This window comes from Suricata suricatta, chromosome 15 (assembly GCF_006229205.1).
Source record: "Suricata suricatta isolate VVHF042 chromosome 15, meerkat_22Aug2017_6uvM2_HiC, whole genome shotgun sequence".
In the NCBI taxonomy this organism is placed as follows: Eukaryota; Metazoa; Chordata; class Mammalia; order Carnivora; family Herpestidae; genus Suricata; species Suricata suricatta.
The window spans coordinates 65,368,517-65,440,605 of NC_043714.1; the positions used below are offsets into that span (position 1 = coordinate 65,368,517).

General features: G+C 41.6%; 1 long non-coding RNA gene across 1 annotated transcript; it reads right to left on the minus strand.

Annotated features, from left to right (window-relative positions):
- Positions 1-6,715: 6,715 nt before the first annotated feature.
- On the minus strand, positions 6,716-34,219 carry LOC115279407. Its single transcript, XR_003903415.1, has 4 exons — positions 34,034-34,219; positions 22,457-22,546; positions 7,819-7,930; positions 6,716-7,186 (listed from the first exon to the last, which is right to left on the minus strand). It is a non-coding gene; the product is annotated as an uncharacterized LOC115279407 (long non-coding RNA).
- Positions 34,220-72,089: the final 37,870 nt, after the last annotated feature.

The window sequence follows — 72,089 nt, forward strand, 5'->3', positions numbered from 1 at the left end:
GTGGGCGTCACCTGGAAACGGGAACTCAGGAGCCCAAGGCAATAATAAGAACATATGCCCATGGATATTTGCAGAAATGTGGTATAAGATGCCTGCAGCCAGGTCTGATTAAGTGAGGAAGGTAGGTTTGTTCCAGACTGTTCCCTTTCCAAACTGCTCTTTTCCAGGTCCTCAAGAAGGATCTAGCTGTTCCACACCAAGACTCAAATGGCCAGTTGAACCTGTTAGGCACCTTTACACACACAGCTTTGTATAACCCTGACAGTTATGTGTACAAATAAAGTAACTAAAAGATAATTTAACAACAACTTTCAAAAAGATGGTAACATTAGGCACATAAATCTATACTATTATGGAAATAATTTCTATTAGATATAGATCTTCTTATTCAAAAATAGTCTATTTTTACAAAATGCCATGATTGCCATCCTAGAAGAAGATATATAATATATATATACATAATATAATATATACATTCATACATTAGAACTTATTCAACCAATGAAAGTCGTTGGACCTTTAGTAAGAAATTTAAAGTTTTAAAAACAATCTCATATTGACAAAAAATGATAGAGTGCCTGCTGTGTAAAAAAGATCATGTGAAATGTGGTAAACTGATAGACAGTATGTTTTCCCACTCCAGACGCATTCATCTTTATATCCCCAATTTCCAATAAACTGTTTCATATATAGCAGATAGTTTAACATATGACTACATTATTAACATATAGTTAATATATAGTTTATATAGATAAACATAGTGTTTACCATATGAATACATTATTGAAAAAACAACAGAGAAATGTAAATACCATAGTACCAGGTGATGGTTCCATTTTGGAGCAGTAGTTTAGCCAGGATTAGAGGGAGGAAAGATGAAGTAAAATCCCCTAAGAGTGATATTTAGGAAGAACTGATCAAGGAATAATTTTTCAGTACAAGGGCTTGGACATTTAAGGTAAACTCTAGTCCTCCTGGTGAAGTAAAATTCAGACAGGAAGTGGGAAAGAAGCCCAGTTATTCCAGCTGGAATTAAAGGAAGGCTTCAGTGCCGTCCACATTCCACTGTTCAGGGTTCACACAGGGCACACCAGGAACTGGCCAGGGGCAGGAAAACCATTTCTGACTTCGTGTATAACCAGCTCTTAGATACTGGGCATCAAGAACGTGCCTGCAACAGAAATAGATACTTGAGAAATATTTATTGCATGAACACATAATGGATGAGAGAGAACTAATGTACTAACAAATGAATGCGAAAGTGAATTAGATGGACAGGGGCTTCAGTAGAGGATTGCAGTGCCTAACTTTGAATCAGGAATTGATTGATGCAGCGTGATATGGTCATGGCCTTGGAAAAGAACACAAACTAATTGAGGAAACATGGCAGAAATATAGGAAGGGTTAAAATAATGATACAAAGATTAAATAGCAGAAAATGATAAACATTTACAGCATCTCAAATCTGGTTGTTTAATTGGGGAATGAAAGTAGAAAATGAAAGGACAGAGTCGTATGGAGTGGCCTGCAACAGAATTTTGAGAGATGAGATTTGATGTGGTTTTTACATTTTTTCATGGGTCTTTGGGATCTTTTCCAAAGAGCCAAACTCATGAAGATCAAAACCACAAAGGTCCATTGTCTGACAATGCTGTCTATTTCAGCTTACATGTAAATGCCATGTAAAAAGCTGTCTTAAAAGTGATATGAGTGGACCAGCTTAGCTGAATCCCTAGGTTCACGGGTTATTTAGATTGAAAATTGTTTCAAGGAACAAGGGAGCTCAAAACAGAAATAGCAGCCACAGCAGCACCATCTCCCTGGGTCCAGTTCTCCTTACTTTGGGCCATGTAGACTTCCGAAATAACCTAGAGAGTTGCTCAGCTTTGCTCCATGTGGCTAATTTGGGATAAGTGGACTTTCAATCAATGTCTTGGTGCCAAATTTGTAAAGGAGAGGAGATGATTAGTTTTTATGGGCAACAATTAGTGTGAAGTGGTTTGGTTAGTCAAAAAGTCCATCACATCAAAGGTAGTGAAAATAACCCATGCTCAGCCCAGAGATGGGGCTATCTGGCCCATCCAAATTCACTGTTGCAGTTTGCTGTTGCTCCTTAACAGTGTCTTCAAGCATGATGATGTCAAGTAGGGGGAAGAAGTATCGTTAAGATTCCTTTCCTCAGAAGACATCAGCATACAGGAATATACAAAGGCATTGTCTGTTCCTCTTTATGAACAACAAGATGCTCTTAAAAATTTTTTTAAGTTTCTTTTTAGTAAAGCCATTATGTCCAAGATAACCTGTCAAATGCTCAAAATGATATTAAAGTCAAGCTTATCTATAGAAGAGAATCACTGTGCATAGCTTTCAAGTCGTACATAACTAATGGCTGCATCATCATGATACTAGCCATCTTCCACTGACCAAAGAAAGAAAGCCTCCCTTTTGTAGTTAGAAGAATTGGTCATGAAGACTCAGTATACCCAGAAATAACACAGAGCTGTGTTGCTGTCCTCTCCACTTCTCCTCTATGGGAGGAGTGAAAGGTAACTTACCAGGAGGTAATGCTGATAGAAATAATTTCATTAGTGGGCTATGGGAAAGCCGCTATATTAATTCCTTAATTGGAAATACTCATTGCTGGAACATTTGAGTGAATTTTAATATTAAGTTCATTTGAAATTCCATTGTAGTGCTCATTCTCACAAAGATAGAAGAGCAAACATTGGCTATAGATTACAGAAATGAGCAACGTGTGGCTATGCTGTGACTAGCCATCGACAAGGGACAGTGAGGAAGGGACCAACTTCTATCTGCAAGTTAAATTTCTCGACAAGCGTTTATACATGTAGACATGTAGAGTTGCATGTCCGTATGCAGCGATTTATGCACACTCGTATATACAATCTTTAAAATGGTTAAAACTAAAATTAACTATACAAATTCAGTGACAGTGCTACTAAAGTTTACATTTTGAATTTTAAAGAATAGTAAGTGAAAGGTATATTAACTTTCCCAAATAACTTAAAATAACTTTGAACGAATAAGTGGGTGAGTCAACAATTATTAGTCAAAGATGGTGATCACAAGTGAGGCCATTATTGCCACCTGGTGGCACCATACCCTGATTGAAGAATTCATTTTTGAGTGAAATCGAGAAATCTAAATCTATAAAGTGACAGATATCATATCACATGAGTTGATATCACACAAATGAAGTATCAAACTGGTCATAAGCCCCTGTAATTTAAATACAATGCTTGTGTTTTTATTTTCTGTCTCAAATGAAGAGGACAAACACAACTCCTTGGTCTTTGGTACAAGGCTGGTTTCCCTTAGGCTGTAAAAGTGTTCATTTAATGAGCCACAAATCCATTTTACCCAGCAGGTGGCCCCAGGCCTATTTTGTCACCATATTGACTAAAAAGGTTTAATTATATCATTTCTATGGTGTGCTAGAAATAACATTGGCTATAGATCTAATCCAATGGTGGGTTCTAGAAATAAATAGTACTCTTTACCCCTCAAAAATCTCTGTAGTTCAGTGGATAGCTGTACATACTTATTTACAACAGATTATTTTATTAAACTAATCCCAATGGCCTGGTCACAATTCAGACAAATTACATCGTTGTCTCTGGAGATGGAAATAAGCTTCGATATTTTTGTTAAAACTTCCCAGGGGTTTCAATGTGCAGCCAATGTTGAGAATGACTGAACTGGAGTAAAGAGAAAATGATGTTCCTGCTTGGAATTAGACAAATCTGCCGCAAAGCCAAATATAAAATTCAAGTGTGGATGAACAATACACAGCCACAAAACAAAGTCATTGGCATCTACCCTCTAAAATTCTTCAGAAACTCTGAAGAATACTGGAAAGCAAACCTGTCTTAATTGACAACTCTCTGTGTAGGCACGTTTTGTATATGTTCCATTTAATCTTCACCCACAAGGTGGACTTTATTATCCCTGTGCCCCTTACAATTTCAGAAACTGAAGCAAAGTAGATTAGCACAAGGTCGTAGAATTTGTAAATAGCATAGCATGTACTTAAACTTAAGACTGCCTGACTGCAAATCTCATAGGGGTTTCCATGACACCTTGCTGAGTTCAAATTGCTTGAGAAGTAGAGTAGCCATCAGACTTCCAAGGTTCTCTTTTGATACATTGACAACTTCTTCTTGAGCCTGACAAACCACTAGGACTGAAGCTCTAACAGGATTGGAGACAAGAGACTACTCCGCTCCAGGACTCATCTGACTTTCCTTTGTGTCATCTCCCTATTTATCAGCCAACCTAGGCAAAGGAACACTGCAGTTCAAATGCAAAGAAAGCAGTGGCTTCCAGCTGATCAGATGAATCAAAGACAGATTTCTAATGGGAATTTGGTAGAAAGAATGACTTTTTCAACCACAGAGGGCCCCAGTGATTTTAAACTGGTAAGGTGTAGTGTCTGATCTACCATCTCCTCTGTTTTTGGACTGTGTAGAACCCTCAGGATTTGCCTAGACCCCTGGGCTACTTCGCTTTATCCTACTGGATATACTGATGATCCAGTCAGTCAAACAGTAAAACAAAACTTCCTAAGCCTCTACTGTGGATGCTCCCTGTAGACCCCTGGCATGATGGGTTTGCGGTCTGATAGAAGAAAAAAGTTATGCGCATGTGCAAGTCTAACCATGTCACTTCCCTGCTCAAAATCCATAATGGCCCTCCTTTGTATTTAAGATAAGAATAGAAGTCTTTGATGGTTCTGAAAGGTCTGCTGGATTTGGACCTTGTCCACTTCTCCAAAATCTTCCGTAACCCTCTTCCTCTCAGTTTCCGAAAAGTGCATTTTTCCCTCAGCGAACCTTTGCCTAAACCTCTCTCTCTCCCTCTCTCTCTCTCTCTCTCTCTCTCTCTCTCTCTCTCTCTCTCTCTCTCTCTCTCTCTATATATATATATATATATATATATATATATATATCTGCCTAGAATTCAGTCCCAGCCAAACTTGGGTTATTAGTAATTTATTGTCATATAACAAACTACCCCCAAACTCAGTGTCTTAACATCCCAGCCATTTTACGGACTCGTGACTCTGTGATCCGCAATTTGGGCTGGGATCCTGCTAGAGTTGCTTGTCTCGAATGACCTAAGGCAATGTTGTTCACAACTGGAGCCAGGTCTTAGCTGGTTGGGCTTAGAGAACGCAGCAAGGGCAGCTCTTCTCCGGGGTCCTGTCATCACCTGGTAGACTAGATGGGACTTGAGTCGGTGCTGTCAGGGCTGTGCTCCAAGGGAGCAAGAGCAGAACTGCCCACTTCAACATGTGACTGGTTACTTAAGTCCAAGGCTAACCCAGATTCTGTGGTTCGGGAATCCAATTCCTCCTCTTGATGGGGGAAGCTGATGGCACCTGACTAACTAATGCTCCCACTTCCTTTAGATGGCAGCTCTCATTCTCCTACAGAAAGCATTTCTCTGAAGCACTGGTGTGATCAGAGCCTCCGTTATGTGCTGTCAAATCACCTGCCCCTTTTTCTTGTAGTATTTATTAATTAGTGAGCAAATACTTATTTATGCGATCGTTCTATCAAATCTGACTCCCCTCCTCAACTGTGACCTTGATGACGGCAGGGGCAGGGTCTATACTTTCAGTATTTTCCACAAAGCCAGCCCCAAAGTCGCCGTCCAGTAAGCAAGCACTTGCTGACTGAACACAGCATGTGAAAATCAATTGGGAGTAGAAAAGCTTAGGAGGTAAATGGCCACTTCTGAGTCGTTGAAGGAATTCCTCAGCTGGTGTGACCCCTTTGCCTTCAGTTTTCACATCTGCGAGCGTTCACATCATGTGTGGCAATAACTGCCCACAAAAGCAAGCGGATATCAATGATGTAATTTTTAATGAAAAATAGGCATCTCATTTTCACATATTTTTAGTGTATGAAAAGTCACAGGTAAACAGGGAATTATGAAATCTTATATTGATTAATTGACATTGGCATATTGTAAAATACTGCCCTAACTCGTCATGTGCCATTTATATGTAATAAGGGTAGATGGTAGAGGAAGATAGAAGTCTTAGGCCAACCACTCTGTAACCCTCAGGTGGTTTTTTTTTTTTTTCAGCAGGTGGGGAGAATTTCCCAGGGCGAATCTACTATCACGTCAAAAATACCCATGATTTGTCAGTTAAGCCCCTGATATTTTTAGTGCTGGAAAATCTGTCAGAATGACCAAAAAGGCTCACATTTACAGTTTAAGAAACAAAACCACGTGGGTAGACTGAAATGAAACAGTCATTAGTAGTAAGTTTGAGGTTGAATGCTCTTTAAAGAAAGAAACAAACCAGTTTCTTCTGTTTTTCCAGTGCTGTCAGTCTTCAGGGGCCCCTTTGTACTCTCTGAGAATCAGAAATATGCCTACCCATTTCTGGTTTCTTGCCACTGTGTTTCAACTATGGGTTTTACATATTTGGGGTATTCACCTGGGTAACCTCTTCAGTGAAATTGAGCTAAGTTAAAAATAGTGTACTTTCAGAAACTCAGTTCTCTGCAGGTTACAAATGATTGCCCGTTATGCTGTTCCCACCAGGGCAGATGACATCTTTTGTAAATCCTGAAACACGAGACACTATTTTTTCTTGTCTCGTATCCTCTAACTCAAAATATATCCAAAAGGACTTCCCCAAAAACACTGTGACAGAAAGACGTTTGAAAAAGCATGAGAGTTGCTTTTTTTTTCTTTTAGTTTTTATTTAAATTCCAGTTAGTTAACATACAGAATAAAAAAGCATGAGAGAGCTATATCAAAGAGAAATAGTTTGCGCTCAAAGGTTAATATACCTCTGGGCAATAGGCTTTCATAATTTTAGCATTATGTGGATCAGATATGTGTTAGTTTAAGCTAGACTATGGTAGAACTGGTCCTTTATTGGATCAGTATGGACCACTCCAGCGATGTGGCGTGGAGTGTGGCCTGCTCCACCCTCGCTCAGGAATCCAAGCTGATAGTGATTCTGCCATTTTGAACACGTGGCTTCGGTATTCACCTGGGGCTGCCTCCACGGCCATCCAGAAGAGGACAGGGAATAAAAAAGAATGCATGGGGGTGGCTCCTGTCATATTCTGGCCCGTTCTGTTGGCCAAAGCTCAGTCTCATAGCCACAGTAAACTGCAAGAGAGGCTGGGTGAGGCCATGTCTGAACATGAAGAGAAAACAGGAAGATGGTAAACAGTACCTGAGACAAAATATCGGCACATGAAAAATATAAAGCTCTTAATAAGGGAACACTGTTCTTCAGTATTATCTCCCATTACTTCTCAAAGTGTCCTTGAGCTCACCCTCTTGACCAGCTCTCACACTGTCCTCTAAAATAGAGTATTTTTCCAGTCTTCTTGTCTCTAGCTTCTCCATCTCTTTAGCCTATGCTGTATACTGTGGTCAAGGCCCCTTTTCTAATTCATAAATACAATTGTCTTGTCACTCGTTACTTGTTTCTTCTTTGATAGCTCCCAGTTACCCCATGGATAAGGTGATACAGCCATGCTATTCAGGCTCCTTCATAATTCAGTCCTTAGACCATACAGTGTAGAGGTTGGGAACACAAATCCTGCAACCAGATTGCCTGGGTGTGACTTTTTCTGAACCACTTACTGGCTCTGAAACTCAGAGCCAGACTTGACATCTCTGAGTTTCTTTCCTCATCTCTAAAACGGGGATCATACTTACATATAACTCACTGAGTCTTTGTGAAGTTTAACTGATTTTATACGTCTAAAGTACTTGGAATACCCAATGCTTGCCTGAATGGTCATTATTCCGTAACCTTACCTTCCATGATTTTATCCCCCGAATATTCCAGTTCAGCCGTACACAGCGCCGGGAGAGCAGCGGCCTCACAGAGATAGCAATCACTAATACAGTGCTTCCTATGTTCCCAGAGCTGCAAGATAATAAACATTCATTGTTTTAAGCTAAAGTCATTTGTTACAAAGCAATAGATAAGGTAATGAAAGGTCATGTCTAATTTATTTACCCTCTTTGTGTCTAAGTTTCTTACAGCCCTTAAGTCTTCATTAAAAAGTAGAAGTAATACCCATTTTACCAACCTGTTGTGAGAATTGTATTAAATTATCACCTTAAAAAATTTTTTTTAATTTTTTTAACGTTTTATTTATTTTTGATACAGAGATAGACAGAGCATGAGAGGGGGAGGCGCAGAGAGAGAAGGAGACACAGAACCGGAAACAGACTCCAGGTTCTGAGCTAGCTGTTAGCACAGAGCCTGACGCGGGGCTCGAACCCACGAACGTGAGATCTGACCTGAGCCGAAGTCGGAGGCTTACCCGACTGAGCCACCCAAGCGCCCTAAATTATCACCTTAGACTCAACCACATGTTGGAAGGGATATGAAAATCTTTACCTCAAGGCCCAGTATTTAGAAGTATTAAGTTAACATTTACATCTTCCTTCTCCTGGAATAAATCTCTGCTGGCCTCTTGTTACTACCAGCTTGGGTTTCTAGCACTCAAGATGGATTCTTTATTGATTCTACACGTAAGTATCAGCCCCTGTATAGGTCTTATCTGAGGACTCAGGGGAGGAAATATTTTCTAGACTAAAAGCATCCTTGAAAAGCTTTCAGAGGAAGCCGTCTCCAGTCCTCAGTGTCCCACCCCAGGATTTTTAAATGTCCCATTTCAAACTACTACAGTTAATGTAGTGCAAATGTAGACGGACTTGGTACATTGGTAACAAAAGAAACGCAACAAAATTTGCAAACTCAGGAAATATGCAAATTTGAAACAATGAGGGACTGCACCCTGTCATGAAATGCCTCAGGGAGTATGCTAGGGCAGCGATTTACTAAAGAGGATGTGTGGACGGCACAGCCCCACGTACCACGTGGGCTCGTGTGGATCCGGCTTTTACAGTTGTGAGAAACTGCGTGTTGATGGACCTTTCATTTTCTGTACTCACAGCCTAAATAATAAACATTGCAAGGGCTCCACGGGTTTGTAATTATCCGTGAAACAGGGACTCTCTTGGGGTTTTGTGGATTTGTCCTTACTCAGAGGGTGTGAATAGAGTGGGCAAGAGGAAAATGAAACATGAAAAGCAGGCAATGCCTCTCCTTCCTAGAGGGCAATTCATTTTGGGAAAGAAGCTTTAATGCTGGCGAGGAATCTAGAGGGTTCTCCTGTTCTTTGCTTTCTTTGCCAGTGTCTTCTCTCTTCTTATATCAGAAGTAGGCTTCCACAGGAGAGCCACAACAATGGTAATAATAATAGGTAAAATTTGTGAAGTACGTATATGTCAGTAGTCAGTACAATTCTCAGAGAACGGTATGTACATGCACACACACGCACACGCGCACACACACAGCCATTATCTCTATTTTACAGTGAGGACACAAAGGCACAGGGACATCAGTAACTTGACCAGTTATACAGCGAACACACAGTATCCTCAGGATTCTAACCCAGGCATTCAGATTCTCAGGCCAGCCCTGCTACTGTTAGCCAAGATTATACATAATCATGAATTATCAAAAAGAAAAAACACCCTGAACATTTCATACATTTTACAGTAAGCTATATTTTCTTCACATGTGCTGTCTCATTCTCCGATGGATCCTAATCATTCCCATTCCACAGCTGAAAAAGTCGAGTCAGGAGCCGAAGGGTCCTCATCACTCAGTGAGTGTTGGAACAAGGACCCCATATTTACCATCTTTACCACAAAGAGCTTGTGACATTGAGAGAGTTGCTTTACTTCTCTAAACCTCTTTGAACCAATTTCCTATAAAATGAGAATAATAAGAGTTTCTACCTCATGGGCATCCTGTCACATGAAATGGGATTAGATGTATAAAATGGCTAGCAGACTTCATGGCACACATCAGGGGCCTGATAAATATTTGTTACTACCATCAGTAAAGCCATCTCCGTTATTAGCAGACTTGACTTTTTTATACATTATTGGGGGAAAATGGTGGGTAATCCCTAGCGTTTCATCCTTTCAGATATATCCTCCCAACTCTTAAAACTACTTAGGAGAAAATTCTTCTAAGTTAGACTTTGAACAAAGAAAAATTCTGCTCTGGCAGGAAGCTGGTGAAGTAAAAAGGAGAAATTTTTACTTTATAAGCACTTTTCCTTTCTCCGGGAGGTGGACACTAAATGATTTGTGTGCGCATTTGTCTATGCAGCTCTCAAAATTAAAATTCCTTAGAGGGAACCATTGAAAACCAATCATTCAAAAAGCTTTAAAAATGACATCTTGAAGAGCCCCTTGGTGCTAATCCATCAAGGTTGGCAATGGTTCAACTGTGATTCTTTACTCAGACTCATCTCTCCCACAGTATTCAATGCCATAAAGCTTCTCAGCACTGTGTCCCAGTGAATGGAGATACTGGGAAGAAAGTAGGGTGAGCAAGTCAGAGAAGAACCGTCAGATGAGCCCACCCTAGATACCCTCAAAAAAGAAAAAGAAAGAAAAAGAAAAAAATTTGGAAAGAGTGATCACTTAACATTGACAATTTCTGCACTCTTTTAAATGTGTGCTGGTAGGATCACTTACCTCCAACAGCTGAAGACTGGATGGAGTTTACAATTAGCCTTTCTAAATTACCTTGAAAACCACTTTCAGCAAGATGCCTCATGCAGCCCTTAGACTAATCCTGCGGTTGGAGGAGTAACATGTTCCCGTTTCAAAGAGGAGAGGACGGAGTCCCAGAGAGGTTATTGATTTACTCCAGATCAACAAGTCAGCACGACCAAGAACTGGGACTAATACTGTCCTCTCTAGATCTCCTGTTGTTCACAGTATTGTTAGTATGTAAAGAATGTTTAGGATTAATAACAGCTCAATAATAACAACAAATAAATGTCCTTCTATAAAGTCTAAGGCTTAAGTGTTAGGATCATCTATTTATAAAATAAATTAAATGCCCATCATTTAACAATATTTATGGAAGACATCCTACAAACAAACATTAGGCCAGGGATATATATGAAATATAAGGCCCTGTGTCTGCTCATAGGGATGAAGCATACCGTCTAGTTAGAGAGATAAAGAGAAGCCAGATAACAAACCAAATAACAGTAATGGAAATCAGTCATTACTTTAGGCCAAGTTTTACTAAGCTATAAGATGTCGTATTAGTTCTTTCAGGTGTTAATTAGTGGTCTGCCTTTCAAACTGAAGCAAAATGGAGTGCTTCATAGTAGAGAGACGTTATATGAAAACACAGTATACATCTCTTATTAGAGATTTACTGTGCACAGTAGCCTATCCCAAGTTCCTGAAGTCACACAAAAACTGAAAACATGGTTCACTTTATCAAGCCCGCATCTCTTAAACTTTTCATCATGAAACAGGTTTACAAAAAAAAAATCTCATTAAGGAAATAGTGTTATAGAGCACAGTGATTCTCAAACTTGAGGACACATGAAAATCACGTGGAAAAGTTGTTAAAATCCAAATTCCTTGGCTCTACCCCCAGAAATTCTGGTTCAGGAACTTTGGAGTGTAGCCTCAGAACTTGCATTTTGTACAAGCTCCCAGTTGATCCAATATTACAGGTTTGACCACTAAATTTGAGAAGCATTTCTACATAACAGTTTCAAAATGTTTTTATAGAATGCTAGACCCTTACTATTGATTGAATTGTGCCCCCACCCCCCAAAATTCATACATTGAAATCTGAACCCTCAATGTGATTATATTCAGAGACAGAGGTTTAGGGAGGTAATTAAGGTTAAGTGAAGTCATAAGATGGAGTCCTTATCCACTAGGACTAGTAGCCTTATTATTTTTAGAGAGGGAGAGCACAAGCAGGGGAGGGGAGTGGGGGGAGAGAGAGAGTCCCAAATATGCTCCTCAATTATTGACCCTGGGATTATAAGAAGAGAAGGAGGCTTCCCTCCACCCCTGCCTCCATGCACATGTACCAAGGACAGGCTATGTGAGCACACAGTGAGAAGGTACCCACTGCAAACTAGGAAGGGAGCCTTCACCAGAAGCAGACAATGCCGATGCTTTAGAGTGTCAGACTCCCAGCCTCACACAAACCATGAGAAAAGAAGTAACCGTTGTATAAGCCACCCAGTCCATGGGATTTTGTTACGACAGCCCGTGCCATCTAAGACAACTCTGAGGCCCCTGATTTTTTTTTATGGTATTCACAAAAGCATATAAATAGTCTTACACACATAGATGCATCCCTTTAATATGCCAGAAAAAAATACCTAATCTAAGCAGGAAAGAAAGATTGAAGAGGATGTTTTTAGAAGACCATAGTTTAAACTCTATGTCTATAGCTATTAAGCTATGTAACTTTGAGCATGGATAGGAGGGCATTTCAAATTGAGGGGAAACTGTGCACAAAGTTGAATGAGAAATGTCATAGGATATGCAGGGAATGAGCTATTTTGCTGAGCTGGAGGTGAGGAGATGGAAGTTGTATGTAAAGAAGGACATTCTTGGTTGAAAGCAACAGAACATTGGGAACAAACCAGGTGACATATAAAGGGAATGCATTGGCTCACGTCACTGAACTCTAGAGGCACAGCAGATTTCCATTTAGACTTGGGCCAGTTTCTAGCCTTTCTGGAATGGAAGTCGCAGGTAGCCAGTAGTTTTCTATTTTAACTACTATCTTCCTGATACCTGGTATCCTGCCTGCTTTAGGGTAAGCATTCAGTAAATTCATGTTGGGTGAAACAAATGTTTTCAAAGGCCTAGTTTTCCTTCAGTGTCACTCTTTGCTCACAGTTTCTACTTCTTTCTTAAATCTGACTTGCCTCAAAGGCACAAAGTAGCTGCTATTAACTTCCATATCCTAATACTTTTTTTCATACCTGTGAGAGACAACCTGGTTCTTCTCCAAACCAGTTTCCTCTTCTTGCCAGGTACACAAGTAGTCTACATTTCCCAGCCTCTCTAAAACTAGGGTATGGCTGCGCAATGGTTCCAGACAGTGGGACGTGTGCAGCAGTGACATTCACCCCTTGCAGACTCTGCCCTTGCAGGCTCCCAGACACAAGCCCTCCACTCCTTCCCAGACCTCCTGCTTGATGTCAGAGAAGGCTCTCTATTGAAGATGGAAGAGCCATCGTGTTTAAGCCCTCATGTTTTTTTGGTTTTGGTGTTGCATTTGTTGTACATGCTATAATAGCAGCTTAGTGTGCCTAACAAAAAAGCAAATAGAAATAGAGAAGAATAAAGCATTTTGTTTGATGTGTTTCATCAGAAACACTGATATTCACTCTTTTTAAGCTGATTTAGTTCATGTGACCATCCCTAAAACAGGCGCTAAGTGAGGGAAGGGAATATGCTGATTGACTAAGCCAAGATCACGTGGTCCAAACCTGGGAATGCGTTTTGGTGTCACTTTCCCTAGAACCACATAGACATCCAAGTGGAAATCAGGCTCTGTTGACAAAGAGGAAATAGCTTTCAGAAAAGCAATGACAAATGCCCAAATAAGTTAATAAGCTCCAAGTTAGGAAGGATTTTCCATTAAGGAGTTTGGATGTTGTTTGTTCCAGTTGGAGGCCACTGAAATATTTTAAACAAGGAAGAGACATTTTCAGAATCTTTTTTTAATTTTAAAATGCTTTTATGTAGAGAAAATTCTGGAGAATAATATAAGTAAGAATCATATACTCACTACCCTGATTAATCAAATGTCATACTTTGCCGTGATTGATTATTTAAATTAAGAAAACGTTATAGATATGGTTTAAACACACAAGGTTCTCTGCTTCTATCAGATTGCCCTCTTCTCAACAGTAATCACATCCTGACTTTGGTAGTTGTCATTCTCATCCATGATTTAATACTAGTGCCAATTTCTATATATACATAAATGATTATAGAATTGTTTTTGCTTTTCAATTTTATATAAATAGTATCAAGTGATTAGAATTTTTTACAACTTGCTTTTTTTAACTCAATCTTTTTCCAAGATCGGCAATGAAGATATTTCTTTAGATCGTCCATTTTGACTGTAATATCATTTTTCAGTGACGAATATGCCATGGTTTATTTGCACACTTTCCTACTGATGAATCTTTGTTTTTTCCATATTTTTGCCATTAGTGCTGTTTTACACATTCTTATGTGTTTCTTGTTGTACATATATGTGGACAGTCTCTAATGTATTCTGGGGTATATTGCTGGGTGAAAGGTTACGCAAGTCTTTAATTTCCCTATATGTTATACCAGTTTGGTTGATGTAAGAGTTCCTGTTGCCCTTCATTCATCAGATTCACAATTACGTGGGGGTGTATATGACCTATGGGTCAGATAGACTAATTAGAAGAAAATCATTGGCAAGGCCAATGTGAGAGATACTGAGGGTCTGAGGTACATAGACATCTAGACACAAGACAAGAAAAGAAAAAAGTTAACCTGTTTAGGAACAAAACTCATGGGACTTGGCAATGAATTATGGAGACATGAGGAAGGAGATAGAACCAAGAATGACTCTTCAGCTTCTAAATTTAATACAAAGAGGAAGCGTATGTATAGTTAGGCTGATGATGAATTCCCTTAGAACATGTTGCCTTTGGAGGAATGGAAGGAGACCAGAAAGCATGATCCATCAGACACTTGGACATTTAGGTCTGAGGACTGAGAACAGATCAACTCAGAAAACAAAAGATGTGGAATTGTCAAACTAAGTGAAATTCAAAGAGTTGGGCTGGGGAAAGTATGTAGAGTCAGAAGATAAGTGAAGTGAGATGATACCCTTGGGAAACATTAGTATTTAAAGTAGGGGCTGAAGGAAGAGAGGACTGTGGAGGGGAAAGACTAAAGAAAGAGCCAACATGTGTGATACCATGGCAGCCAGAGGAATAGGTTTTTAAGGAGTAAGTGGTCAACCACATTAAATGCAACAAAGAAACCAAGAAGGTAAAAACTGAAAATTAAACAGTGTTGCAGTGAGGCCATTGAACCCATATGAAAGACAGTGTCAGCAGAGTAGCACAGGTGTAAATGATTGCAATTGTTTAAGGAATTAAAAGGAAGAGGAGCAAATACAGATAGCTAGTTTTCACCAGTTGAATTTTCTGCAACGTGTGAAACAACAGAGATACAGTTTGCATGTAAGATGTTTATTGGAAATCAACACATGTGAAAGAAAGGAATGAGCCCAGAAAATTTGACTTCAGAGTTCATGTATTTCACTACAATGTTATAGTCTTTCTATCGTTAGGGGGAAAAATGTTCATCTCATACCACCAAAGTTAGATTCATCAAGGGGTGCCTGGGTAGCTCAGTTGATTAAGTGTCTGACTTTAGCTTAGGTCATGATTTCACAGTTTATGAGTTTAAGCCCTACATCTGGCTCTGCTCTCATTGTGGAGCCTGCTTTAGATCCTCTGTCTCCATCTCTCTTTGCCCTACACCCCCCATTCATGCTCTCTCTCACTCTCTCCCCAAAATAAATAAAAATTAAAAAGAAAAAGTTAGATTAATCCAATCCTTCTGTGCCATGTGGTCACTATTTTAATCCTATAGCCCTACTTGGGAAACTGAAGTAAAGGGTTAGGAGAGCCTAGAACATAAGAAAAAAAAAATGTTCTCTTTCTCCTTCACCTTTGTTCTTTTTTTTATTTTATTTTATCCATTGTTGGTAGAATGAACACTTAGGAAACTATGGGATAAACAAGTGCCTGAAAATGAAACCCCATGATTATGAATTGGAAATCCTTGTAATAGAAAGACAATTGGTGTTGATATGTGAGGACCATGGCTAAGGATTGGGAAGGCAGGTGACTCAAACTTACTAAACCTGATCACAAACAATAGAGCAGTGATCATAGCATCCATCTCTATCATGAACGTTTCCCCGAATCATGAAGATTCAAGGAGAGCCCACTATATTAAAATCTTTACCACAGCTCCTGGCACATTACAGAGCTCACTATGTGGCAGCTCTAGGTGTCCCTGTCTATCAGTGTTGCTGGAGGAGGAGCGAAGGCAGCCATCAGATCCTTGGATGCTCACTGGGAAGAGCTGGGATGAAGCTGTCAAGGATGACGATCTGGCAAAGATGTCTTCCACTTGATACAGACTTAACTTTCAACTTTCTTAGGAGCTAAGAAGTGAAAGTTGAACTTAACTATCAAGGAACATACCAGTTGTTAACTGGGCCCCCAGGAGGAAGTCAGCAAGCTCCACCACATCTAACAACGCCTACTGCTGACAGCCCCTCCCCCCAGGTCAGGCAGCTCTACACTTTGCTCTTCCGTGCTCCAACTGGGGGAGGATGAATGGGCACCAAGAAGAAATTGTTTCACTTCCTTCCCTGAATTGAGAAAGGAATGAAGGAATCATCATGTATTGGGCATCTACTCTATGCCAGTTGCTCTATAGAAGTTGTGCAGTATTATTCTCCCCTAGATGAGAACACTGAACATCTGGCTATTAGGGACCCAGGATTCAAAGTCATGTCAGCCGATACCCAAGTCTTCATTCTTTCTATAACTACATCTATCTCTAAATAGTCTAGGTTTAAAAACACGGGTCCCATGTGAAAGGATGCTGGCTCTTGGAACTTACCTTCTTACCAAGTCTTCCATCATCACGTGCTCTACCTTTATCCTCTGTGCAACCTCAGCACCTATTGTTGGGCCCTTCTCTAGCAGTTTGCAATCCAGGAGGAGAAATGAACATGTGAGGAAATAATTTCAAAGTCACATAGTAAGCGCAAAGCCAGGGGAATGCATTGGTGACTGAAGAACTGAGGACTGTGAACACCTAAGCCAACCTGGGGATTCGCAGAATCCTCTCAAGGAAAAACCTCAAGAGTCCTAAAGTGTAGATGAGAATGGAAGAAAAAGAAAGGGGGCAGGGGAGAAAATTCCAGAGAGAGGTTAACAGCTCGGATAAAGGCAAAGAGGCATAAAACAGCCTGGACATTTCAGTCTTTGGGCAAATCTCAAGCAGGCTAGTAATAATGGAGGGAAAAACATGAAGTTGAGAAATGGGAGAAGTGAAGCTGAATTGATAGTTCAGCTTACAGGAGATCCTGTACAGGCTGAATTCCAGGGGTTGCTGTAAGATGCAGATCAGAAAGCTTACAAGGGATACTTTAGGACCGTTGTAGAATATATATATATATATATATATATATATATATATATATATAAATGTTTTATTTATTTTTGAGAGAGAGAGACAGAGTGAGCAGGGAAGGGTCAGAGAGAGAGGGGAGAGGGAGACACAGAATCTAAAGACAAGCTCCAGGCTCTGAGCCTGATGCAGGTCTTAAACCCACGAACCGCGAGATCATGACCTGAGCCAAAGTTGGACGCTTAACCGACTGAACCACCCAAGTGCCCTGGACCTTTGTAGAATATTTAAAAACTCTGGTAGACATTTCCTTAAGCACTCCTTTCTTCGTGGTGGAACCCACATCCTATCAAACCTGATAAAATCTACTCACATCTCACAGTGACACATTTATTTAACAAGTATTTATTGAGCACCTATTATGTGCTAGGCACTCTCTTAGTCATCTAGTATCCCAACATTAAAAAAAAAAAAGACAAACACACTGCTCTACTTGGAATGACCTTCTGGTGTGAGCAGACAATAAAGAAAACAAGTGGATAATAGGCTATCTCAGAAGATGCTTCATGGGAAGAAGTCAGAAGTGCTAAAGGGGGGATTATAATACTAAGGTATCTTCATAAAAATCTCACTGGGAAGGTCATGTTTGAGCAAACTTCTGAAGGAGGTGAGGGCGTTGGCCAAGCTAAACTGGGAGAAGAACATTCCAGGAATGGGTCCAACGAGTATAAAGACCCTGAGGCACACATGTGCTTGGCATGTCTGGAGAACACTGACCAAGGAAGGGAAAAGGGGACAGGAAATGAGGTCAGGGAAACAGTAAGAAACACAAGGTTCTTCTGTAAGAAGGAAGAGAAGCCATCAGATGTGTGTGTCAAGGGAAGGGACTGAATGTTTTGAGCAGAGGAATAATCTCACTCAGGCTTAAATGGGATCATTTTAGGGCAGGGAGGCCAGTGAAGACACTGTTGAATAATCCTGACAAGAAGAATTCAGGCTTGGACCAGGGAGCAAGCAGCAGAGGTGAAGTGGCCAGGCTCCGGGTAGGAGTAAGAGTAGGCAGAAGAGAGTGGTATCAGGGATAAGCCAAGACTGGCCTGAGCAACTGGAAAAAAGATACTGGAGTTCCGTTTGCAGCTTCATTTTCCTTTAAAGATATTTGAAAGAATTATACTTTGAGTTTTATTCATATGTTTTTCTATATGTTCTTATGATCTAAGCTACATTTCAATGTCAACAAAATTGGGTTGCGTTGAATTAACCATGATATTACATATGATAGATAGTCTATAAACATCTATTAATTTTTAAGGCTTCATTTTTATTTTTAATTTTTGGGTCTTGGGCCACCAAAAAACTCCTAGTCCTAATCACTGTTCTTATATGGGTGACGAGTAAAACACCCCGGTTTGCACTCTTAGAGGTGGAAGTCGAGAGCAAAAAATATAATAAAAATAAATATGCATTTTTAATTAGTATGGTTTGGGTTCTAAATCTCATGTAAATTATTTCACTTAATTCTCACAACAACCCCGTGAGATACATACTATTAGTGCCTCTGTTTTAAAGATGAGGAAACTGGAGAATAAGAGAGGTTGAGTAACCTTGCCCAAGGTCACAAGGCTATGTGTTCACCAAGCTCGGATTTGAGTCCAGGAAACTAAGTTACCAGGGACATTGCATTCTCTTAACAAATCGGGGGTGGTACAATTTCAGGAAGCGTTTGAGAATAAAAGAGTGAGGCTCTTGGCCCATTCCAATGACTGCAACAGCACTGTCATCTGTGAGGAACTGGGAGGATAAACATCTTTTAGCCAGTTGAACCTTTATGCCACGAGGAAATGTCCTTCCTGAAAGGGCAATAGTGCCCCCCATCCCACCTTTTAAACATACCAAGACTAAGCCATTTCTTCATTTGCATAACCCATTTGTACCTTATGGGTCAAACGTTTGGCATTGGTGACTTTTGTAAACCCTCACATGTCTCCCTCTGCTCTCTTTATTTGCAAACATCGCTACCCTGAGCTGGCTGTAAGATTCAAATCTCATTACATTGGTTTGTGGGGGTGAGCAAACTCTTTCAACTGTCCTGAAATTCGAGTTATTAAATATTACTCAATGGAAGCAGAACATTGATTGGGACTCAATGGTATTCTCATTTGAATTTCTCTCACAATAATACATATTCTACATGTAAAACTAATCAATATAACATCTTTAGGAAAGTTATGAATGAACATAGGGCATCAAGTCAAAGGGAGAAGCGGTAAAAATATGCAGGGTGACCTGGAAACTTGCTTTGAGACATGCAGTCTTATAGACTGAAAGGTTAAGGTCACAGAACTAGTAAAGGACAGAGTCTGGATCTAGTGTCAGGTGTGAGTACACAGCATGTGGTTTGACACTACATCAGGTTTCTTCTCCGTACTGGGATTCAGAAGAGCTGTTTAGATGTTTATTTATTTTTGAGAAGGAGAGAGACAGAGTGTGAGCAGGAGAGGGGCAGAGAGAAAGGGAGACATAGAATCTGAAGCAGGGTCCAGGCTCTGAACTGTCAGCACAGAGACCGATGCAGGGCTTGAACTCATGGACCACGAGATTATGACCCAAGCCGAAGTTGGACGGTTAACCAACTGAGCCTCCCAGGCACCCCAGAAGAGCTGGATTCTAATCCTAATTTTGCTGTTAGCTGGCTGAGTGATAACTGAGGCTCTCTTGAGTTTCCATATCTACATCTAAAGAAAGCTAGGACACTAAAGCTTCTTTTATCTCTTCCATTCACTGCTTGTATAGGCTTTTGCTCCATAAATAGTTTATTTTACTTTAGGGAAACAAACTTTGTCCTTATGTTGTTGTCAGACCTTCTGCTCTTAACTGCTATAACTACTTCTCTTTGTTGATGACATTTATACTAAGCCAGATGTGATGGTTATGGAGGCTTTGGCCTTTTAGCTAGGTCTAGCATGAAGAATCCACTAACAGGTCCTCTAGGCACCTGAGGCCACCAGCCTATGTGTCCTACCTTAAGAATTATAGTTAGGTAGGATGAAAGTTGGCTTTCATGATTTGGTACCTAAATTTGAGAGAGATAGAGAGAGAGAGCGAGCGCGAGCAAGGTCTTTAGGGCATGAGTTCAAATCCCAACTCAACCATTCTTTCCAGGGTGTGTAATCACAACAAAGCCTGAATTTTAATGTCATTTCCTCAAAGAGGCTTCCCAGGGTCTCTCAAGTTACCTTAGTCCAGAACACTGTTTCTGCCCCATGATAAACCTCTTCATATTTAATAGTATATAGTGGGCATTTAATAAATACTCTGAGAATGAATGTCGAATCAACATTTGTTGAGTAAAAAGTCATATGACTTTCCTCCATCTCAGCTTTTCTCCAATGAAATAGGCCAAAAACAAAAACAGAGCTCTTATGAAAAAAAAAAAATGAAAATGCTTCATCCATAGTCAACACCATTACAGTGTTAGATCATATAATTATAGTCTGAAATAAACTAGTTTGAGAAGCAAATCTCAGACTCAAGTGAGGCTTTTTCTAGTTTATTGAACTGGAGTTAGAGGGGAAATGAGGAAGCTAAAATGTACTGAATGTCGATGATAAGCAGGGCACTGTGTGTAACAGGATGATGCACGTGTAATACTTGCCTATGAGTATGAAAGTGTGAATTTCCAGAGGAGGGAAACAAGGTCCTGAGAAAAGCAAGGTTTGCTCTAAATTTTCACACACTGAAGTGGGCCTCCTTGCCTTCTTTTACGTTGGAACTTTTGAGGCCCCTACTGTTAGGAGGAAAAAGTGTGTGATGCTTATCTATGTTCAGAACTAGAAAATGCCCTCTTCCGCTCCCCAGGTTGGCCCTGTTGTTGTTCAGGTGCTGCCTGTGAGCAGACACCCACAGAAGACGGAAAAGATGAATCCGCAGATTGCTACACACACAGGCTCATCTAGGTGAGTGGCAAACACTGCAGTGTTGGTTCTACCAATAAGTTACCACCCCATGTCAGGATGACCACACCTTTCTCAAAAGTGACAGGGCCAAGAGTGAGGGGAACATCACCAAGGAGAATACTAAGTGGATAGCCTAAGAGTCAGCGTGTCCAGATTGTGGCCCATGATCTATTGCTTGCTAGGCTCCTCTGAAAGCCTGTTTTCTCATCTGGAAAATGGGTCACTGAACATCCACATGTTTGCGTATTCAGCTTTTCATTCACTGACTATGCCTACAGCAAACGTGCTATTGATAATCAGAGACAATGCAAGACACTTGAATACACAGATCTGATCACTACAGATTCCTGCAGTGAAGGAGTAACCATCTAGTGAAGGAGAAAAGGATGAAAACAAATAACGAATTTAGCAAAAGTTCAAAAATTCTTACTAAGATACAGGAAGTATGTTGTGTGATCACAGAGGTAAAAGAATATCTCAATCTGTGCAGGGTAGGGAAGGTTTTTACTAATGTGAAGATATTTGAATGAGTCTTAAAATATATGTTAGAATGTGTCATGTTAACAGGTAGAGAAGCATGTTCAAGGCAGAGAATGTCCTAAAACAGTGGATCATGAAATGACACAACAGATAGCCTAGAGTAGCCACATTAAGTATCTGTCATATGAATGAATAAATGTATGAATGAATGAATGAATGAATGAATGAACATTTGGAAAAACATAAAAAATTAATTACTCCTGCATGGAGTGTGTAAGATCTAGAAAAGATAGCAGGGGAACCTGGGCAGCTCAGTCAATTATGTGTCCAATGTTGGCTCAGGTCATGATCTTTTGGTTCATGGGTTCAAGCCCCATGTCAGGCTCTGTGCTGACATCTCAGAGCCTGGAGCCTGCTTCAAATTCTGTGTCTCTGTCTCTCTCTTCCCCTTCGCTGCTCACCCTCTGTCTCTTTCTCTCAAAAATAAATAAACATTAAAAATTCTTCAAAAATATATAAAAGGTTGCAGAGTAGAGATAGAAACTAAGGGAAATTTGGGGATAAACTTAAATATTCAAGGAAGTCATTCTGACATAATTGTGTTTTTTGAATCTAATTTTGTCTAGCAATTGACTCAAGCTCTTGTTTGAATCTCATAGTATTCTTCATACCTTTGAATATCCCCTGTGTTTGAATCATGAACGATGATTTATTTGGGGAAATTGAAGGCAACTTGATATGACTATAACTAATCAAGCATCAATGTCATAGTAAAGGGCTACAATTTTTATTTACATGTTTATGTATTAGTCACTCACTACTTACTAAGTATACATTTATCAATAACTCATTTATTAACTTAACAAATTTGTATAAAGCACTTACTTACTTCCCAGGCATTGGGCTAGGACCTGGGTATGTCGCCATGAACAAAACAATCATACCTTGGGCATTTGTGGAGCTTACAGTCCAGTAGGTAGAGAGATGATATACAGATGAGTGTTCAAATCAGTCTATCAAATGGAAGGTAAATACTATGAAAGAAAAGAACAATGTGTTAGAAGAGAAAATAATGGAAGTGGATGACAAAGTCTAAATTAATTGATTATGTAATATGGTAAACATTATCTCCCCCTGTAGCAGACATTGCTCATTGCCTATCTATTGGCCAATCTCTCTTTTTCATTACGAATAGCATCCCTGTTTGTTCTGAGATGACAGTATGCAAAGCTCTAGTGGAATCATTGTGGCTGATCTCTGTTTTCCAGAGTAAATCCCCCCCTTCTTTTCCAGATACTCATTTTCCAGCCTCTCTTGTAGCTAAGGGTGACCTGTGATAGAGTTTCTGCCATTGATACATAGAAAAGGTCTTCAGGGGAGCCTCTAGGAAAGAGTTTACATCTTAACGAAAGAGACAAATACTAGAGAAAACCAGCCCTTCCCCTCTTTTTTCTTCATTGAATTTTTGGAGAGGAAGTTGTCCTGTTTAGAACTGCAGCAGCCCTAGTGGTCTGAGATGATCAAGAACCAATAGTCTGAGGATGAGTAGAAAACCTTTGGTCCTGCACTAATCTTAAAATCAAGTGCCTCCAGATATCTAGCTGTACTGGAAAATTAAACAGCTTTTTAAATCTAAGAATATAGCTTTTTTATATTATTGACAGCTGAAAGCCACAAATTTATAGGCTCAAAAAAGACAGGATTGTGTCTGTTTTTTAATGGATTTCCCAGTGTCTTCCAAAATGCCTGGCACATAAGATCCACTTAATAAGCACCTGTTTAGGGGTGCCTGGGTGGCTCAGTCAGTTAAGTGGCCAACTCTTGATTTTAGCTCAGGTCATGATCTCACCGTTTGTGAGATTGACCCCTGCATTGGGCTCTGTACTAACAGCATGGAGCCTGCTTCAGATTCTGTCTCTCTGCCCTTTCCCTGCTCATGTGCATGCACCTACACACACTCTCTTTCTCAAAATAAATACATAAACATTTAAAAAATAATAAATAAATACCTGTTTAATGAGTGAAAACGGCATGGAAGGAATTAATGAAAATTGCATAGGCAGTAGAAGATTATAGGAAAATCAATTTTCAGATAGTCTAACCTCCATCAATCACTCCTTTAGATCAGGGAGTTACATAGGGCATTGGACACAATTCTACTAGAACAATTAACTCAGTTCTGAGTGATAGAGGTTTGTTAATACAAGCACAAGATCTGTCCCACCAAAACTGCTCCAAAGACAGAGTTCTTTCTCTTTGGGCCAATTATAGAGTCAGAGAAATTGGGTTTTGTCTCTTCAACCTCTATGTTTCTCACTATATTTTCCTCAGCTTCAAACTACAGATATCATATGTCCCTCCCTGTTAATACTTATGGTTAATATTATACAAGTCTTGGGTACAGCAATAAGGTAAGAAAAAGAAATAAAAGGCATGCAGATTAACAAGAAAGAAGAAAAACTGTCTTATTCAGGGATGATATGATTGTGTAGAAAGGAAATCCAAAAGAATGTACAAATAATAAGAGCTAATAATGGAATTTAGCCAAGTCACTGGCCACAGAGTTTTTATTCAACAATTAATCGTAGTTCTTTGCACTGAGAAAATTGGAGACCATGTTAAAAATAACATTTACAATAGCATCAGAAAATATCAAATTATTAGGACCAACTCCAATCAAAGTTTCCAAGACCTCTACACTGAAAATTGGAAACCATTGCTGAGAGAAATTAAAAGACGTGAATATGTGGAGAGATTTACTGTGCTTATGGTTTAGAAGACAGTAATTCTAAGATATAAATCTTGTCCAAACTTATCTATAGATTCAATCCTATTCCAGTGAAAATCCCCGAAACTTTCTTTATTTTTTGCTGTTGGATATACAAGCTATTCTAAAGTTAACATAGAATTGCAAAGAACCTAGAATCACCAAAGAAATTTTACAGAAGAAGGAAATTGGAAGACTTACACTGTCAGATCTTGAGAACTTCCTCAAAGCTACAATTATTAACACAGCGTATACTGATATGAGTAGACAGACTAATCAAACAGAAAAGAATCCACACAAGCATAGTCATTGATGTATGATAAAAGTCCCAAGGCAATTCAGAGAAGAGAAAACGGTGTTCTAAATAAACTATTGGGTATCGGAGTGTAAACAAAATAAACCAACCTTGTCTGTACCTCATACTGTACCCCCAAATTCATTATAGATGTAATGCACACCCAATGTGAAGGTGAAATACCTAGAGAAAGAAAAAGGTATTTTCATACCTTGGCGTGGTAGCTATTTTTAAAAGAGAACACAAGAGAGCAAAAAGGCAAGGCACAGTCTGGGATAAGGTTTTTATAATACTGTGATGTTTATATCTGACAGAGGACTTATACTTAGAATACATTAAGAACTCTTACAAATTAGTAACAAAAGGACAAATACTCACTTTAACATGACAAAAGATGACTTGAACAGGCACTTTATACAGATCATCAGGAAAGTGCAGATTGAAACTACAATAAGTTACCACCACATATTTATCAGAATTGCTTAAATTTTAAAAAGGCAAACAATACTGAGTATTGCTAAGTTTGGGGAGTAATTGGAACTCTATATATTACTATTAGAGTGTGAACAGACTTAACTGCCTTTGAAACAGTGTTGGAACTATCTACTACAGCAAAACATTTGCCAAACACCATGACCCAGAAACTCTTTTGCTAGATACATACACAAGAGAAATTAAATATAGTAAATGGCATGTGCAAAAATATTCATAACCACCTTGATTCATAATAACCAAAAACTGGAAAAAATTCAAATCCCCATTAACTTGAACATGAATCAATAAATTATAGTCTAATCATACAATAGAACACTACAACTCAGCAATAAAAACCAACTGATATATGCAACAACATGGATTAAATTCACAACTGTTATGTGACATGAAAGAAGTCAGACACAAAAGAAAACAGTGTGATTACACTTATATACATTTCAAGGACAGTGAGACAAAATCTATAGTGATAGAAGTCATAAGAGAGGTTATGTCAGGAGATATAGTTCAGGAAGGACACAAGGGAATCTTTTAAAATGATGGAAATATTCTGTCTTGACTTGAGTGATGATTACACAGGTGTGCGCAGGTATGCATATAATTAATTATATATACAGCAATTAATGGGCTGGACACTTAAGATTTTAGCCCTTTATGCACTTCACTGATGTATTTTATACTTCAATTTAAAATGTAAAAAAATTTGTAAGTTATTGGGGCCCCTGAGTGGCTCAGGCAAACGTCTGATTCTTGATTTCAACTCAGGTCATGATCTCACAATTCATGGGTTCGAGCCCCTCTGTCAGCACAGAGCCTGCTTGGGATTCTCTCTCTCTTTATCTTTCTCTCTGCCTCTCCCCCGGTCTGTCTCTCTCTCTCTCTCTCTCTCTCTCTCTCTCTCTCTCTCTCTCTCTCCTTTTTCTCTCTCAAAATCAATAAATAAACTTTTTTTAAATGTTGTAAATTATTATATGTCACATTTCCTAGACCCCGCCCCTTTCTCCCTCTCTCCCCCGTCTCTCTCTCAGCCTCTCTTTTAATCTTTCTCTCTCCTACCTTCCCTCCCTGCCTCTTTTGGAAAGTGAGTCAGACCTCAGAGGAGTAAAGGAAATCCACATGGGCAAATTTGGGTTTAAGTAAGCTATTTTAACCGTCAAAATGAAGACAGCAAAACTGAGTTGAGCCTGAATTGCTGCTTTGGTTATCTGTAACAAAGACTCACTGCATAATTGCCCCAAATCCCACTTTACTTTATGTTCCGTACTTCACTGGCTTCTGGTTTGAATACTGAGGAGGATTTGCAGCAGAAGAGAATAGCTTCCCAGTAATAGTGGCCTTTACTCCCCACGTTCACTAGACACCAGAAAGATTATGGCTTCCGTCCAGTCTACTCACAGTGAGCGGTGTGGACTCCAGGCTGGTCACGTAGCCCTCTGGTCTCTGAACCTTCGCTAACCTTTGCTTGAAACATGAAGGGGCTGGACTGACTGTTCTTAGGTATCTTGTTTTGTTCTAATGAAATACAAATAGTCTCTATTCTTCCATGTTTCTCTGTGTCTGCCGTAAATAAGGTGCGTTATACAAGGGATTCAGATTCAGTTCAGTTCTACTTTATCTCAGAATCCTGATGATTTACTTTTGTAGAAAAAAAAAAAGAAAACAGTATTAGTCATGTGACGCAAGGATGGCCTCCCCACACCCAGCAGGAGGGAGGGACGGGAACTGAGAGTTCAACAGGCAACACTAGCAGTGAGATGTGCTTCTTTCAGAGGAGGACACAGGCCCCCAACGGCATTGATTGGACTGACAGGTTTTTATGTGTTCGGCTGAGAGCCTGCGTATTTTGGGTCTTTCTACTTCCTTCCTCTCACAGAGAGTACAAAGCCAACACCATGCCTACATGTGTGTCTGGGGGGGGTGCATACGCACACATATGCATATACACATACGTGTGTAAGGATGCTTACATATGTAGCGAATATGCATAGGTATAGGTGATTTTGTGTACATGTGTGTTCAAATATGTATGCTTCTTAGTGGTTGCATGTAAGGATGCAGATGTGTATGTGTGTTTCTATGTGTGTGTATATGTGTAGGAGTGGGGGGGATGCACAAAAAAGCTGTCCTAGACTTTATCCTATTCTTTTTTTTTAATATTTATTTTTGAGAGACAGACAGAGAGACAGAGCAAGCAAAGAGGGGCAGTGAGAGAGGGAGACACAGAATCGGAAGCAGGCTCCAGGCCCTGAGCTGTCAGCACAGAGCCCAAGCCCAACCTGGGGCTCAAACCCACGAACTGTGAGATCATGACCTGAGCCAAAGTCAGACGCTCAACTGACTGAGCCACCCAGGTGCCCGGGTTTTATCCCTTTTTAAAAACTAAGTAATAACATAAAAAGTGTGAATCAGAAAGGTGAAGGGTTAACTGTTACTAAATACAAAATTCATTCAGAAAACTGTGCTTTGTAACTGGTAAGAGGAAGTATTGACCGGTTTCTGGTAAAGTTACAATGGCCAGACTTGCAAAGGAAACCCCTCCTAGCCTGGAATTTTAGAGTGTTTCCTAGAGTTTGAAAGGGGTCCAAAAAATGAGCAGGCATTGAAACAAGAAGGGGATGGGACGGGGAAACCCGGAGTTCAGAGCGTGAACCCATCTTCCTTTCCATCCACTACCCCTTTCCCCATCTTTCACAGATAATTTTAAGAGAAAACTAACGGATTTACACTTAATATCTTCTTTCCTACCTTTTTTCTTTCTTTCTTTTTTTTTTTTTTGGTCATGTCCTGCCTTCTAATGGGGTCCAGTGCACAGTACAGGAGAAACCCATAACCCTTAATTCTAGCTCCTCTTCTTTTCACTAAATGGTCCCAGTTCCCTCATCTATCAGGTGGGTATAATGATTATCTTGGGGGGCACCTGGGTGGCTCAGTCGGTTAAGCCTCTGACTTTGGCTCAGGTCAGATCTCACATTCATGGGTTTGAGCCCCGCGTCGGGCTCTGTGCTGACAGCTCGGAGCCTGGAGCCTGCTTCCGGTTCTGTGTCTCCTTCTCTTTCTTCCCCTCCCTGCTCATGCTCTGTCTCTGTCTGTATCAAAAATAAATAAAACATTAAAAAAATTGTTTTTAATTATTATCTTGGAAGGGGTTGCTCTGCATCAGAGAAGCATAAGCTTATAGCTTTACAGTCCGTGGGCTCTGTGGAAACAGGGAACATTCCTGGTTTGTTCATCGTTGCCTATCTGGTATTCAATATGGTGCTTGGCACATGATAGGTCCCTTAAAATATTTGTTGCATGAGTGTATATGTAAAAAAGAGGCAATGTTTTAAATACATCATTAAGCGCTATTGTAAAGTCATTTGGTGGTAATGGTAAAGGAGAAGTAGTAGGGAGGGATTTCTCTAATTTGTATTTTACAGGGATTTCAAAAACAGGTGGAAAGCAGGAAGGAGATGGTCTCTGTGGGAGCCAGAGGCTGGAGATAGCAAGGGGGCTGAGCCAGCTCATGCTTAGGGAGACAGATCTCTTTGTTTATTGTCTCCCCTCCCTGGCTCCCAAGTCCTTGGTCAATCTGCCCCCTCACATCTCTTGCAAACACAAGTCCCTCAATCGACCAACAGGGGGTGCTCCTCTTAAGAGCTTGGCACTGACCTTGATCCTGTGATCTGACCAGCAAGGTAGGGAAAATAGAGACTTTGCAAATCAGGCATATCCAGGTTCATATTCCTCTTCCAGTATGGACATAGGCCCTGGTATTAATAGGATCTTATTTATACAAGAAAAAAAAGAACTACGATATGAGACACTAAATATTTCACTGAAGTAAAATACACAATGGAACATAGACCTAATGATTGGATATCACAGTGCTCCAGGGGATTTCCCACAGGACAGAAGGGTGAGTGGCTACCCAGGTAAGTACCCAAAATACTCAGCCCTCTTCCAGATGGCTTAGCTAAATTCTGGAGAGTGGGCTGCACACACGTCCTCTTTCCCACTCCAGGCTCAACACTGTTGGGATGCCAACCGTCATCCACATCTTGCTTGAATCATTTGCCATCATTAATGTAGTTATCTCCTTGCTAAGGGGCCAGTTTACAATTTCCTCAAGCAACCTCATTTCAGTTAAGCTTCACACATTCCTTCCCCAGTAAGTAGTTTGTCAGGCTTGGTTAGGAGCTCAAGACTTGGGGATGCATGGGGCAGAATTTTGCTTCTGAAGCTCACCAATACAGTGACTGCTTCATTGTAACGATCAGCTGCACCGCTTTCTTCCTCGGTTGTAAACACCATGCTGAGGCTTTATGGCCCTTTATCTCACTTATTTCCCACCAGCGTTCTGTGTGGTAGGTCCCCTCTTTAGAGCCATTTTCGAGACAAGAACTGAGGGCTAAATGCGTCCACAACGTGCCTAAAATGGTCAAATTACTGATGAGAGATTCAAAATTGAAATTCAGACAGTCTGACTCTTGAGTGGCAGTCACTTCTCTATGAGAAGGGAAATGAATGAAATGGCATAGGATCCATTTAATGGCTATAGAAGTCAAGGGAGAATTCCCTGGTGCAGGATCGTTCCAGGCGGGTCCTGAAGCTAAATGGAAGCATGTAGTTAACAAAGAGAAGAGAAGGCATCCAGGGAGGAAGGGAGCATTTACAGAACATCTCAGAATTATAGACGCTCCTCTTACATTGTGATGCCACGGTCATCGGTGAACACCTTTCTCCTGCCAGTGGGGTTGGGTGGTGGTGAAGGCACACGGTAGTGAAAGGTTGAATGAGGCTAAAAGACTCTAAACTTTCTGAATTAAAACTTGAATGATCATCTCTTATCACCAAAGAGAACTTCAATCTGTGTGTGTGTGTTGGATTTGAGACAACTAGGTTATTTAGAGTGGAAAACGTAAGCTAGGTGACTATCGTGGTTACTCGTATTCCATCTGTGCTTCCAAGGTCGTAAGGCAAGTTTTGTGGTGTGGCTCACATATGACCTTAGAAACTGGTGCCGAAAGTTAGTCCAGTGTTTCTTCAGCAAGAGTATCAGAATTGCAGTACTCAAGATGGAAATGATGGGTAAGAATGTGTAAGTTCCTGGGCAGGAATTAAGGGTTGGGGACAGGTAGCCTTTTCCAACCATCTGCATTTAACCAGAAATGTGATGTCTTCACCAGCTTGTCCTACCCTGTGAAATGGGATGGAAGCTACAATCTTCCTCTTCCCATTTCCACAGGCTTTTAGGAAACAAATCCTAGGCATACAGAGCCGTGGACAGGAAAGTCACCCATCAGAACATATTTATTTGGAGGAAGATAATTTAAGTGATTCAGTAGAAGGGATGCTTAAGATATCTTTCTTTTTCCCTCTCTCCATGTAAGTTATCTATCCGTCAGTTTTCTCACTGGCTACATTCTGTACTTACAAAGGAATAATACGCACAGGACACCTTGGGGGGTTTCGCTTGTTTGTTTTTGGTTTTTGTTTTTAAAGTACACAGCCTGATGATTGGATATACATAGCCATTGTAAAATGATTACCAAGATGAAGATAATTAATGCATCCATCATTTCACATTGTTGACCGAGCTACCTTTCTTCTATTCTGTGCTAAATTGCTTAAGACTGACTCTCACCAACTTTCGAATGTACACAGTATCCACGGCGGCCACCATGCCGCACAGCAGATCCTCACAATGTGTTCTTCCTAGAACTGCAAATGCATGCTCTTTGTCCTACATCACCCACACGATGCTTTGAAGAGTCTCTGCCTGTGAGGGCGCCCGAACTTGGCTGGGAAATTGCGGAAACAATGAAAGGTACGTGGGTGTCCTCACCTCTGCTGTCTCAAAATGTCCAGCTCTCGGGTTGAATGTTTTCCCCCATGAAAAACCCCATTAAAAACAGAAACCAGAACTATGAACTAAAAGAAAAATATCCATTTGAAGTTTTCTTCCGGTGAACTGCCTTTCTAGCTATTTTTGTACGTTTTCGTGGTGGCTGAAACACAGCAAACAGAGTTGTGTTTCTTTCCCACAGACATCGTGTTTCTTCGAGCAATCCCTGGAGTGGTACTCATTACGGGGCATTTGACACACAGCATCAAAGCCACTGGGGGAAACATGGGTTGGGGAGAGAGGAGAAGCAGGGGGTACCATCCCGCCTGGGTCCTATTTCTCAGAGGCCACCAGCTAGCATCAGGTGATAGGTGAGAGTTTCCTGGAAAAGCGAGAGGCTTCTCTCTCCTGCATATTGACTGTCCTCCCTGCACTAATTCTGGAAGTCAAGTGACCAAGACTGTCAGTGCCGGAAGGGGAACAAATATTAGTGATAAATCATAGAAATGCAGAGTTGAGAGCCAGACAGAAGGTCAAGAAGATATCTGAGTCAGCCCTCTGACTCAGGTTGATGGGTTATTATGCTGGTTTTGAAGACCAGGCAACTGGAGCCCAGAGGTGTTTAGGCATCCTCTTCTGGTCCAAGGTCAGCTCCAGTGGGAAATGATTCTCTTTCCATTATCACACATACCTCCTCAACTAATCAGCAAGGGACATAAAATCAGCATCGTAACCATATCTGTAGCTCTGGAAAACATGAGATTTTCCCTTTGCACACACACCTATGAAAGATGTACTACAAATGTGGAACAGGTCATCACCCCTGGGGGTTAGCTCTGGGACTTCCTAATACTCAGACCAACGTAAGCAAAACTGCCTCACTTTGCATAGCTGAATTCAGACCTGAGCAAAATCATATTGAATGTTCTGTTCTCTTTTGTAGCCAGATATTTTTAGGTATCCCTTTTTTTACCCATTATAAAAATAATACAGGTCTCTTGTGAAAATAAAAGATAAATATAACAAAGCTTTCTCAAAAGTACCATTCTGCAATTACCAAAATCATGATTAACACTTTAGCATGCAGCAAGAGGCAGCAAACTTTTTCTCTAAGAACCAGATGATAAATATTTAGGCTTTGAGGACTGATGGCACTTTTCACAACAGCTCAGTTCTGCCATTGTAGCACAGAGGCAGCGACACACGACGCATGAAGAATGAGTGTGGCAGTGTTTCAGGTGTTTACAAAGACAGACAGAGGAATAGATTTGGCCCATAGGCCATTGTTTGCTAACCCCTAGCATGAAGAATTTGGAATTTCCTTCTATGCATATCACATCATGTATACAACTCTGTTTCTTTCTCTTTTCACTTGACACTCTAACATAAATGTTTTCTCAGGTTAGTGAATGCTCTTACACAAGCCTCTGCACATACCTGTTGCATATTATTCATTTTATGAATATACCAAATTTTGCATGACATTGGATATTGAGATGTTTTACAGTTTTCTTACTATTTTACATACCGTGATGAACATTTATCCGCATTTCAGGTTATTTCCATAGGACAGATTTCTGGAAGCTTTTTAAAAATACTCTTAGAAAAAGTTGCCAATTTTTTTCATTTGTCTCAAAAGGCTTTACCACTTTACTCCCAAAACTGTGTATGAAATTGCTCATTTCTCCATAGCCACACCAACACTGAATATTGCCACTTTGTAAATCATTGCTGATTTTATAAGAGCCAGAACATTTAGGTAAGTGAGGAACTGTGCAAACATAGTACTTAGGTCACTAGGCCTCCTCATCCCTCACTCACGCAGATGCTGAGAGATCAGGGGCCTAGCTCTTTCTCCTTTCCTGTACCTTCGAAATCAACCCCCTACTTCTGCTCCAGGCAGAGGGTAGAGAATGAAACCTATTATCTCTGAATATTCCTTCCCTCTTCCTGCCCATCTCACATCTGGGCTGAATACAAATCCCCTGATTTCCTGTTTCTCTCCCCACGAAAGGTCCCAAATGTCAATTCCAAATTAACTCTTTTTTTGCTTTTTGTTGCTCTATCTCAGTTCGATGCCAAACCCTTTACTGACATTTTCTTACTGTCTCAAAATGAGTTTAGTGAGCTCTGCCTTTTTAAGACTCCCCATGCAGCCATCTCTGTCCTCACTGGGACATACAGTTCACACAAACGTGTGCAGAGGCTTTGGGGCAATAGAGAATAGTGGTGTCTGTGCTGCAGGCATGTGAATTCAAACTCTTCCAACGATGAGCCAGCCCCAGAGGTTCTGCAGCGGACTGACTAGATCAAGCCTGCAGGGTCTTACAGTTGCAATCCGGGGTCTACCTCATCACCTTCTTCTACCCATGCATCTTCTGCATTGTTCCCAAATACTTGGCTAGGGTCACATACATTAGGCTCAAATTTTGACTGTGGAACTGATTACGGCCATGGAAAAGTCACTTAACCTCCATAAACCTCTATTTCCCCCTCTTCTGGTCACAGCGCCTGGTTTGCCTTTAAGCGGGCATAACCCTACCTTTCTCCTGGAGTTAGGATAATAATATCTTGCCAATAATGTCTTGTTTTTATAAAACAATGAAATATATTTATTTATAGCAAATATAACTATGATTCCACATTCCTATAGCTCTGCCTGTCCACTCCTTTTATCCTCACTGCCACTGACTTACTTCTGCTGAAAACCATCGCACTCTAAGTCCGAGATAGCATCTTTGCACGCTAGCCAGGGACACAGGCCTTCACGACCAGCCCTTGTCCAGACTTCCACCACTTCGTGTCTCCCCCAGCCAGACTCAGACCCCGGCCAAACTCCATTGTCCCCACACACAGTTTAGCACAGCCAGTCTTTGATTCATCATGATCTTTTTTTTTTTCCCTCATGCGTCCATTCCTTGCAAACAATTTTAATTAAGAAAAGCTCAAACACCACCTCTGATACCACCTGTCTGTCAGATACCACCTCCCACCACACCAGACCCATAGCCCAGACCCATAAAGCACTTCAGTCTCCTGCCAAATATTTACTGAGCACCTAGTATGTGCCAGGAACTGCATGAAGCATCGGGCATGCAGCCAGGAGCCACGAAGACCCTTGTTCTCCTCCTACCACTTACAATAGCTTCTGCATTTGGACCATTACGCCACTCGGAAGTCAGGGGCCTTCCTTCCAGACTGGGAGCTCCATGAGGAAAAGGTGATGTTCCATTTGTCAGCTAACCGTGCTCTGGGCACACCGTGTAGGTGCTAAAGGGATGTTTGTGGAATAACTGAGTGTTTTGTTGCCGACAGGAAGCAGTGGCCTTCTTCAGAACAGGACAGTGTCTGATTCACCTCTGTATCCCCCCGCAAGCAGCCAGCACCGAGCCTGGCACCGTAAATCCTAAGTAAATGAATACAGGAGGAAATGAATAACTGACACCAGATTGCCTCCTGACCCCCTTTCCTGAACTCTCACCAAAGAAAACAAAACCCAGCAAAAGAGCGAGGAAGAAAACTGGCTCCCAAACCTGACTATCCCCGTACATGGATAATAGGCTATTCTGTTTCCAAGAGGATGTGAGCTTCCCACTTACAAAGTTGATACATTGTAACAGTAATAATAACCATGGTTATCACTTCGCAATGGCTACTTTATATATTCACCTCTTGTTGGCCGAGGAAGCTGCGGTGAGGGAAACTGAGCCTCAGTTTTCTGTAAGATGGAGATAACAAAGCATACACGAGGATATTGAGGAATAATTAAATTAAATGAGGCAAACTACATGTAAGTACCTATCTCCTGGCACAGAGTAGGTTCAAGAAGTGTTACAGTTTTCTTTTTTCTCTATGACCCTAGTAATCTAGTGTGACAGCAAAACTCAAGCTTGTTTTCATTAAAAGTGCCTTCTGTTTTCCTCCAAATGCACAGATTATTTCAAGAGAGTCATGGGTTTCTAATGCCTCCCAGAGAATTCGGAATTTTCTTAGTGTATGGGGTGGGGCTAATAAGGGACAAGAGAATGGTATTTGATTAAGTTAACTGGTTAAGTGTTAAGTGAGCTCTCTTCTCCAGGTGGCTGGGTTGAATTCCCTCATTCATTCCACACAGATTTCCAAAGGACTGGCCGTGTGCCAGGCACTGTAGTAGGTGTGGTGCCCAGCAGAAATCAAAGCCCTCCTCTTACGCAGCTGATTAGGGAATCGAACAATAAATGTCTAACATTTCTATGTGAAATGAGGATGAGTGGAATGGAGGGACATACAGGGTAAGAGGAGAGGGTATGCTGGAGAAGGCAGGGTGGGGGGTTGGAAAGTGGGGAGAGATTGAGTGTCTGCTTGGGAACCCACAGGATGAGTGACCATGACCGGTGCAGGGTCCTGTGTGTCTGCACAGGACATGCACCCATGACCCAGCCCTGACATTGGGCAAGGTTGCAGACTTTTCTCTGCTTTGATTTTTAAATGGGAAGAGACTAGGAAATATTGACACATTTGATAAAGGATATTGGATCTAAAGCTCTTCTCCTCCAAAACAACTTGTACCAAGTTATTTTTCTAGGCTTCAGGGAATCCTGGATGGGATAAGCTTGAGGAAGATCTAACAACCTCCTGGAATGCTATACAAGAGTGTGTGCAAGTGTATGTGCACATTTGGTGTGTGTGATGTGTGAAGTGGCAGAGTACGTGTGTTATTGTACGTGCCTGCGTGTGCCCGTGCAGTATATGTGTGTGTGGGGGGGTGTTATGTATGGAGGGCGTGTGTGACACATTGCTTGTGCATGTGTGTGCATATGTGGCATTTACAGGGGGAGGGGTGCTTGTGTATGTGTTTCCCCTGGGAAGTGGGCGCAGTTTTTATCATATATTCAAAAAAAAGCGCGTGACCACTTCTAAATGGTTAGGAACCATTTACTTAAAGAAATGGAACCAGAAATTTAACTTCCCCATTGGGGAGCAATACTATTAATTTCTACCATGTGTGCGGCTCCTACCATACGACATGTTCGTATTTCATCTCATCGGTGCCCAGAGAAAGCACCAGGCTAGACAGGGCAGGAATTTGAGAGCAGTTTTTCTCCCTGATTCCAAAACCCATGTTCCTAAAGGTCCTCGCCATTGGAGGGCATCACTGTTTACCCTTTCCATCTCCGCCTTGTTCCTGAAAGCAGCAAATCAGGGGCAGAACATCAGTTTGACCTTAAACTATTCAGCTCCATTTAATTACCTATTGTGGTGCAAGCACATAAATACAGGATGTGCCTCCCCTCTGCCATTCTGCTCTGCATCACTATCAAAAAGACAAATGTAATTCATGTCCAATTACTCACGCACCGCAAGGTCAGAATATTTATTTTTATCTCACTTGTGATGTTTAGGATTAGTGATATCAGTATTTATTCATGGCTAACCTAAATCAAACATCCTGTTGATATCTAGAAGGGGCCATGTAGTTACTGTCGCAGGTAGGCTGAGTCACAGAGCACACACGAAGTTTACTAGTTGACAGGGAGAAGGCTGCAGCGAGGGGAGATAAGTGTGCAAGTGTCTTGCGAAATAGCCACATTGTTTATTTATATTGTCCACTTATTGAACTTGATAGGTGTTTGGGAAGCCGTAGCCAGTTCGAAACAAAATGGCGAGGATTTTTTTTTCCTAATTATTTTATTGTTTCTAAACCTGATGGTGGTGGTAACTTTTTGGTTAAATTCATCAAATACTCATTTTAGAAACTGTTTTCTCTTTCTAATGGAATAGATCCTTGACCAGCTAGAGAAAGACCAGGAAAGAAGTAGGAGAGATGGTGAAATACAGGAGCTCATGTGACTAGGATTCATTGACTCAGAGATCCAGAGAAGCAATAACTGCTGTCAGTCCAAAATTCCTGTGGTCAAGTAATGAGATTAATTTGAAGAGGCTGTATCAAAAGGGAGGACCCAGACACTTAGAAGTCTCAATATCCGATTGATCTATTCCTTTTCCCATTCAGATTCACCCAGTCAAACATATTTTATTGTCTTTGGCCTCTGTCATCAAAACATATTAGCTAATTTCCTGAGCTCCTTGTCAATTCTCTGTCTTTGCAGACCTCATTCTTGTAGATTATGCCTGATCGTCCGTCCTTATTTCCTTGACCCTATTCATCTACCTACATTAACAGGTGGATATACATATATTTTTTCTTAACCCATCCCATTGTTTCCCTTGGTGTCCTTGGAACCATCAGCAGTCTGGGAATCAAGCTTCCAGATGAAATCTTACTATGAGTTCAGTAGCTGTGAAATGTGGGCAAATATTTTACCTCTGAGCCTTGGTTTCAGTCTATAAAAGGAGGATGTGAAATCAAATAGCTTCTCTGGTCCCTTCCTATTATATCTCTCTATATTTCTCTAATTTCCTAGCTAGTTACTAGAAGGCATGTGATCATTAGTAATGGGGCTGCTGACTCTCAGCTTAATCAGACAAGCCAAGCTGGGGAATTTGTGAACAATTTTAGAGTCTCTGATCAATGATAAATGAAATATGAGTCATTGATGTGATATAGTCTCTAGAAAGGTGAATTTGATGTTTGAATACGTTGAAATATATTAGATTTTAGAATATGAAATTTCCATTTGGGTGGATCAAAAATGGTTGAGTAAAGGCAATTTCATAAGGTTCATAGTCTATGGACTGAGTTAGAGGCAGGAAAAATCTGGTTTGCTCTGTTCTGCTCTACTCAGCTCACATTTGATGCCACACCAAAAAGAGGGCAAAACACCAAAAGAGAGACACATTCAGAAGACCAAGAAAATGTTGGGAGGGGATAGAAAGGATGTCCGAGGGAATGGGGAAAAATAAGGTGGTTGTTTTATTTGGAAATGTTACTAGCCTTCTCACGTTGGCAAAAGTTGTACAAAAGATAAAATATTTCTGCATATATATATATATACACACACACACATAATGAAAAATAAATATTGTGACTAGACAGTTCACAAAGACTCATATTCATGTAAGGATGCACTTTGGGGACAGAACTGTCCAAAATTTGGATGTGCCATGTCAGCTGGTTGTAAAAGTGCTCTCACTGGGGTTGTTTAAATCCAGAGTAATCGTGCCCATTCCATAAGCACAGGATGGTGGGTAGAGTCATATAGTCCAGCGGCATCAGTATGGGGTAGGTTTGCCATCCAGGAGACATTGGGCAATGTCTGGAGGTATCGCGTTGCCACAGGTCTGGGTGTGTGGGGGATGGTACTATTGGCATCTGGTGGGTAGAAGCCAGGGATTTGCTAAATATCCTATAGTGCCCAGGACCACCCTCCATTGGCAAAGAATTATCTGGTCCAAAGTGTGCCAAGGTCAAGAAACCCTAGTCTACAGAATTTGATAATGATGTTTACTTCCTAACATCCCCATGGGTGGGAGAAAAAATAAAATTGATCTATCAGAAAAAGGATTGTATAGGCAATTGGTTAAAATGACATTTTAAAAAGAATGCTAAGGATGTGCAGAAGAACAGTTTCATGAAGACACATATCTACATTGGAAATACAACTTTAAAATATTGGTTTGAGAGAGGTTATCTCTGATTAGCAGGATTATTCATACTGTGGTTTTCTTTTGTTTGTTTGTTTGATTATTTTTCTCTGTTTTCCTAGTAGTTATAAAGTACAGGTACTGTTTTTAAATTTAGAGGCAAAAAAAACCTCTAGTTGAATTTTGAAAGCCTGTTATGCCCCTGAGGACCTAAATGGCACATGGTAATAATAACAGTAATGGTACCTTCAATTTAGCTGGTGAGCGCATGTGGAGATAGGCCAGCTTATTCACTCCCAGTCAGAATGTAAATTGTTATAACCCCTTTGGAAGACAATTTGGCAATATTACTATAGAGCCTTAAAAATATTCATAGCCTATGACCTAGTCATGCTATTTCTGGGAAGGTAGCCTAAGGAAATAATCAAAAATAGGCACCAAGATTTATGCACAAAGATGTTCATTTAAGCATGATTTATAATAGTCTAAAATTCAATTTATAATGGCTACAAATTGAAAACAGCCTAAATGAATTGAAATAGGTGAACTATTAACTAAGTTATAATAAATCCATTTGATGTAATACATAGCCATCGAAGACAATGTTTACAGTGACTGTGTGACAATGTGGGACAATACTTAGGATATGCAGCTAACTTTAAAATAAAATAATAAGGATCCAAAATGCATTAAAAGGATAACACCAAAATGTGACTATACCAAGGAAGAAAAATGTTTGAAAGGAAATATGTTAAAATGTCCACAAAATTAAACAATTTTAGAATGTGAGATATAAGTGGCTTTTCTTTTCTTTTCTTTCTTTCTTTCTTTTTTTTTTTTTAAATAGGCCTCACATCCATTGCAGAGCCCAGCACGGGGTTTGAACTCATGACTCTGAGATCAAGACCTGAACTGAGATCAAGAGTTAGATGTTTAACCTCCTGAGCCACCCAGGTACCCCTATTTTCTTCCTTTTTTAATATTTCTATGCCATTTCCAAATTGTGTACAATGAAAAATAGAACAGTTATAACCAGATAAAAACACTGGTAAGATTATCAGATGCCAAATCTGAGTCCATTGCAGTTGTTCATTTGAGGACCATCATCTCATTTAACGTCGTAACTACTTTCAGGGTAGGTACATCATGCCCATTTCACAGATGAAAACACTGGGGCTGATCCTCCTCAGCCTCCATGTCTTATCTTAGAGAGTGTTTCCTCTGAGAAGCCCTCCTTGACCTTCCTAGTCTGGTTAACTTTTTCTGAGCTCCCATTGTTTCCATTGTCTCTCTGAGTGGTTTGGGTTTGGAGGGGGGAGGGGCATTGGTACAGGCAGTGCCTAGCAAGCATACAGCACAAACTATTTGTGGACTGAATGAATGGACAAAGAAATGAATAACTTACCCAAGCTGGTGAGCGGTAGGGTTGGCCAGGTCAGCCTAACTTCAAAGTCAGTGTCATCACAGAATGCTCCAGATGGATTGTGGAGAAAACCAAAGTTCATTTCTCAGCAACTTTCCCAAGGTTCAGAAATTATTGTTGAAACAGAATGGAACCTGGCCTGGAAGTTATACATTTATCCAGGTCTGAAGGCCTGAGTGCCTTCAAAGGGCAGCGTGGATTTTTCTCTACGAATCATTAGCATTTCCGCAATGCTTAACATGGCAGCTGGTAATGATTATTGCTCCAGTTTCCCTTTGAAATCTCATGTTTGTTTACTTAACAGGGCATTACTAATCTGGAGGAAGGGAGTAGGTGAAAAACCCCATTTGTAAAGAGGATAACAGGTTAATGAAAAGAAGCAGAGATATGTGTAGATGATGGTGTTTCTACAAGGCTCTGTTCAACCAGGATGATTTAAGGCCGAACCTTGGCCGGCTGGTCATAATAATAGCCAGATTATGGAGGGGATTTACGTGGCAATTACCATGGTCCTTGCTGGTGGGTAACAATGTTTTAGGGCTCCCTGGATACTTAAGATTAATGTCTGAATCAGTAATGTTATTGTTGCAAGATCTCAGTATGATGGGAAGCCATTTGAGACAGGAATTTTTATCCCTTATCAGAACATAAAATATCTCATAGTCTGCAAGAACACCGATGCCTATGGCCTATAGCTGCTCTCAGAATAGGTTACGCGTCATGTGGATTGGGTTTTGTTCCTTGGTGGCTAAAATGCATAAATCAGTCTAGAGCTACTTTTGCTCATCCAGGTAATATGATTAATATGGGAATTAGACATGTTCAGTCATTCAGAGATGAGAGACTAATATCACCAATGTGAGCCAGGCAAATGATGATAGAAAATCTACTATGTAAATGATAGATCAGGACTGCAATTAAGGACTTTTCCATGTACCCCAAGAGAGCAGATCCACAGCCTTCTCTGAAAACTCACTCTGCTTTTATCTGCATGTATTTCTTGCCAATGGGATCTTAAACCCAAAGGAGTTTGAGGGAGTTTATGGGTTAAGTGCTAAATATACACCTGACCAAGATTAATTTAGTGAATCAGCAATTCCCAGGAATCACGCTGTGAGAACACTAAGAGAACTAATTGATTTCTCTATTAGTATGTTTCCTCAAAGCTCGGTACCTGTTGAGGGGAAAAGGTGCAGTGAAGAAGGAGCAAAGTCCAAGAAGGTTCCCCCAAAATAGGTGTCAAAATGAGTAACTCTTATTAATAAATCACCTTGAGACCCAAATCATCCAGTTCAATGAGATTAATGCCTTAGCTTCTCCTCCCCAGAATCCCACAGATTAAATCTTAACACTATCTCAGCAGAAATGAGATGAAGATGTCAGCATGGGGAATATGATTGCCTCCTGGCTTTCAAACAATCAAATAGAACACAGAAATAGCACTGAAGGAACAAGTCACTTTTGAGGGTGTGGGTGAGACTGGTGTGGAAAGATATGATATTTGGCCAGGAATTTGTAAATATCTGAATCTCACCATTGCCCATGACCACCTCTTCCCATTATATCTCTGAAAGCAAGGAAAAGTCATAAATATTAGCTGGGTTGCTAGCCCCAAACCCCCATGTGAAACTCCAATGAATCAGACAAGACTACACAGAAAATTCCTTTTGTTCCTGGACAGAGTATTGCCAATAACCTCAAATTAAAGTGGACCAAAACCCTAATCTCTATTTTTCATGGATTTTGGACTTTTCTATTTTTAGAAATAGAGGTCCTATCCACCGCTACCCAAAAACACTCTAATCCGATCCCCATGTCTCCACTTCTCTAAGACCACTCCATTAGCATCCTGAAACTGACTGCCCAGATTAGCCTTCTTCATTCCATCTTTGTGCATGTTTATGGAGAGGCAACTTAGAGCATCGGAAGAACAAAGAGGGGTTTTGAGCTTCTGCTAGAAGCCAGTATCAGAAATTCGGAAGAACAAGACAAAGTTCAACACATAAATGACTTAATGTCGACAACTCTCCTTCACTCTCCCATTTATTTATTAATTCATCCATTAAGCCAACACGTGCTGGCTGCTAGGCTTGCTGTCAGGTATCATGTTTGGTGATGAGGCAAGCACACATCAGGAGCGAGCCGATAACAAGAGTAGAAACCCCAGGGGAAAGATACGAAGATTATCACCCAACCTCAGAGCAAGGAAAAGAGCAGTGAAGTCTTGTGGACCCCAAAACTTACTTTCTACAGGTGCAAAAACTGAGAGGAAGATGGAGTTTGGGACAAGAGACACCATTAGTCTGCCAAAGAGTGAATATAGTGTCTTCAGGGAACTTGTGAGATATTTGATATTTTCAATACACACACACACACACACACACACACACACAATCCCCACATCTACCAATTACATGTGGAATCAGATAGTCTTATTTTCAAATCCCAGATTGCTGGTTAATTGTGTGACTTTGGACAACTTGGTTACTCTTTCTGGGCAACTAATACCTCCAGGGCCGCCGTGAAGACTAAATGAGAACATGTAGAAAATGTGTCTAGTACCAGGCCCGGGGTGTGAATGCCATCTAATAAATTATAATTTTTATTCCCTTGTGTCTTCTTTGAAAGCAGAACCAGTTTTCTCTGCAATAGACATAGCATTGTGAAAGGATCAAAGGGAAGGAGTAAGAAAGGGAAATGATAGGAAGGAAGGTGGGAGGGGAGAAGGGAGCGAGGGGAAGAAGTAAAGGAGGAAAAGAGGGGGAGGGGGGAGGAAAAAAGGAAGGAAGGAAAGGAAGGAAGCAAGAAAGGAATGAAAGGAAAAAAACAACCATAGTACAATCAGGATGTTAAATTTGCAAGCTGATTTGATGTACATTTCAACACAGGGACAAGTCCACTATGCTTAGTTCTAGCCTTATTCTCATGATTGCAAACAGTCAACACTTATTCAGTGTTGCATTTAGGACAATCATGTGAAACAAAATGCAAATGGAAACTGGAAGTACCATGCATCATTAACCACCATTATAAAACACTAGCTTCTTTGCATATCCATAAGCCTCCATTTTTGCTGGCCAGACAGGGCAGAACATTTGGAAAGTATCTAGGCCTCTCCTAGGTCTCAGAATAATAATTACAAAAGCCGCAGTTTATTGGTCACTTGCTACCTATCAGGTGCTTTTATTATATTTTTCCTTTTATCCTCAAATATCCCAGTGGTGGAGGTAGTTCTAGCTTAATTTTCCAGTGAGAAAACTGAGGCTTAGGTAAGTTAACTTAGATGCCTGAAATTAGTTAGCTAGAAAGTGACAAAATCCAGATTCCAACCAACATCTGTGTGCCTCCAAAACTAACACACATAACCACTGCACTGTAGAGTCCGTTACATTTGTAGGAGAAAGGTGGGCTTGAACTAAAGGAAATCTAATTTCTGCTCCATTTGGCAAGAGAAGGGTTTTTCTTAAGTCAATGGCATGGGAATTGGGTGAGTAAGAATAAGAAAGATGCAGTTAGAGGGGGAAGGAAGCCCATGGCAGTGAGGAAGGTCCACGGATCTTTCATGCATAAATGCATCAACGTTCATGCAGCAACCCAAGAAATGGAAAGATGAATAAATGCCTCAGTATTTCCCTCATCTTTCAAATGACAAGTCTGAAAGTTTTAAATATGCATTCAAGTCATTAAAGCACATAGCCGTCCAAGAAGCTTTAGATCCAAAGATGGAAATACACAGAGGATGAAAGAATGTGGTCTTTCCTGAGCACTCACAGTGTACCAGTGTCACATATATCCTCTTTTTTAAATCCCATAACCTCCCGGCAAAGAATTTATTCACTTACAGAGTTAGGAACTGGATCTTGGAGATGGTAAGCTCCTTGCCCAAAGACCTGAAGCTACAAAGGAGAAGAATCCATGTTGAACCCCCACATCTCTAGTCTTAGAGGCAAGCAGTGGTCATTGTTCCACATGCTGATCTTGACCTGGTCTCCTTTCACAAACTTCAACAGTGGATCGAAACTGGAAATTGATGGGGGGCCTGGGTGGTTCAGTGGTTAAGTAGCTGACTTCAGCTCAGGTCATGATCTCGCAGTTCGTGAGCTTGAGCCCTGCATCAGGCTCTGTGCTGACAGCTCAGAGCCTGGAGCCTGCTTCAGATTCTGTGTCTCCTTCTCTCTCTGCCCCTCCTCTGCTTGCTCTCTCTCTCTCTCTCTCTCTCTCAAAAGTAAATAAACACTAAAAAAAATTTTTTTAAATAAACTGGAAATTTGGAGCATAGGACGCCTCCGGGTAGAAGAAGTGAGTGGCTGCAAAACAAGAATAGGAGAGAAACTTCCACTGATGCTTTACGTAGCTTTCCAGTATTGAACTGTGTGAATTTCATAGCTTTTCCAAGTAATTAAAGTGTCAAAATTAATATTAAAGTGGATTAAAAAGAGCATTAAGTAGTAAAAAGAGATCTCACTATTTCTGAGTTGAAATCCATATTATGGTCAAACTTAAGAAATATATGTTGACAAAAAAGAAAAGAGTTCTCAAAGAGAAACATTTATCAAAATTTTTTTTCTTTCTGCTCATTTCAGTTAAATTCAATGGATGCATATTAGCAACTCCTAATTGTCAATTGTGGAATCCTACAACTTGTTAAAATGTTGGTAAGATTATAAGTGAAAACAAATTTTAGGTAAGAAAAGTTAATCATAATTTAGTTTATCTTTATAGGTTTATAGCCTACTTTGAAACTCTTTTTTGAAATGAGGCAGGAAAAAATAAACAAAAACTAAATAAAAAAGGTCAAAAAATAAAGTATTAAAATCCTATCTTTCTTTCACCTAGAAAGCATCATTCATAAAGGTAACATTTTTTTACTCAGCATTTTTCTTTAATAAAAGTAGAAGCCAAAATTTCCCCTTTACTTGGAGAAATCTCACGTACAACCTGAATTGAAACCACTACAAATGTGAACAAACAATGTAAGTGTGCATTTTCTCTCTTTTATTTTTTGCTAATAATAACAACGATAGCATTAAATGAATATTGTGTGCCTGAAACCAGGTTAAATAAATTTTTCACAGGTTGTTATTCAATGCTTAGAACTCCCCTGGAAGGTAGATATAATTAGTCCCATTTGAGAGATGAGAAAACTGAGGCTCAGAGAGGACAGTCCTGTAACTAGGAAGAGGTTGGGCTGGGATTTTAACATATTTGAAAAAAGACTCTGCTCTCATTTATTACATTTTTTTTTTTTTTTTTTTTTTTTGCCTTCGAAGGATAAATACAGATCCTTGTCTCGGGAAAGACAAGTGTTTTGCTCTTTCTAACCAGCATTAACATTTGATAGCAGCTTTCGGTTAAAAATGACCCTCATGGATTGGGATCCACATTCCTGACATGAATTCATTCAAAAGCACTCAGATTTCACAAGAGGAAATGATGAGGCACTTTTCTGAGGTGTTGAAATTGTTCCCTTTGTCAGTCACCAATTAAAAAAAAAATTACTCTGAAAATTCCTCAAAGGTAAAAGGTAGCCTTTCTTCTCCTCAAGTTCCGATAAGGTTCCAAAAGGAAATAGAAGCTTGCATAATTCAGGCCCCAGCGATTCTTCTTTCATTCTTATTAACTGCAAATCTTTGCCACATTCTTCTTTGCTAATTAGTTAGATGCTTAAGCTCCTGAGTCACTGGGCCGTCTGCTGGTTAAGGCTTGTTCTGGCTCTTCCACCCTCCAATGGAACTTGCAAAGAATTAGGCACTCCAAAGATCCCACATTCATGTCCTGAAAACAGCCAACAATGAAATCAATCACCGCCCCGAGAGGGCTGGGCAGGCTTGAGCATTAAAGGCCCACTAATGCTGAGTCAAGGCCTTCAGATGCGTTGCCAGTGGGAAGGAGATAGAAGAATTCTGTTTATTCATCTTAAATGTATGCATTCTTTCCTCCAAAAGTCCGGATTTCACACTGGTCCTCTTGTCCCTGATACAGTCAGGGGCACAGTTGTATTGAGCCTGCTGCTTGAGAATGCAGTTGAGCTTTTCTCCCAACGGTGATGGAGCCCGACTTGAGAGGTTCGCTTTTCTGTGTGGGTGGCTAATGGAGGGTCTGAGAGGCCAGACGTTTGTCGAAGCTGCCTGGTCGGAGAATGTCAACCATGCACCCCTTGAGGCGTGACGTGACTTTAGCCATAAGCATAGCCAGGAGCTGGGAAACTTTGCCTCCTGTAGAAAAGTCCTGTCTTCAGCGTAGATTATTTCAGTCCACAGAACTCAGTGCCATGTAGGGCTCCCAGTATGTGTGCCATTAATAACTGCCATACAAACCACAGGACAAAAGCATTGAGCAGCGGTCCTACCTGTATCTTTTGACATAAACTCCTTAGGTATAAATACCTAACCTGTACTCAGTGATCAGCTCCAAAACACTTTTCCAAAGCTTGCCTCCCCACTTAGTCATCAGTGTAGGTACCAGAATGTTCACTGCTCCCCAGAAGCTGTATTCTCTTGTGCCTAATTTATCTTCTCCATCCTTCCCATGCCGCCATTCTCTTCCTAAACACCCAAACCAGATTATGTCATGTATGCATGCACACGCATGCACACACACACACACACATACACCACATTAGTCCAGGTCTCCACTTTCCTCTGTAGAATGGAGTTCAAATCCATTAACCTAGTACATCAAACCCTTCTCAACCCAACCCCATCCTGTTCCTCCAGCCTCATCCTAACTCTCCCCTTCTTCATCTTATCCCTTCCCTGATGTCACCACAAAATCATCCCACATTCCTCACCATTTCTAAAAGATCCCAACCCCAAACTCAATACTTTTGTGCACTACTACCTCTCCGGGTGGTGTGGATTTCCTCTCTATCTACCAAGTAAACTTGAGCTAGTTCAAATATGCTGTGCTAAGAAGCCCATCGTAAAGGCCCCAGATGAAGCTCGTGACACCCTTTCCCGTGATGGAGCCAAGAGGAAGCTGCCTTACTTTTGCATATGTTGGACTGCATGATAATAGCTGGCCTGCCTACCTCCCCTTTAGACTCAGTATTTCTAGAAGGAGGAATCATTTTCAAATTATTTCTGATTCCTCAGTACCTAGCACAATGCATATCACCTAAGAGTTGCTTAGTACATATTTGTGTAGATTAAATAACAAGTGCCCCAGTCACTTGGCATTTGGTAGGTGATGTTGGCAGTCTTGGAAAGGCTCCTTGTGATCAGGTAGTCAGGCTACCCTGCATTGTCTGTTACAAGCCCCACCATCAGCTTTGAGAATGTCCTTCTCTCCCTCTGAATGTACCGGTCTGGCAAAGACAGTGAAATCGTAGGGCACATAAAACAGGACGTGTTAGCTCCAGGATTCGCTGGCTCCTCACATTTATTTGCTCAGGACAGAAGATGTTAATGGTGGGCTGATAGGAGCTGAAGTGACCACCTGGTGTCCTGTACATGGTAGATCTAAGAACAGCGCTCTGCAATTCCTACGTCCTCATTAAAGATGGAGGAGAACGAACTCCATAATCAAAATGATAGAAAATCAAGGCTGAAGAGCCCCAATATCAAGCATTCTATTGTAGAAACAAGAAAATTGAGACCCAAAGGGAGAAAGAAACAGGAACATGAATACAATAAATGAGCAAATAGACCACAGATGAAGTAAAAGAAAGTGGGTGTTTGCTTAAGGTGCTAGTTTTTCTGTTTGCCCCAGAAACACTAAAGCACTCTGCTCTTTGGTGCACCCCAGATCCCCCTGTAGTCCAGAACAGGTCTGGGGAGCTGCCATGGACCTTGGCAGCCTCCACTGTGCCTGTAGAACGGTGACATTTTTGATAGGGGTGACTAAGAGGGAAGATTTGCCTTGGTTAGATATTAGTCAGATGGCATTTCCTTACACTTTGCTTTCATTTCTCAGTGAAAGGGTGAAATGCATGAACCCTTTGGTTTTCCTGTCAGATTATTTCATTAACGATCTGTAGTTATTGAATAGTTTCCAGATGCCTCAGGCAAGAGAACTTGATAATGAAGAATACCCCAAACACAGGAGATGCCAGGCAGGCATGGACTGGGGTGGGGGGTAGGGGAGAGCCTTGGGAGAGCTCATTGCAAGTCCTGAATCTTGATTCTCTCACTTGGAAAACAAAGGGTTTACCAGGTGAGCTCTGGTTCCCATTCCTAGGCCAAGAATCTTTAAGGCTTCCAAGGTCATTCAGGAAGTGTCATTCACTGTCATTTCTCTCTTGCTCTGTGACTGGCCATGACAAGTGAATCGTAACAAGATGGACTTTGATCCTGTCGTCACAGAGCTTCCAGTCGTGTAGGGAGCACCAGAAAACATAGGTTAAAGTTATTAACAATCACTGTGAGTGCAGTGAAGGGAATAACGAGGTATTGGTTTACATGAGACAGGGAATCACATGACAGGGGGCGGGGTGGGGGGAGGGGTCCTCAGTTTAGACCCAGGGTCAGGAGCATCTTCCTTAGGAGGGGTGTTCTAAGCTGAGACCGAAGGCCAGCCATTCAAAAGGCTTGAGCCTTCCAGACAGAGGGAAGAGAATGTACAGGAGGCTGAGGTGCAGAAAATGTTGGTTGGTTTGGGAACCTGAAAGGGGACACGTGTGCCCAGGATACAGAGAGCAAGGAGACAGGAAGAGGTGTACATGATTAGGTGAGAAAGACAGAAAGGCATGAAAGGTCAAAATCTAGGTTTCAGTATCACTCTATGGGTGTTCATTAATTAAGCAGAAAGGTAACACAATTTGATTTTCCATTTTTCTGATGATTGTTTGGGGACTAACCTGAACAGCACAGAAGAAGGCAGATTCAGGTGGCTATGGTAGTAGACCTGGTAAAAGATAATGGTAGTCTGGTTGAGGTAGCAAGAGGTAGATGATTAATATGAATATTTTGGAGAAAGCATTGGGCAACCTCTCAACGGATTAGTATTTGAGTAATCATTTATAAGGGGTACCACTGAGTCAGGCTGGGTAGGATGAGTGTCCAGAAGTGAAGAGGATATGGTCCCAGGTCCAGACCCTTAGAAACTCACAGGTCACATAATTGTCAGCAAGTGTGAGTGAGCAAGTTATGATAGTAATGATATGTTCTTTTGCTTTCACAACACAGAGGAGAGAGGCATCCATGACACAGGAGGAATAAAAAGAGGTTTGACAAAGGAGTAGGCTGTGAGCCGGGCCGTGGAAGCAAGGTCTGGTTTAAAAAGCAGACAAAAGAGAGAGATCATTCAGAGGAGCAAGAGCGGAGCCAGCGTGCTGGGAAAGCACGTGCTGCATCTCAGGAACCTTGAGCAGTTCAGTCTAACTGAGTAAGACTGGGCCCAAAGCACAGACTGTTAGAAGACAAGGTTGGAAATGTAAGCTGAAGTCAGATTCAGGCAGCTTTATGGAAGGTCTGCACTCATTATGAATTTCAGAGTGATATTATTCATTCTAAAATAGGAATGATAATTCTGCAGATGAGATCTGTTTAGGGGTAAGATAAGCCTAGTCACTGAGTTTACAAGTTACTCTAAAACTCTGTTGTGCGGGTAGTGTTGGAAACCAGCACAGATACCTTTGTCCAGGTCTGTGCTCTGAGCCAATGGAACAACCAAACAAAAAGTTATCATTAATACCAAACTTCCATAGAACACTTACCTTGGGAAGGCACTGTTCTGAATACTTTATGTATATTAACCCACAAATCCTGACTGTTCTAGCTGGGCAGGTAACAGAGTAGGGATTTGGATCTCAGTTGTTGGAGGCTGTTGCCTACATTCTCATCCATAATATCTTTCTGCCTCTAGATGAACATAAGATGGAAGTATTAATTACCTTTACTTAGAAAGCACCACTCTGGGAAATGGGCTTATATCAGGCAATGGGTTTCTTCATCTAAAGCCCAGAAGCAGACAGGGTTATCTGTCAGGCATAGACAGTGCTATGGTATCCCAGGCTTCAGCCAAAATGGTTGCATAAATGTCCCTGTATGTCCAAAAATAGCGGCAAATGTGTGTGCTCTGTGAGCAAGCCACTTCTGGACAAGGAAGGGAAGGTACATGTGTCTGGGTTGTTTGTGTCCGGGTTTTTCTTGCAAACTCACAAGTCATATTAAGGGCTCCTCCCGAGAGAGATGAGAGATGGGGGGGGGGCGGGGAAGACAGAGGTCAGCAGTGTTAACATGGTGTAACTTCTTTGGCATAGAAGGGAACATCAAGGGCAAAAAGAAGGGTTTCCTTTCCAACATCTGATATCTAGCAAGGTTGACTTTACTTAGAATGATATGTTGTTAGATGAAATGAATATAACATACTTAGCACTAAAATTACAGTGAAGGAAAATCCACATTATGATATGCTGTATTCAGTCAATGGACAACTATTTACTTGTCTACCATTTGTCCAGCATTATATTTAGAGCCAGTATTAAAAGTATCCATATTTTATGCTATCAAAATGTAAATTTCCCCATTGCACTGACTACTGTCTGATTCCCAATAAACAAATTTATTTTACCTAGAGATAATTTTGACTTCTGTCAAGCTGTATTTATCAAAAAATCAAGGCATCCATGGAAATCACAAATCAGACCATAGAAGCCATAGGCTTGTAAGATGTTCAAATCAACACATTCCAAAGATGCCCGCCTCACGCCTTGATGTTGTGTGTGATAGCTCTCATACAGTTCATGGCTAAAATTTTTTGTGACTGAGGAAATAAACTATCTCTTTACTAAAGCCTGGAGACCTAAAAACTAGAGTGGATCTCCCACAATGAACTGGAAGTAAGTGTACTAACATAGGCTTGAAACATTGTCAGATAGTTCCCAAATTTATTTAAAATCAAGAAAAGAAAATTGGGTAATGTTGGATGGCTGACAGTTGGGAACATTAGGGTTACACAACACTAGCATATCATTACATGATCATTTGGGATCAACAAAAAGGAAAGTTTATATATGAGGAAATTATAAAACAATGGCAGATTACTAGACAGGTTCTTGTCTGTGGCTTTCCTTATTGAAGAAGGAATAATCAAGTATCAGCTAAGCCTCCTTTCAGGTGTAAAAAACACCAGCAAGGCATGGCTCTGGGTCTCCTACCTTGCTTGAATCTTTACTGTTACTTGAGGTGAGAGATCATTGTAAGAAGCTAATGTGGGGAAAGAGTCAGGGAGGCATTGCAGCTCGATGCAAATTAGTCAGGCTGTTCTGTCACCTGCTAATCTTGTGTGAGCCTGGACACGTCATTTAAGCTTGGTACATGTCAGTTTCCTCATCTGTAACTAAGAGAAGTTGGTCCAAATCATCTGAGTCCCTTGCAGTTTAAACATACTAGTGCCTTATACACAGTTTCTAAAAGCTGAACTCACACTTCCATCAACTACCTGTATAATATGACTTTAAAAAAATCTGGTTTGACTATACAAATTATCATTCGGTCTTCTCAAAGCCACTTTAGGTATTAGTATGATAAATGGCCAGTATCAGTAGCATTAGCTATTTATATAATGATGTTTTTCTGACTCTCACACACCCAGGCTATTAGAGTGTTATCTTAATGATTCCTCAGTGTTGAGGAAAGGGCAGCAAACACATTTATTTCCTATCTTGAATGGTACTGAACCACACTCCATATAATTCAATATAATTAAGTCAACAAATTAATACACCTATAATTGGCCAGTGTCAATTTCTCCCACCACAGGAAAAGTCAGATATGCATGTTTCCAGAATCTGCCCTGTTATTTTCAATACAATCTATTAAACTAAGTATCCAATAAACTGTATGAGTTAAGATGGAAGTATCCAGTGCAATCATCTAAAATGTGCTACAGTATAAAACATTTGATGTTAAGGAAACTTCAGAGCCCATTGTACAAATTCTTTCACCTTTGTGGTTGAAATTCTAATCTGCCACTTCCTCTTACAGAGATCAGGAAGTTACCAAGAAAGATGGCAGAAAGGTAACCTTATACCTCCACAGTAAAGAATCAAAGGAAATTAAATAATGTACAAAGATAAATAAAGCTCTGGTATCATAAATCCTACCACTTGGACTTGAAGACTGGGTGACCCTGGGATACAGCTAAAAATAGGTCTTTAATCCTAATTAATATTGATTACAAAAAGATTAGAAACACAGAGGCCACCCAAATTGGGACTGTTAGGTTCTTTCACAAGCAGTCCTCAAGCACATAACGTTTGGCACAAAGAAATTAACAATTATTCCTTGTGCCCTTAAAGCTGAGGGAACTGCGACAGGAGAAGGGCACTTAATGATGCTGGAAGAAGTGTGGATTCGCTTTTCTATAAGAGGGTTTTGTTTTTAATTTGCACTACACATTAGAACTTTTTTTTTCTTTTATTTTTTACAAAGAGAAAAGCTGAAAATAAGCTTGTAAGATTTCGAGCTCTGCCAATCAACCAGACTACAAGGAAACACGAGGAAATCTGTTGGACATACCTGACGCATAGCGATAATACCTACCTAGCTGGGCTCTTCTGCAGATTCACTGAAATGAGCTCTACAAAGTCCCGAGCCAGGTGCCCAGCACCAAAACCACATACAGTTCTCATGTCAAGTGGTGGGTTCAATTACTCTAAACCTGTTGTCTTAACGCAATTCATAGTAAAATTTCAGACAGTCTGGGGCACCTGGGTGGCTCAGTCGGTTAAGCGTGAGATTCTTGGTTTCGGCTCAGGTCATGATCTCGCAGTTTGTGAGGTGGAGTCTCACTTCCAGCGTTGTGCAGACAGTGAGGAGTCTGCTTGAGAGTTTCTCTCTCCTCTCTCTCTCTCTCTCTCTTTCTCTCTCTCTCTTGCTCTGCCCCTCCCCCACTTGGGCTGTTTCTCTCCCTCCCTCTCTCTCTTTCAAAATAAATAAATAAATATTTAAAAACATTCAGACAGCCTGGTGGGCAGACGTCACTGAGAAGGGTGGGTGTATTAATGTACATGCACTCAGTTCCAGCTTCTCAGAGGGCAAGGTTTCTGTGCAGTAAGATTCAGAGGTGGTCTAGTCCAGTGCAGGCCTCCCAGCCCTGTCTGTGCAGTGGGATCACATGGACGGCGTATAAAGATACAAGTGCCAGGACCTCATCAGTTGAATCTCTGGGGGTGAGGTGTGGGCTTCCCAGAGTACAGAAAATTTCCAGGTTATTCTAAGTACAGTCAAGTTTGAGAACCATAGGCTTAAAGGAACCAGAGCTGCCTAGGTTGAATCTCAGTTCTGCTTCGGCAAACTTTCCAGGCCTCGTTGTACTAAGGTATAAAATAAGCAGAGGTAACAGGGATGCCGATCTCTAAGGGTTGTTTTGAGGCTTAAACAAATGAATTTATTTAAAGCCCTTATGATAGTTATAATTTACAGTGATAAGGCATGCCTTTTGCCTCTGTATGGGTGGATGGTATACAGTGATTTAATCAAGATCTAAGCTATGATAGCTATGAATCAGCCCTTATAGGATTCTATCTTGAGGTCTATTTCCACCCATGATGCTGCATCTTATAGAAGCATCACTTCAAGCATGGTAATATGACAGCTTACACTGTGTCCATAAGCACTTACGATTTATTAGCCACGACATAGGTAAAAGACAAAGAGGTGTCATAAGAGACAGATTCAAGCATGACTTGTTGCTCTACCATTTACTAAACACGTGACCCTGAGCAAGTTACTTTACCCATCTCCAGCCTGCTTCTCTACCTGTCAGTGGGGATGGGGCTTATACCTCCCACTTAAGGATAATTTCAAAGAATGAATGAGTTTATCAATGTGATGAATTTGGTATCGGCACCTGGCACTGAATACGAGCTTAGTACGTGTTCCTCAACCCCACCCGAATGCCGTGGGGGTACAAGAATTAGTGAGAGAACCGTCTCAGGCTTCACAGTCTACTTGAGAAGCTAGGAAATGGAAACAGGGACATACATATCACTATTATGTTTAAAATCTGTGTATCAAAGACAGGCAATGAGACAGAGCTAGCATCTATTTATAGGAAGTTCCTCATGTTTATGTGCTCAGTTCCTTGACAGGGTACATTTGGGGAACTTCTGTGCATGGTTGGTCACTGTTTTGATTTTGTGTTTGGGGGGGTTGGTTGGTTTCGTTTTGTTATAGTTTTAAAAGCAGACATGATTTGGCAGATGTTTAGAGTAGCAGGTGTGCCTTGCTTTTGATGTCTTTGAGAACACAGAGTGCTTGGGGACTTGGGTGATGTCTTTCTATAGATGTATTCTCCAATAGCAATACAGTTCATGAGCCTTTCACAATGTCACTCAAAATTATGCAACAGGCCATTCTTTAGGAAGCAGAGTGAATTAGTGCGAATGGAAAACAGCACATTCCACATGAATCATGTTCAACCCCACTTGACGAGGGGCAAAAGTGATGGGGGAGTTAAGAAAGAAACCTGAAACGGATCCTACAATTTATTTAAAACTTGTAAATAGTCTTAAACCAAATAGTTCTGAGATAAACTGGTGATGGCAATTGGAAATTAACCATAATTGTCCTTTGGAAATAGAAATGCTGACCCAGGATTTAGGGGACATGGGTTGAATTCCCATTTACATCCCTAACTAGATTTTGAATTGCATTAAATATCACTTAACACTTAAGTGATACTATAATTTACAAGGAATGTTTCCACCACCATTTCATTTTTTACATCACTCTGTGTAATATTACTCTCCCATTTTACATTACGTCAAAGTTCAGAGTTTATAAGTAATCAAGGCTTTGATGCCAGCTAGTCTAGCACCATCTATGGACCCCGATGTGTCTTTCTCTGAAGACTGTACTCTTCCCACAAAATATTAGCCATAAACAGTATTAGGCAAGTAACTTTACCTGCCTGTGCCTCAGTTTCTTCATCTGTTGGCCTTGCTTACCTCACAGTGATAATATGATAAAAATCAAGTTACTAATGGAAAGGAGCTTTGAAGGCATGAAGTCCTGTGTATGCCTATCATGATATTTCAAGAAGTGTGGTCGTGGATCTGGACAAGGCCTGTGTATAAGAAAGCCTGCCACCCCCATTGAAGTCTACACCAGGCACCCTATAAGTTTTAATTATTTTTTGGTTAACACTATACATTTCTAAAAGCCTCCTGGAATATTTTACTTTCGCCTGCCAATTTTTTTAAATCCTACTTGGGCTGAGTCCAGACTTGAAAAATTTCATCTGCAAATGGATTTTTTCCCCCAACTTTCATAAAGTTCAGAGCATAAAGTACTCTTTCACAGAGAATACAAACAACGTTTACAGTGGAAATCATGTCCTAGACAGGCCATGGGGCTCTTTGCTCCCGCCCCCCAGCTCAGAACTGGGTGAGTGCAGGATGGGGACTGGCCTCCGAGAGTAGCCTTTAGGGGGAGACCCACCTCACTGCCCACAGCTACTCCTACGAAGGGCATTGTGAACATCCTGGGCTGGCAGTGCCCGCACCAACACTGTTTGATGCCTCGTTACATTTGACTACACAGTTTGAGAAGATAATGTCTCCAATCATCCGAAGGAAACATGGCTACTTATCAAAATTGGCCTAACCAGCTAGACCAGAAAGCCTGAAATACAGAGCTGTTAACAAGATGGAGCCAACGGGCCGCATCCCCGTGGCGTTCAGTTCTAGAGAGACTTTATTGAAACACAGCCATGAACTCCTAGCTACCTCCTTCCTTTAATACGTCTTTGTGAATTTGAAACAAGTGACACCCAAGCCACAGTGATGAATGAGGAGGTGCCATTACCAAGTGTATTGAAATGCAGCTTTCCCTTTCGGTTGCCCACCTCCCTCCCAGATTATGCTCCAAATGTACCGTGACACCTTCAGTGTTCAAATGTGCCAGAATCTCAGTTGCCTCTGCGCTTTTGGACCTGAGAGCCTCTTCCCTGAATTCTCATCCTCACTGTCCCATCATCACTTTCACCCTCTTTATGATTCAGAATACAGGTCAGATTCTTCTTCCTCCAGGAAGCCCTCCCTGATTCCTCAGACTGTTTTCAGGGCTCCGAACACACTCTGTGTTTGCTTGCGTCTCAGAACCTTCTCCCCACTTTTTGCTTGTACTCTCCTGCTGTGAACTCTTCAAACTTTGTGGGACATTCTTCTCCACAAGGCTTGGATAAAGAATGACACGCAGACAAACCCTTCAGTGTCTTGAAGGGAAGGAGACTGCTGGTTATGAGGTGCTTTCAGTATGCCAGTCACTTCTTGGTACTTTGGGTGACTTATCATGTCATTCCAAATATGCCGTGACTGATACATTACCAATATCATCGTTTTATGAATAACAAAGAAGCTGGTGTGCTGAGAGACAATGTGATTTAGGGGGATTGTGCCCAGACCACACCCAGAGGAAGGTATTCAGAAGGAAGTCTGAATCCCAAACCAGTTCTATATCATCACGCGGTTTCCCTTTCCCTTACTTTCAAGGCAGAACACTTGTTTTGTGTTTCCAGATTTTTTTTTTTTTTTTTTGGTTCACATCAAGCCAAACGCCAAAGGCGCTTTTAAATGTCCTTGAACAAGTTGCTGTGGATGCTACAGTATGTTGCCCAGGACCGAGGCCCTCCTGTTCCCAGGTGCAGAGGATGTTAGGTGCTGATAGGAATTGCCATCATTGAAGGCAGCTAGTTGGCCCTTTTGATGAATATTTTCATACCCTCTCTTGAGTCCTCCTGATCCATACCTGGTGGATGCAAAGGTACAAAGGCAAAGCCTCTTCGCTTTAATTCAGGAAAGATCTGCAAGCCCACCCCAGTTCCAAGGCTCTCTGGGATTGGCTGAGGCTTCCACTGAATGCACATTGCAGGTCAGTTTCTCCCTCTACTAGCCTGCTTCCCAAAATCTCCTACAAATGTTGATCCTGAGGACACTTCCCAGTTCCTGCACACAAATCTCCATCTCAGAGTGTTTCTCAGGAAACTCCAGCACAGATAGGACAATAGGAAATCCCTGACTATGAGTGTCTAATCTTGGAAGAATTTGCAAGCAACCTTTTCCCAGTGGTTTAAGAATGAGAGGTATGGTTAAGAGGGGATGGCAGTGTCTCTGAGCGTACTCCCTGGCCCAGGAGGTGCCACAGAGCATGAAATTGCTTTCCATCCACTATCTCAGCCCCTAAGCCTCGTCACTCCGTGGGGTCACTCTGTGATTTGGGCCAAGCCGTGTAACTTTCCGGAGCCTCTGTTTTTCAGGGATCTCAGCCATCACAGTATGCAGCTAGCTTTCCAAGTGTGCCCTACAGTTAGAGAGGAGTCATGAAGATCAGCAACTCTGCAGAATCAAACCGGTCCGCTCACTGAGATTGCATACCTAGTAACGATCTCTGCTTTAAGAAAAACGAAGACGACTTTCTCCATGGAATAAGCTACTTCTATGCCTGCCAGGCAAGGTTTCAAGTAGATATATTTTTAACCTGGACTATGCTCAGATAAAAGCAGTAAATGATAGGACTGGGAACCCCAAATCGTGCCATGTTGCCATTTAGGCATCATACAACCGTTATTAGTTCCGACTGCCACTCATCATTTCAAATATCTTACCTCATTGTATGGCTTTAGGGAGGCTATATTGGAAAAAGATAAACAGTGGATGCCTAGAAATGCTAGAGAGTTTCACCCTAGAGAAGGCTCAGGGCAAAGATATGATGATTGTGGCTACCTTTATGGAGTTCTTGCTCTCTGCCAGGCAAATACTTACACCATTAGATCGTTAACCATAAAATTCAACTATTGTTTTCAATTCCGCAACCTTTTTCTTCAAATGCCACCAAACTCCTTGGCTGTTTACCATTCAGAAATCATATTGCCGAGCAAATCCCAAGCTTTATCTCTCAAGAGCTGTGCAGAATAGGCACTGCCTTCTTTCCAGTTTACGATGATAAAAATAAGGCTTACCATGTTTAAATATCTTCCTCTAGGCCACACAACTGGCAAATGCCTGAGCCAGGTTTCAAATCTGGGTCTCTCTGAATCCAAAACCTTTGCTTTTAATCACTCCACATGCACATGCTGCTTACATAGCATAACTGCCTTGATCTCTGATGGCATGGCACTTGGAAGAGAGAGCGACTTAGTTGTATGTCCCTATTGAGTAGTCCTAGGACAAATGAGAAGTTACAATGCAAATAGATAGAGACTTAAAATAAGGGTGTCAGGCATGGCCCAATTCAAACTGATCCAAGTCCAAAGTCCAGGGACAGTCAGACCTAGCTGGTCACAGATGCTCACACAATGTGAGCAGAAATATGTTTTATTTCTGTGGGCTTGTTTCTCAGGGTTCGACAGTGATGACCACAAGAACATCTAGGCTTGCAATTTATCAGTTTAGCAACCACAGCAGAAGGAATATCTGCCTTTCCTTAATTACTCTAGAAAACATTCCATGAATGGCTCGGAATCAGCGGGCTTTCATTCTGTGGCCACCTCTAAACCAATCACTATGAGTACGAGGTGCTTTATAGCTTCCAGCCAGGACTGGGTAATGTCTTGTCTCTGGAACTGGGTGGTGAGCTGGGGAAAGGTAGCATCAGCTCCTTCCAAATTAAGTGGACTGAGACAAGGAAAGGGGACATCTTCTACAGGAGAGGTTACCAAAGGGGGACGGGTGGGACATCCTAGGAAGGCGAAAGTAGCAGATAACTTGTGCAATGAGGAGTAGACCTTTACACCTTGAGGCACACTTTGTTGGAGCCCTACTTGTGTATCCTCAACTCCTAAGATGTCTGTGCACACCAACTCAACCGACGGCCAGTGCCATGCTCCTTTGCTACAAGACTGAATATTGTTCTGCAATTCCAGCCTGTCCCTTGCCTGGAATGAACTCTCAATAGCAGATAAAAGTAATAATTGTTCAATCTGGTGGTTAAATACCCCAGCTACCACATCCCTCAGATTAGGTAATTCTGAGATTCCTAGGGTTTCTGAGCAGGATGAAACCCCATTAATCCAAAGCTATTATTTAACTAAAAACATATCCTCTCCTCACTTCTCTGCCAATCCCAATGGTCAATTCTTCATGCCTCTACTGGGATAACCTCCCAAATGAACTGATTGCACTTGAATTCTTGTCTCATAGGCTCCTGGGGGAGGCCATGGTACAATCCCTTTCAGGTAACCTCAGGCTCTTTTAGATGCATGTGTGTCTTTTGGGGTTTCTTCAGTATTCTCTTCCTATGTCCCAAGAGGACACTGGCATAAAGGGAGAAGGCTGTGTAGCCTTGTGGTGCTAGGGGAGGGCTGTCTGGTCTCAACCCTGTCTTCGGCACTGCCTGGCTGCACAGATGCTCTCATCTGGCCCCTGGCCATCATGCTGGCGTCCTCTGCCAAAGGCAGATGCTGCTATGGCCTTCAGTCTTGAGGTCCACATTCTGCAAGGCCCTCCTATCAACTCCAGGCCTCATCCAAGCTCAGGATCTCCCTGTCCTCTGGGGGCTGGTGGCACTAATGTACTGTGGCTCTCTCTACCTGGAGCACACGTAGTGTGTGAGAGGTGGCTTCTGCCCCTCTGCGTCCCCACCATCCCTGAACTGCAGCATTTTGTAGCTTCATGTTGATTATGGGGCTTCTCTGAAGGGCTTGCAGACTCCCAAGGCTTTGCATAAGGAGGTATAGGTAACCAGGTTCTGATGGCAAAATTTCCTAAATGATATGAGGTCTAAATATCCTCCAACATGACATTTACACCAGGGCTAAGGTGGAACTCAGAGAGTCATGCTTTACCCCTTTTGTTTCCCTTTTTTCCATGCCTGTGCCCATCCACCACCAGAAGGGCCGTCTCCTTCCCGCTCGTGAAGCCTTCTTTACATCAGAGCAGTGTTCTCATGATGCTCTATAATTGTCTTCAAGAGCAGCCTCCATCTTCTACCTCCATGGATGTCCTAAGACCGTTTTTATTTGGTTTTCCATCTGTGAACACAGTCAGCTCTCCGCATATCAAAAACATTTGCTTTCATACCATTGTCTTGCTATATTCTTTAAATCAGTGTTCCAGAACCAGAGCGACAAAGTCCTGGTGTTCAAACTGCTTCTGCTCTCACATGAAGAAAAGAATGTCATTGATTGTAGAACAGCAAAGGGAAAAGGAGCAAGGATCTGAGGACCTAGAGGGAAAGGTACGTGGGGGTCATGATATTGTTCTCTACACATTGTACATGTGTGAAACTTTCATAAGAAAACTTTTTATTCAAGTATAATTAACATACAGTGTTAATATTAGTTTCAGGCGTACAGTATGATGATTCGGTAATACTATACATTATTCAGTGTTCATCACGATATGTGTGTTCTTAATCCCCTTCAACAATTTCTCCCATTCCCCCCCTCACACCTCCCCTCTGGCTACCACCAGTTTGTTCATGATATTTTTAAGAGTCTGGCCTTTTTTGTCTTTTTTTCCTTTGTCCCTTTGTTTTGTTTCTTAAATTCCATATGTGAGTGAAATCAAAGATATTTGCCCATAATTAGAAAAAAAAACTTTTAACAGCTTAATCACCATTACACTTATGAAGAGGTTTGATATGCCAAGACACTTAGGAATAAACACAGAATCCAGAAAGCAGAGTAGTGACAATGACATGACTTCCGTGAAGGTTTCCAAAAGGCCTGACGAGATTTCTTCATTTGCTCTTCCTCTCTGTCATCTAAATTCTGGTAAAAGAAGGATGGCTTATCAATCACAATCCAGTCAGAGAGGAAGAAGGAGAGAATTGGCTGGGGGAGGGAGAAAACAAGAGAAAGAACACCAAAACTGGACTGGTGACTAGTGTCTAGAAAACAAAAGTAAGTCTTTTTTTAAATTTTTATGCTTTTTATTTATTTTTGAGGGACAGAGAGGGACAGCATGAGCAGGGAAGGGTCAGAGGGAGAGGGAGATACAGAATCTGAAGCAGGCTCCAGGCTCTGAGCTAGCTGTCAGCACAGAGCACGATGCGGGGCTTGAACCCACAAACCGTGAGATCATGACCTGAGCCAAAGCTGGATGCTTAACCGACTGAGCCACCCAGGTGCCCCCAAAACTAAGTCTTAAAAAAGGCTGAATGCTCTGAGAGGAGAAAAAAATGACACAAAGTCCTCTTGTCCTCAGAGCAGAGTACAGTGTGTTTGAAACGCAGACAAATATGGAGACAGCACTCGGAACTACTTAATTCCCAAGATGTTCGCTGTCCCGTTGGCTAACCCAGAGCCAATGAGAGAGTAGCATAGGTAGTAATAAAGCATCTTATCACTCAGGTGCCCTATTGTGGGGTTTAAATTTTAAAAGAATTATTTGACTGATATGTTAGAAGAGACTATAAGTGAGCCAAAGGCAGAAGCAAGGAAATCAGATATCAGAGTACTGGAATAATCCAAATGAGAGATGATGGTGGCTTGTACCGGAGTGGTAGTGCTGGAGATGGTGAAAAGTAGGAGGGTTCTGGACATATTTTGAAGACAGAAACAACAGGATTTGCTAATGGATTAGATGTGGGGTGTGAGCAAAAGAGAAGTGTTAGGAGCTTTGGTTCTAAAGGAGGGATCAAGCTACCATTTACTGAGGTGGAGAAGGATGCAGAAGAGTAGATTTTGGATGCAAGAGGTTGGGAGTTTATTTTGGTAAAAACTTGTTCATATGGAGATCTCAAGCAGGTAGTTGAATACAATTTTGTGGCAGTTGCAGCGAGGACTTAGACTTGGTAATAATTTGGGACTCATCAGTGTGTACATGGTTTTAAGGCCATAGGACTGCATGGCAATGAGTATCTGGAGAAAGGTGATATTCAAGAACTGAATCCTAGAGCACGCTGAGGTTTTGAGGTCAGGGAGTGAGAAGCAAAGAGCAGAGGACATGAAGGTGGAACCAGTGAACAATATGAGAAACATATCTGGGAAGAAATGAGAAAACCTTTTCAATGCAGAGGTGTGGTCAGTCAGTCAAATGCTATTAATAGGTCAAGGAATTAGATGTGATATTTGCCCCACCAGATCCCCAGTGACATGAACAAGAGACCTTTGTACGAAGTGGTTAAGAGTCTGAGCCTGAATGGAGTGGTTCAAGAGAGGATCATGAGAACAAGTATCTCTTTGGAAGAGTTTGCTACAAAGGGAAGCAGTGGGGGCACTCCTGTGTGGCTCAGTTGGTTAGGTGCCAACTTCCGCTCAGGTCATGATCTCACAGCTTGTGAGTTCGAGCCCCACATCCGTTCTGTGCACAGAGTCTGGATCCTGCTTCAAATTCTGTGTCTCACTGGCCCTTCTCCACTCACACTCTGTCTTTGAAAAATAAATAAGCATTAAAAATTAAAAATTAAAAAAATAAAAAGGGAAGCATGGAAATGTGATGGTAGCTGGGAAGAAATGTGGCATCTAGAGAAGGAGTTTTGAAGACAGGAGGAATTATACACCAGCTTCATTTGCTAATAAAAACATTTGTGGAGGAGAGATAGAAGGATGCTTGCTGGGGCAAAAGCCTTGATTAGAGCACAAGACGATGGGTTCTGGTGCAAAAGTGCAGCATCTGGTCCTGGACATAAACACAGACATTCATTCACCCTACCTGGGAGAAAGTGGATAGTGCAGATGCATACGAGGTAGAAGTGGTGGATGAGGGGGGAGAAAATTGTCTTCTGTTTTCTTCTACATTTCCATTTTTATAGGTAATGAGATCAAGAGATTGTCAGTCACTGTGCAGTCAAAGCTTTATGGAGTTGAGGACCTGGAATGGCAAGTTGTAAAGATAGAGCATGGCAGGGGCAGAGTGGGATGCTTGAAACTGAGATAACAGAGTGATGATTATTTAATGCCAAGATCTGGGGAGGATGGACAGATGGTAAAAGAAATAAGAGACCAGGTTACTGGAAGCATTATCCTCACTAATATTGGAATCACCAGTGTATGATATGAATAAAAACTGAGATGATAAGAATGAGTTAGTTACAAATGGTAAAGACTAAGGGGAGTGGGGCGGGCATGGTTCACAGGTCCCAAGGTGCCTATAACAAGGAGGGGTAATGGATGGTGGAGATAGATGACATAAACTTGAAGGTGGCTTTTCAGAGAGGAAGGGAGGAGAAGAGTCTGGATTCTGTAATGAGGTAACAGGACAACATCCATGCTGCCTTCAGGTTAAGGGTACAGGGAGGCAAAACAATTACAAATTAAAATGGCTTTATCAGGAGACAGGATTTCCAGGAGTATCTATGTTTCTGTTGGAGAAAAAAGGTGTAACAGAATTTATAAAGAAGGGGTTAAAGATGTAAGGGGTATCACTGATGACTGACCTAGAATTGCAGGAAGCACAGTGGGAGGGTCTGAGAACTGGGGAGAGGTTAAGAGGCAGCCAGATTAGATTGTATAAAGAGTTGTGTTGTGGGAACAGTTGGAGGACAAAGAATGACCTGAGTGTCCTAAGCTTCTTCATGTCGTATCTGATGGAGCTGAAGATCAAGGGCCTCCAAGACATTGGTGGTAAGGCCGTGGATGTAGGGGGAGGCAGGGTGCAGGGTCTTCGCTGGAACACCAGAACTCTAGGGCAGTCCCTTCTCTCTCTTGCTCATGGTAGTCTGGAAAGCAAGGGAGAAATGGTGTTATTAGTTGAGAACAATGAAGTCTGAGCCCCCTTTCCCTTCTTGGTGATGTATTTGCTTTGTTCACTCATCAATTCATTAAACAAGTATCAATTTGGGGGCTACTAAACCTGAATCGTAGATGGCAGAATACAACAGCGAGACAAGTGTCAGTTTCCTCTCTCATGGGACCTTCTGAGTACTGGGGGAAACTCCATTCACTTAGTCAACGAATATTTGTTGGATGACATGATCAGAGTTGGGTTTTTCTCTCTAAGATTCATCTGCTGCACTGTGAAAAATGGATTCATTTCAGACAAGGGGGAGAGAGATAGTAGGCAAGGTATCAGTGTTACAGTCCAAATGAGAAGCAAGAGAGCTTGGGGGGAAGTTACAGGGGCAGAGAGCAGGACATGGATCTTACTTACATTGCAAGGTATATAAACCACAGGACTACATGATGGTGGATGTGGTGGGTGAGGAAAATGGTAGCATCAAAGCAATTGCTATGTACCTGACTTAATTAACCAGGTGAACAGTGATGTCATACACTGAGATTGGAATCAATGGGAATGACCAGTTTTAGGGGATGAGAATAATGAGTTAATGTGAGACATTCAAATGGAGTTAAGTGCTTAGCACAAAATATTAGGACCTAATATTTGTTACATATTCTACTATGTCAGGCTCATCACCTATGTGCTTATTAGCCATTTGAGTTATTAACCGTTGAGTCCCAGAACATTATAATAAGGCTGGTACTAATTCCTCCCTGTTTTGCAAAGGAAGAAACTGAGGCACCAGGTGATTAAATAACTCCCCCTTCACAAGGTCACACTGGCTGTCAATCATTCTAAAGCCCAGACCTTACCCACTCTTCTACACCGTATCTCCCGGGGGTGCTTAAACGTCTATTTGAATCAGAATATCTGACACCTCACAGAAAGGGCCTGCCTGGAAATAAAAGTGTGGGCCATATTCAGAGATGATATGACCTAAGGAAAAAAAATCTACACTTGGAAGAGAAGGATTATCAAGAGTGTGAGACATGGGGGAAACTTGCAGTCGGTCCAGAATGTCAAATTGCTGAGAAATGCTTGCTTAGATCCTTTTGTTTTGTTTTTTAATGTTTATTTGTTTGTTTGGTTTTTTTTTTTTTTGAGAGAGAGAGACAGAGCACAAACAGGGGAGGGACAAAGAGAGAAGGAGACACAGAATCTCAATCAGGTTCCAGACTCCAAGCTGTCAGCACACAGCTTGACTCGGGGCTTGAACTCATGAACCACGAGATCATGACCTGAGCCAAAGTTAGATGCTTAACCAACTGAGCCACCTAGGCACCCCTAAAACGGATCCTTTCCTTGGGCTGCCATCACAAAGTACCACCAACTGGGTGGCTTAAACAACAGAAATGTATGTCCTCTCTGTTCAGGAGGCCAGAAGTCTGCAGTCCAGGTGTGAGCTCCACTGGTTCCTCTGTTCCACGCCTCCCCCCCAGCTTCCAGTGGTGGCTGGCAGTCCTCCATGTTCCTTGCCTTGTAGATGTATCACTCCAGCCTCTGCCTCCATCTTAATATGACATTTTCCCCCACGTCTTTGTGTCTGTCTCCACATCTCCCTCACCTTGTAAGGAGACCAGTAATTGGACCCACCGTATTCCAGTAAGACCTCAACTTAATTACATCTGCAAAGAACCTGTTGCCAAATAAGGCCACATTCATAGGGCAGACATGCATTTTGGGGGGACTATATTCAACCCACTGCATAATGGAAAGATGACATTCTTAACAAAACTATTTTTTAACTCCACCTTAATTATACGCTTTTTAGATCTAGTTCTAGTTTTGGGGATCTAGCTTTTTCAGATCTAGCTTTTTAGAGCACTGTCATTACTTAATTTGAGCTCATCAGCAAAGTCCCAATTTCTTCCTTATTGGGAATATTTCTCATCACATAGCCAGCTGTTTGGTCATGGCAGATAATCGCATTTCTCTTCTAAGTCAGTGGTTATCAAACTTAATAAAATAGATACTGGTTCTAACTGCCAGAGTTTCTGATTCCGTAGTTCAAAGGGATGGCCCCAAATCTGCATTCTTAACAAGTTGCCAGGTAATACTGAGGTTGACACTGCTGGTTCTTGGCCACACTTTGAGAATCACTGCTCAGGGTTCCAAGAGATCTGCTTTCTCCAACTCTATTCCTAGGGAAAAGTATACAGTCACGTCAGTTCTTTACTTCTCTGTTTCCTATGTGTAGTTAAGGTCCACAAAAGAACCTCGCCGACACAGAGCTATGACAGTCGCTTATGCTGGGGCTGTTGCCATACGAATGGCAGTCGTTCTTCAGATCCTGCTGTTAGTTGCAGAGAGCCTCCCCATCTTCCATGCAACGCAACTTTTGCACCAGCATTAAATCAGATGTTGCCTCACTTTACGGAGGATAGCTGACATTCGGAGGTGTGGTGTACCTGGAAGGACACCGTGACCAGGGGGCAGTGGAACCTGTGTTTCGAATTCCAACCTTTCCATTCTAGAGTCAGCACAGTCTCAGCGGCTCAGCAGCTGTTAAAGCTGTAGAGCCTGAATTTTGACGCAGATCTGGGTAGTGCTTATGGAAAATCACCACAAATCAAGGCATCCAACAGGTTTGTTTTGCATTGCATTTTTGCCACTGGCTACAGCATCAAGGTGGTGGTTTCCCCTTCTTTTCCTCTTATTCTAATCAAGGGCTTATCAGCCTAGTTCATCACAGTGCTTTGTTCTTTGTTCTCTGTTTATCCAAACAGCAAGTTTTGTACCTGCAAAGGCACATTTCCTAATATTGCTCCTCTGAAGTTCATTGGTCCTTGCCCGCTCCTTCTGAGGGATCCGGGCAGGTAAACATGATGTGAGCTGTGTTCTGAACATGTCGCTTCAACCTTTCTTCTGTCTAATGGTCCTTCCACTCAGCATCGCATACCTGGCAAGTGGCAAAGCTGGGGCTTAAACCTGTGCAGTCTGTCTCCAGAAGCTGTGCTCTGACCATTTCACCCGCTGCCTTCTCCCAGCCCTCAACAGCTTTTCATTTTCTATCAGATGCTTGCTACATCCCTGACCCTGACACCAAAGGTGGTCAGTCAACTCCTCCCACACGTTTGTACCGACTGTGTGTGTGCGCAGGCAAGGGCAGCTTTTCCAGGCAAAGACGTTTCTAATCACCTCCCACACTTACCGTGCTCACCGATGGCTCATGCCCTCACACAGGTGACATGCGTCAGATTGGTTCAAAAACGCAAGCTTTGGAGCCAGATGACTTTAGATATGACCTCTCACGTCTTCATTTACCTTGCAACCTTGAATAAGTCACTAACTCCTCTGAGCCATCGTTTCTTTAACTATAAAAAGGATACAGTAATGTCAACTTGCAGGGCTGCTCTGAGAATTAAGTGGAAAATGTGTGCATCTGGTAGTGCTTCAGTCATTGCCTACAGCTTTCATGTGTATGGTTCTGCCGCCTCCTCTCAGAGCACTCAACTGACTCCTTTCTGCCCAAATGTTCTTAAATCCTCACTTCACTTTTTCCTCCCATGAAAACACTCTGATGAATCATGCCATAGCCTCCATTATATTTTTAGTTCTCTTGGAGTCTGGGTGCACTGCCTGGCAAGTATACTCCAAACAGCAATCCCCTGCCTTTGTGCCTCTCACACAGTACATAGCTCTACAAAGACTCTACTTCATCATTCAGCCAAAATCAGAGCCACCAGTTTGGGCCTTTAAAATTTTCCAGACAGAGGCAACTGGGTGGCTCAGTAGGTTAAGCATCCCACGTCAGCTCATGTCATGATCTCACAGTTTATGAGTTCGAGCCTTGCCTCGGGCTCTGTGCTGACAGCTCAGAGCCTGGAGCCTGCTTCAGATTCTGTGTCTCCTCTGTCTCTGCCCCTCCCCATTCCCGGCTTTCACGCGTATGCACTCTCTCTCTCAAAAATAAATAAACATTAAAAAAGTTTTTCCAGACACTGCAATAAATACCGCTACCCTGTGCCAGAGGCATCACCATTCCTATAATTCCCATTTACAGGAGAGAAAACTGAGGCTCAGTAAGTTTACATAGAATCATAGTATCTCAGAGTAGGAAGGAACCCTAAATCTACATCTGTTCCATTTCACTAGACTGATATTCTGATACTTGGCTTTCTCTCCCAACTCAGCTGGAGTTCTATGATAGGCACTCACAATCTCTCAAATATATATCAGATTATATCACATTTATATGATAAATATGACATAAATATTCTATATGATAAATATGATATGTATCAGATTATATCACATATGTGATAAATATAAATATATATAAGTATGAGATATATATGTCAGATTATTATATGTATTAGACTACTGGCCTCTCTAATGAGACTGCAACTTTCTTAGTAACTTTTAGTTCTCATCGGTACCCAAGCCCTTCATCCTGGCAGAAAAAGTTTAAATACCCTGGCCCCTTTCTTCTCTCCCTGCCAGCAGTACCTAACAAACCCTGCTCATAGCTGCTAAAAAAATAAGATTCAACTGAGTAAATTTGAAGATCTAATCGGCTTACATGATTCAAGAATCAGTCAACATCCCATCTAACAAGTAAAAAGATGCTCGGAGGAGTTGTACAAAATGGAAGGTTTTCTGTGTTATGGGAAAGAGGGTGGTGCAAGGCATAATTAGCAAAAGAAAAGAAAGGGCTATTTCAGGCAAGGTCACCTACCCTTAAGGAGAAGGGCAGGAAGTCTTATCTTGTGGATGACCTCATCTTCCTTTGGGATTTGGAGAAGGCCCATGTGACAGGGGCCTGATTACTTGATTGGTACCAATCAGAAAATTCCTGACTGATCCATTAAGACTGCCTTTCTAGGGGAAGTCGAAACTGCAATTAGGTTAGGCATGAAGCCCTGGTTTGGTGACTTGGCCTAGCATAAGTGGCTCCATATTGGGCCTGTGGTTTTCTTTGTAACACGGCAGATGGTTTCTCTCTAGGTAATTTGGTTCACATGTCTTTCCTTCTCCTTCCTCCCTGCTTCTTAACTGGGCAACCTTTTACAACTCTACAACTAAGTTCAAAAGGTCCACCTCCTCCAGAAGTCTTTCCTCTTTATCCACTGAATCTGGGTGAGGGGCTTACGGGTTGAGTTGTCACACAATAGCATAATAATCTGTTTAAATACATCTATGTCTTTGCATTGATTGGGAACCCCCTGAGGACATGGTTTGGGCTTCTCTCACTGTTGTATCTACAAGGATCTACACAATTGCTGGCAGGCACCAAGCTTTCAGTAACTACTTACTGAATGAGTGAATGTCTTTATGACGAAGCACAAGGATGCCTCTAACATGCAGTGGGCACACAAGCTGCCCTGACACTGCTTGCCGACTTGGTCTTAATTATATAAGTACCATGCTTCTGGTGCTCTTGGCGAACCTCCTGATGCTAAGGACTTGGCTCAGACCGAGCTGTGTGAAAGTGTTTTGAGGCATTTTATGGAAGGCTCTGCTTCCCTGTGGTGTCTAGCTAAAAGCCACATTGATTGCTTTCTTGCTTCCATTCATAAACTTGAGCTTTCTTATGGCCAGAGAGACAGTTGTCTCCAGGGTTTAGATGAACAGGGTGTGGGCAAACCTGACTTCTACATTATCATCCAGGAATGGCAGTGAAGTTGCTACAAGTCAAGGTATTTTGCCAGGAAGTTTCCATTAATTTACATGGCTTTCCAGTAAGTTATAAACAAACACCGAGGCTTATCACTTCCAGACATCGCCATACCCTTCGAATCATCCTTCGGAACATTACCAAGATGCACCTTAGCTCATTCCTCCAAAGTGTGCCCTGCCACCTCTAGTAGCATTGCTTCAGAGGCTCTCCAATAAAGTCACACCATACAACCCATTCAGTCAGGATCTACCCAGCTTTCAGCCAGGCTCACTAACTATAAAGCCTTCTCTGGACGTGAAAACTCCTTCCCCAAGTTCACATTTGTGAGCTTGATGCAGTTCTCTAGTTTCAGGATGGGGAAAATAACACTTCATTTATTTCTATTTCTATTCCAGTCACTGTGGCAGCCATGCTCTGCGACAAGGCTGTGATTATGAGGCTGCTGGCTGGCATAGTCAGCAAATGAGAGAAAGAGAGAAAGAAAGAGAGAGAGATACATAAAGAGAAAAGACGGAAGGAAGAAAGGAAGGGAAGGAAGTAAGGAAGGAAGAAAAAGCAAAGGAAGGGAAAGAAACAAAAGAAAGGAAAGAAAGAAGAAAGAAAGAGAGAGGGAGGAAGGAAGGAGAGAGGGAGAAATAAAGAGGAAGGAAGGAAGAAAGGAAGAGAAAGAAACAAAAGAAAGGAAAGAAAGAACAAAAGAAAGAAAGGGATGGAGGGAGGGAGGGAAAGAGAGAAAGATAAAGAGAGAGAAAGAAAAATAGAAGCATAAGTGATTGTTCAGTTGAAAACTGATGGCTGGGACAATAGACTAACTCAGAAGGTGATAATTCGCTGATAAGTGGGTGGACAGGGAATGAAACCAGTGCAGGTGCAAGATGCGTGCCCTCCCCATACATCAGGCTGGCAGAGCACTGGACCTGCCCAGCCATGAGCTTTGGAGACCCTCCCTGCTCTAGCCCAGCTTCTAAAACACAGGGGTGGGCTGCACTGCTGGCGACCATGGACCTTTTCATCAAAAAAGATGTCGTTTTTGTTTCTTTGGCTCAGGGATCCAGTGTTTCAAAAGGATTTGATCCACAAACAAATAATGGTAATTTTCCATTAGTACTTAATTCATTTCCCAATTTTTATTGAGTGGAGATATACAAATTGCTAAACAAAACTTCTGATCAACAGGAATCAGGCAGTAATTCCAGCTTGAAGCATGGGTTATTTAATATTTTAGTCAGTTTATAAAGTATTACTACAAATTGATGTGAAATATCTTTCAGGCTTTTTTTAAACATTGAGCCGCCTTGCTGGCTCAGTATTACCTTTGCTGGTTGTGCACCACATGGTGTGAGCGAAGAGGGGGTGACTGAGGGGTTGGGGCTCATTGTGAAGAATAGAGGGGCTTGGAGGGTCAGCAAGTAGCAGTCTCCCTTGGAGTGTAAAGAAGCTATATTGAGGGGTGGAGGTTCACTGTAGAGTGTGCATTGTGCAGATGGAGGAGAGCTTGGAGGTTCATGTAGGTGTCAAAGGCCTGTGGGGAGGAGGATTTGGTGAAGGACTTGAGGGTTTTTACTGTGGACTGTGAAGACGTTGTGGTGGGTGAGCCTCCTGGTTTACTGGGAAGTGTCAAGTATTGGAGATGGGAAAGGGTTTACTGTGGGGTGTGAAGCATTTGGGGAGAGAGGGTTGGGAGTTACGTAGAGGGTGACATGGTTATAAGGAGGAAGGATCGGAAGGATCGGTATTTAATGTCAAATGTAAACTAGTTTTGTGGATGAGGGGATTGGGCTTAACATTTGAGTAGGAAGGGTGGAAGTGTGTGGCAGGGAAGGAATGAGGTTTCCATGGAGTGTGACCTGCTTGCAGGGGTGGGCGGGTTGGTGTTTACCATGGAGCAATAAGTAGTTTTGTGGTAGGCACACTGGGTTGACTCTGGACCGTCAGGGGCTTCTGGGGACAGAGGGTCGGGGTTCATTGCCGTGTACGAGGTGGCAGTTGGAAGGAAGACTGCCTTTTCTTGGAATATCAAGGGGTGTGGGAAGGATGATTGGGGATGACTAAAAGTGTGGAGTGGCTGTGACAGAGATTTGGTGCTTGGTGTGGATGAGAAGTGGTTGCGGGAAGGAAAGGTTGAGCCTTCTCATGGAATGTGAAGTGGTCGGGGGAGAATGCAGTTATGGTTTGCTGAAGAGTATGAAGTGGCCATAAGGAGGGAGGGACAGGTTTCACGTACTTGGAGTATGAATCCTTTGTGGTGGGCGGGTTTTCATCAGGGAGGGGTGTGGGGAGCTCACAGGGAGATGGGAAGTGATTGGTTAGCGGGGCTTACTACTGGCTTACCCTGGCGTATGATGTGATCTGTATTATTTCTGGTCTGCTCCTTTGCTCTCTATCTCTCCACAAACTATCTCCCCAACCTGACTAGATGGGTTCTCCCTTGGGAGATGACTTAGGATCAAGAGAACTTTTCCACCACCCCTATGTCCCTCCATTCCTCCTCTAATTTATTGATATTATTTGAACACTGTTCATGTACCTAGCCCAGTCCCAGGAGCAGGACAAATGGTATGAAGAAGACACAGGTTCCTCCCTCCTGGAGCATCAGTCTGAAAGCAAATAATGAGAGGCTTGAGCACAGAGAAAGCAGGTCACTGAGCAGGTCCAGACTCAGTGGGGAGTGTGAATTGTACCAGCAAGTTTCTACCTCGAGTATCCACTTCAGTTCTTCAGGATGAAATGAAGTGTGGCATTCAAGACAGACATACCCTCCTGGAGAGTGGATGTGAATCTGGCAGCAGCTTCAGGGATTTTGAACAGAGCATGTGAGGCTTCACAGATTTAGGACCCCTAACACAGGTGATCCCTGGGTCCTCTGGGACAAGGGCATTAGCAGGCAGCATGGAATAACATGGTTAAGCCCATGGACTCTGGAGTTGGTTGGACCTGGCCTCTCAGTTTTATGATTTTGGTAGGCATCTGTCATTTAACCTATGTGAACACCGTCTCTGCATTTTGGTAGTTCTCTACAGT